This window comes from Chrysemys picta, chromosome 11 (assembly GCF_011386835.1).
Source record: "Chrysemys picta bellii isolate R12L10 chromosome 11, ASM1138683v2, whole genome shotgun sequence".
Classification (NCBI taxonomy): Eukaryota; Metazoa; Chordata; order Testudines; family Emydidae; genus Chrysemys; species Chrysemys picta.
The window spans coordinates 54,202,902-54,274,990 of NC_088801.1; positions in this window are offsets into that span (position 1 = coordinate 54,202,902).

Sequence of the window (72,089 nt, forward strand, 5' to 3'; positions counted from 1 at the left end):
TAAAAATGTTTAGAGAGAGAGAGTAGAAATTTCAATATATTGGAAAATTGTGATTGAAATATGAATCTCAACTATAAATACTAATGATTGTTTTAAAGCAATAATGGTCTATTTGGGAAATGTTTGGGGGCAAGTTCTGCTGGCCTAATCCACCTGAGTAGCCACATCGATTCCAATTCAAATATTTAGATATATGGAGCAATAGCAGCCTAACATAAATTATTATAGGTATTATGTAAATTCTCAGATACTGCCAGGAAGCGTTTTTATTTGGGTGTCATTTTTTCCACCCTACTCTGTCATACTGACTTTTAGTTCTTTTTATCCAATATAGAAAGATAATTCAGCTAAAAAGAAGTGTTGATTATCTGGTTCAAGAAGCCTATCACCAGAAGATTCACAGGTAAAGCTAAAAATCCATTTAAAATGTCACATCTTAGCATTGATCATATGGGAAGAAAATCTAAGGAAAAAAGGAGTGCAGGAGATCTGGCAGTTTCTCAAAGAGACAATATGAAAGGTGTAACAGGACACTATTGTGAAGAAAGTTACGGAGACAAGTAGGAGATCAATATGGCTCCTTCAGGAGCTCTTTAATGATCTGAAAAACAAAAACAAAAAAAGTGGAAACATGGACAAATTGCTAAGGATGAGTACAAAAGAATAGTACAAGCATGCAGGGACAAAATCAGAAACACCTAGCAGGGGACATTAAAAGCAATAAGAAGAGGTTCTATAAATACATTAGGAGCAAGACAAGAAAGACAAAGGAAAGTGTAGGACCTCTACTTAGCGGGGAAGAAGAGCTAATAACTGATGAGATCAAGAAGACTGAGGTGTTTAATGCCTTCTTTGCTTCAGCATTCACTAAACAGCTTAATGGTGAATAGATTCTCAACAGAATTAATATTAACAAGAAGGAGGAAGGAACACAAGCCAAACTAGGGAAAGAACAGGTTAAAGATTATATAGATGTATTCAAATCTGCAGGGCCCGATGAAATTCATCCTAAGGTAGTTAAAAAACTAGCTGAAACAATATTGGAACCATGAATGATTCTGTTATTGATAACTCATGGAGGACAGGTGAGTTCCCAAAGGACGGAAGAAGGACAAACATAGTACCCATCTTTAAAATGGGGAGCAAAGAGGACCCAGGGAACTATAGACCAGTCAGCCTAACTTGGATACCTGAAAAGGTATAGGAACAAATTATTAAACAATCAGTTGGTAAATTTAGAGGATAATAGTTTATAAGCAATTGCCAACATGCATTTGTCAAGAATGACTCATGGCAAAGCAACCTAATTTCCTTCTTTGACATGGTTATTGGCCTACTAGATGTGGGCGGGGGGGCAGCTGCAGATATGGTATAACTTGATTTTAGTAAGACATTTGACACAGTCCCACAGTCTGATATGCAGAGGAGGAAAATGTGTCCTAGATTAAAATATTATACAGCAGGTGCACAATTGGTGAGAGAGCGTACTTAAAGTAGCTACCAATGGTTCACTGAAAATCCTGGGTCTGGTATTATTTAATATTTTTGTTAATGACTTGGATAATGGAGTGGAGAGTACGCTTATAAAATCTGTGGATGACACCAGGCTGAGCGGGGTTGCTAGCATTCGGAGAACAGCATTAGGATTCAAAATTACCTTGAGAAATTGGAGAATTCATCTGAATTCAACAAGATAATATTCAATAAAAAAAGTGCAACGTATTTAATTTAGGTAGGAAAAATCAAATGTACAATTACAAAATGGGGAATAACTGGCTAGATGATAGCACTGCTGAAAAGGATCTGGGGGTTATAGCAGATCACGAATCTAACAGTCAATAATGTGATACAATTGTGAAAAAGGCTAATATAATTCTGGGGTGTATTAACAGGAGTATCATTTGAAAGTCATGCGAAGTAATTGTCCCCCTTTACTCAGCTTAGGTCAGGCCTCAGCTGAAGTACTGCATCCTGTTCTGGATGTCACACTTGGAAAGATGGGGATAAATTGGAGAAAGTCCAGAGGAGAGCAGCAAAAATGATAAAAGGTTTAGAAAACTGACCTGCAAGGAAAGATTTTTTTTTTTAAATGGATATGCTTAGTTTTGAGAGAGACGGCTAAGAGGGGTGTGATAGGTTGGATCACAGAACCCCCCTTGGGAGCTGCCACCTGATGTGTCAAGACTACTTCTGCCCCTGCTTTCCCTGCCAGCTCAGGACCCCAGCACCCTGTCTTGCTGAGCCAGACATGCCCGTCTGCTCCAACCCAGACCCAGGGTCTGAATTACTCACCCCAAAACTGCAGACTTAGCTGAAAGCAGCTTACAGAAGTGTTCTTGTCTTTAACACTCAGATGCCCCACTCCCAATGGGGTCTAAACCCAAATAAATCCATTTTACTCATAAATTGTTCGCCCTCTATAACACTGATAGAGAGATATGCACAGCTGTTTGCCCCCCCTCCCCCCAGTTATTAATACACAGTCTGAGTTAATTAATAAGTTAAAAAGTGATTTTATTAAATACAGAAAGTAGGATTTAAGTGATTCCAAGTAGTAACAGACAGAACAAAGTGAATTACCAAGTAAAATAAAATAAAATATAAAACACGCCAGTCTATGTCTAATCCAACTGAATACAGATAAAATCCTCACCAGTTCCAGAATGCTTCCTTTTTTTGCTAATCTCCTTTTAGTCTGGATCCAGCAATCACTCACACCCTTTGCAGTCACTGTCCTTTATTCCAGTTTCTTTCAGGTATCTTTGGGGGTGGAGAGGCTCTCTCTTTAGCCAGCTGAAGACAAAATGGAAAGGTCTCCCCTGGGCTTAAATAGACTCTCCTGTGGGTGGAAACCCCCACCTCTCTGCTATGCAAAGTCCAGCTACAAAATGGAGTTTTGGAGTCACCTGGGCAAGTCACATGTCCATGCATGACTCAGTTCCTTATCAGCCAAGCCACATTCCTGGGAAAGCCCAGATGTGGATTCATGTCTCCAAGTTCATTGTTGGCTTACGTGTTTCTTGATTGGGCACCTACTGAGAATAGTCTTTTCTCAGGAAGCTGACCAACTGCTTCACTACAGCCTACTTAGAATCAAACAAGTATGCAGCCAATATTCATAACTTCGAATACAAAAATGATACATGCATACAAATAGGATTAATTGATTCAGTAGATCATGATTTACAGAGATATGTTACATGGCATATGTAGCATAAAACACATTCTAGTTATGTTTTTATATATATCTAAGCATATTTCCATAAAGCCTTATGGTGACACCATCACAAGGGGACCTGTTAACAGTCTTCAATTATGTTAAGGGATGTTGTAAAGCAGGGGTTCCCAAACTTGGTTCACAGCTCGTTCAGGGTAAGCCCCCGGCTGGCTGTGAGACACTTTGTTTACCTAAGCATCCGCAGGTATGGCCGCTCACAGTTCCCAATGGCTGTGGTTCGCTGTTCCGGGCCAATGGGAGCTGCGGGAAGTGATGGCCTGGCCCACGCCACTTCCCGCAGTTCCCATTGGCCGGGAATGGTGAATCGCAGCCACTGGGAGCTGCGAGCGGCCATACCTGTGGACGCTCAGGCAAACAAAGCGTCTCTCAGCTCACCAGAGGCTTACCCTGAACAAGCTGCGAACCAAGTTTGGGAACCCCTGTTGTAGAGAGGACGGTGATCAATAATTCTCCATGTCCACTGAAGTTAGGAAAAGAAGTAATTGGCTTAATCTGCAGCAAGGGACATTTAGGTTAGATTTTAGGAAAAACTTTCTAATTAAAAGGATAGTTAACCTCCCTTGGAAACCTGTTCCAGTGCTTATGAAATCCCCATCACTGGAGGTTTTTTTAAAGGTGGGTTTGACAAACACCCTTCAGGGATAGTGTACGTATGCTTGGTCATGCGTCAGTGCCTTGGGCTGGTCTAGATGACCTCTTGAGGTCTCTTCCATCCTACATTTCTATAATTCTATGATATGGAGGTCTACCATTGACTTCAATGCACATTGGATCAGGCCCTGGTAAATAAAATAGGTTATTTTTTATAGATTTATGTTCCACTTAGACAGTAGAGGGAAAAGGATTACAGATGGGATTCATCTTTCTCCTATTTTCCCAGTTAACGTTAACTTAATACAAATACTCAATATTAATTTAATGTTTTTGTCTTTTTTTTTTTTTTTTTTAAGATGCTCTCATTTCAAAAAAAGATGTTCTTCTAGGCCAGGATTGAAAATGTAAATGATCCCCAAGAAATCAAATTGGTCTAATTTTGGTTGATGGGTTTAGAGTGCAGGCTCTGGCGACAGGGGTGGGTTCGTAACCTGTGATAGACAGGAAGTCAGACCAGATGATCTGATGGTCCCTTCTGGCTTTAATCTCTATGGCTTTAATCAAAAGTATTTGCAGCTAAAAACAGGGGATAAAACCTATACTGCCCCTGTGGTCCAGCATGTATTTTTCACAAATAATAGAGAGGCACAGTTTATAAATGTTTATCATGAAACTTTAACATCTAAAGAGTGAGACTTGCCAACCTTGCTTGGGAAAATAATGGTTTCTTTGTAAGGCTAGATAGTAATTAATGTACTGTAGACAAAAAGAATCATACTGGCCACTATTTATGCTAGGAAAAGTAGGCAGCAGTTAATACAGAGCTTAAAAACAACAAAGGAATGAAAAATAATATTTTTATCATTGGCATACTCAGCATATTGCTTTAAAATAGCTCTGTAGTACAGATATGAGATACATTAAGAGAGCTATTTAATTCAGGCATGTTGCCAAGAAGAAGCAATGATGTTGTTTACCGTTTATTAATACTGAATAAAGTGAAATTATCTTCAATTTTTGCATCTGGAGAACATGGTTTACAGAAAGGCTAGACAATTAAAAGCTGACCAAGTTCCATAAAATGCAAAGTTGAGAGTCTCTAACCACAGTAACAGTATTAAGAGAGGATATAATTGAAAGGAATCTGATAGGAAATGTTTATCCTCTCAGAAATTGCTGCATTGTATCACATTAATTTATATGGATGGATGTGCTGAGTCTTTTCAAACAGCATGCAAGGCTATGTAATAGTTAAATGCACCTGGTACTTTTAAACCAAAATTTGACATACCCAACCCCAAATTACTTCCAGATGATTTGCCATGCCTCATGGCCTGAAAAGTGAGGATCCATTTAACTAACAGATTCTCAGCAGCAACAAACATAGTTAGATTTCCAAAGCAGAACAAAGCTGCTACAGTTGCTGGGGAAAATCAAATTTGGGCCACTTGTAGAAGACAGATTATCTATTTCTTATTTCTTTCCTCTATACTCGGTACAATGAAAACCCTACATGCACAAGCTGGCTTTATCACTTTATCTTTATCACTACTCTGTAGAATTTCTTAGTTTAAATGGAAGTGATTCTGCATACAGAAGACTGATCCACATAATTCAGCTCCTTCTTTCCCCGGTGGAACAACCCAGCACTGCCTCTCCTGATAGGTACTTTGGCTATGAAGTTGCATGGTGTTCCAGGTAGTTGTAACTGAGCCCCAAGTAATTGGTTTCCCTCCTCTGACAGAGAGAACAGAGGGATATGGATATAGTAGCTCTCTTCTGAGAGTGCAGAAGCTGCCCAGGAGAAAGTAGAAAAGCCATGTCATCATGGATTTTCCCTGGAATTATTGCCATAGTCAAAACAACCTTCCGCTTTCTGGGAGGACTGAGAGATGTATTCAGGACAGTCCCTAGCTTTCCCTGTAAATTGAAAAGCATCGTCAGACCAATTTCTACTTCGTTTTCAGTTGTGGGTCCCAATGCCACCCTTGTCATAGGCATGTGTGATCTTGGACAAGTAAGTAACTGCTCTTGGTCTCAGTTTAGCTAAATCTTTAAAATGGGATAATTATATCTGTCTCCTTTATTTGAAGTGTTATGGTGAAACCTAACAAAATAAGTGTGAAGTAGGAAGGCCAGTCATTAAAAAGGGTGGGGACAAAACTCAAGCCATCTTGTAGGTCTGTTTTGGGTGCTTTTTTGGAGGAGAAGGGTATTCTTGGTTCATCAGATCATGGGCTTCCTACTACTTTGTGTGGTTTGTAAAATCCTTACAATTTCAGCCGAATCGCTCTCTTCAGGTGAAAGTCAGTTATCAGTCAAAAGGTATAATGCAAACGTTCTAAGGTTTACACTTAGAAAAATAATCAATTAACCCTAGAACTCATGTGTGAGAGAATTGTGAGTGCTTATAACTGAAATGCGGAACTGAAGTTGTTCTTCTGCTTCAGATTTTATTGAAACCAAAATCCATTCTGGGTTGCTGGGTTATTCATGCATTCCATTTCTAGATGGAACATAGAGGAAAATGTATATCTTTTTGAGGCATGCAGAATTCATTCAAAACGTAAATGATTTTACTGAAATTTTGCCAGACAGTTCATTTCCATGCAAAGTTCAAGCATGGAAAATTGCAACTGAAACAGAATTTGCCTGAGGAAGTTATGACTGAGAGAGGGAGTTTATAATGGAAGCTGGAATTCTATCTCACAGCAGGTCTATAGCACTTGCTAATGCTCCAGATAAAATAAATAAATAACATTAAATGGACTGTGTCTGAGAGGATACAGGCTCAATCTATGGGTGCAGAGAGAGTTAAAGGACTATCAGCCAAGTGCCTGCAGCACGTATGAATATTTCAGTAAGGCAGTATATTGACCATGCACTCTGAAATGTTATTCCAATTATGCAATGTTCTTTTGTTTTATTAGTGATTACATCACAGTAGGAAAACCAGTTAGAATAAAAAACATCAATAGGGACATCCATCGTACTAACACTAGCTAGCATTACTGTTTGCAAGGGGTGTGAATGCTTTCCTCCCCTCTTCCCCCGCCCCCCCCCCAGATCTACCAATGCACTTCGTTCCCAACCCACAACACCGCTACCCCCATTCCAGTTCTTGACACCCATATTGCTTTGTTGGTGCACCTCAGTTTTTGACTTGCAGCATCTCTGGCTATTCCAGTCCCAGGTTATTTTTTGGAATTTTTTCTGGAATTCAAAAATCCATACCTCTGTAATTGCCAAAGATGATAGTGATATTTGTTTGCTCTTTAGTTCCCTAAAACATTATTCCTCCTCCAGCTGCTCTACCTCCATATCTGACAAAGTACCCCAGGCCTCAGCTGCAGCCCCCACTCTTATTCCAGTCCAGTGTCCTGCATACCTTGGTCAATAGTTCTGGTCGTCACCGCTCATACTATTCCAGTAATTATCTCTGCTCAGCAGAAGCTACCACCAATGCAGTAGATTTTTTTTCATCCAGTGACATCTATGAAAGGATACATAAGTAGAATGGGTGGGGCTGATGGGGTTGTTCTGCAGAAAAAAATCAGCTTTGGCAAAAACTAAAAACTAAAAATAACTGTTGGATTAAAATTCCCCACTCAGCAGATCAGATTAACAAAACTGTATTAGTAAACTAGAGCACCCAGAAGTAGTGAACAGTTCCTTTCAATAGAAAGCACATTGGGATGGCAACCATCACACTTGCCTCCAATCAGTTCAGCTTTCTCTATATTTGTTATACTGGCTATAAATAACTTTATTTTCTTTCCTCACACATATGAATTAGTTTCTCCTTTCCCTGTTAACTCTCTCTCCCCTGTCAGTACAGGTTTTGTGTTAGTTTGAACCAGATTCTTTTAGTTTTGTGGTTACTTTATCTTCTGTTTTCCCTCACACCATGATTACACTGTATTTACTTGCATATGATCAATTCTACTTATACTAAGCTGTTAGAGCATTAGATCAGAGCAGGCGTTGTCAGACCTGAATGCCTTCACTCCTAGCAAGCTACTCAAGCCTTCAGTGGCTTGTGTCCTGCTTTTGTACCTTCAGTGCCCTTTGCAGCATGAGGGCTTCAGTCACTGAGGTGATCTCGGCTGCTGCAAGTAGCATTGGCTTCTCCCGCCTTACTCTTCAACTTGTCGTATTCCTGTTGTGGCTGAGTGGCTGCTACTTTGTGTCAGGGAGGAATCGACTTGCACCTGATCCATTCTTTTTCCTCGACCTGTCACTTGACTTGCTCATTTGGGTTTGGACAATCCTTTTTATGGCCTCCTTGTTCTGCTGCAGCATCTAAAAAAGAGTAAAGGGCTGGGGATACAGCCACTAGCGTATTTTTTATTTCCTTTAGCTTGGCTTGATAAATAATGTCCTACAGCCTTTATACAATGAGCTAAATGTTCTCTTCCCTTCAACAAGCACTTTCATACTGTAAACCCCCTTCTCCTGCTCCAGTTACAAACTTTGGTCCCCTTTTAACAGGGGACTAGAATGTTCCACACTCATGTAACTTTATTTTTTTCCTCTTATCTCAAACCAGTCACTTAATATCTGTTTCTCAGCTTTCTCATCTGTAAAATGAGATATCAATAGTGACTTACAGCCCTTATAAGGGAATCCATGCCACGGATGGTCATTATGGATGGGAAACGTGGTATCATAGTTCTTTCTTCCCAAGCAGCAAAGAGATATGAGTATTTCAGTAATGATTAATCAGACAATGAATGCAGAGGAGTATACAAATTGTTTCTTCAACACCTATAGCTGATTCTAAAAGATAACATGTGAGGCAAATAGAAATTTTAAGACCTTAATTTTATATTACGTTTCACATTATGAAAGCTTGTTTTCTAATCCAATATCTACAAATATGTAGAAAACATCTAAAAATGCATAGAAGGAGTGTAATAAGAATGTGGTCTCTTTCAGAGAGACATAAAAAACATAGGAGCAGAGACATTGTTTAGGATAACAACAAGGAGTCTGGTGGCACCTTAAAGACTAACAGATTTATTTGGGCATAAGCTTTTGTGGGTAAAAACCTCACTTCTTCGGATGCATAGAGTGAAAGTTACAGATACAGGCATTATATACTGACACATGGAGAGCAGGGAGTTACTTCGCAAGTGGAGAACCAGTGTTGACAGGGCCAATTCAATCAGGGTGGATGTAGTCCACTCCCAATAATAGATGAGGAGAGGTGTCCATTCCAGGAGAGGAAAAGCTGCTTCTGTAATGAGCCAGCCACTCCCAGTCCCTATTCAAACCCAGATTAATGGTGTTGAATTTACAAATGAATTTTAGTTCTGCTGTTTCTCTTTGAAGTCTGTTTCTGAAGTTTTTTCGTTCAATGATAGTGACTTTTAAATCTGTAATAGAATGACCAGGGAGATTGAAGTGTTCACTTACTGGCTTATGTATGTTACCATTCCTGATGTCCGATTTGTGTCCATTTATTCTTTTGCGGAGGGACTGTCCGGTTTGGCCAATGTACATGGCAGAGGGCCATTGCTGGCACATGATGGCATATGTAACATTAGTAGATGTGCAGATGAATGAGCCCTTGATGGTGTGGCTGATGTGGTTGGGTCCTCTGATGGTGTCGCCAGAGTAGATATGGGGACAGAGTAGGCAACGAGGTTTGCTACAGGGATTGGTTCCTGGGTTGGTGTTTCTGTGGTGTGGTGTGTAGTTGCTTGTGAGTATTTGCTTCAGGTTGGGGGGTTGTCTGTAAGCGAGGACTGGCCTGCCTCCCAAGGTCTGTGAGAGTGAGGGATCATTTTCCAGGATAGGTTGTAGAACGTGGATAATGCGCTGGAGAGGTTTTAGCTGGGGGCTGTACGTGATGGCCAGTGGTGTCCTGTTATTGTCCTTGTTGGGCCTGTCCTGTAGTAGGTGATTTCTGGGTACCCGTCTTGCTCTGTCAATCTGTTTCCTCACTTCCCCAGGTGGGTATTGTAGTTTTACAAATGCTTGATAAAGATCTTGTAGGTGTTTGTCTCTGTCTGAGGGGTTGGAGCAAATTCGGTTGTATCTTAGGGCTTGACTGTAGACAATGGATTGTGTGATGTGTCTTGGATGAAAGCTGGAGGCATGTAGATGTGTATAGCGGTCAGTAGGTTTCCGGTATAGGGTGGTGTTTATGTGACCATCACTTATTTGCACTGTAGTATCCAGGAAGTGGATCTCTTGTGTGGACTGGTCCAGGCTGAGGTTGATGGTGGGGTGGAAATTGTTGAAGTCCAGGTGGAATTCTTCAAGGGCCTCCTTTCCATGGGTCCATATGATGAAGATATCATCAATGTAGTGCAAGTAGAGGAGGGGCACTAGGGTACGAGAGCTGAGGAAGCGTTGTTCTAAGTCAGCCATAAAAATGTTGTCATACTGTGGGACCATGCGGGTACCCATAGCAGTGCCACTGACTTTAAGGTATAAGTTGTCCCCAAATCTGAAGTGGTTGTGGGTGAGGACAAAGTCACAAAGCTCAGCCACCAGGCGTGCTGTGGCCTCATCAGGGATACTGTTCCTGACAGTTTGTAGTCCACCCTCATGTGGAAAATTGTTTAGGATGATACACACTGGTATCATTAAAAGTAATTGAATGAAATGAACTAATGGAAAAGGGAGAAAAGAGAAATAACATGAACCACAAATATATTTATCGCAAACTGAATAATAACAAAAGTTAATTGTACATTTAAACAAAGTAAGATTACACATTTATAAGATTCTGAAGAATAACAATTAGCAAGCAATAATGTAGAAAACTTGCTCTTATCAGACCTCAAATACATATCAAATACATTTGCAAAGAAACTTTTAATCGACAAACAGAATGAACATTTACCTGAATATAAACTCAGTGAAGCAATTACTTTCTTTATTATTATTTTTATAGTGCCTCAGGGCCAACTAAGAATGGAGGGGAACTGCATTGTGCCAGGTACTCTATAAACACAAAATGAGAGACAGTCCCTTCCCCCGAAAACTTGTAATTCAACTACACATGACAGACAAAGGAAGGAGGGGCAGCATATAACATACAATATTCTTTCATTTTCAATAAGCTTCTTCACTGGTTATCATTAGTCCTATAAGTCACATTGAGTGTGGTAAATGGGATTCTTGCAGAATAATACTTGGTGTCAAAAGACGTTGTTTGACCACTACCCACGGATGTACAACTAGCTATGATTAATATTAAGTAAGACATGAAAAGAAAGTATTGGTTTTAAAAATTGGATAGCATGTGTTTAGGATGAAACAAGGGTATGATTAAGTATAATGAGATTAAATTAATCAATGGGAAATGTATGTTTAGCATTAGGAAATGATTCCTTCCTAATAGTAATGGCTATTATATTGTACAATAGACCCCTGTCCCCTACCCCCAAGTTGAAGAGAAATAGTTGAAAGGTTGCCTGAGGAAGTCTCCAAAATGGGATACATTTTAGGATGAAAGAGATCATTGAATAATCAAGATCAGGTTATTTTGTCTATCTCCCTAACAGTGTTTCTGTCATAAAGTCATTAGAATGAAGCATACAGAGATTTAGACAAAGTGGGAGAAAGAGTGGTGCTTCCATTGGAGAAGCAGAGTGGGATGGCAAATTTTGAGGTCATCTGCAATCAATTAACTCTTAATCTGAGATCTGTAAAACATTCAGTATCTTTTGGATGTAGAATAATAATATAACTGGTAATGAGCACCAGAGACCATTGTTGGGGTATGAAAAACATGCACACATTTTTTGCATTGTATAAATATAAATGAGGGAGTGGAATTGTGTAAGTAGTAAATAGGTGTACAAGTAGGAGTAAGGGGGTGAAATTAAGAAAAAGTAATAGACTTAATATCATGAGATATTTCTGTTAAATGGTTTAAGCTTAGATGATTACTGATGGTGGAATTATGTGAATTCAGCAATGACTAGTGACGTTCTTCTGACTAACCTATAGGAAGTGCAATGAGGAGGCTGCCTGTATCTCTCTGCATGGTCTTCAGTAAGGTTCATAAACTCATTTTCAAACCTTGTTCCTGCTGGTTATTATTAGTCCCTGTCCATGGGCTCTGGCATCTCATTGGCAAAGAGAAAGTGGACATCAATTTAGCTGTGTACATCAGCAGTGATACTGAATAAAGCAAGGTGAATGTGGTAATATGAGTAGATTCAATACTGTTGAGAGTGGTGATTTAGTCCCTCACTTCTATTTGTATATGGAGCAAAACCCTTTGACTTGTTGTTTATTTCATTGCCCAGAACTTGGCCCACTTAAGCCATGTCTGTAAACACTTAGAGATAAGGTGGGGAATTCAGCATTCTACTCTGCACTGGGTTTTGGAGATGACATCAGTTCTGGCAAATGGAACCCCGAACCCTGTTCTCACATGTTGGCACCTTTCATATCTATACATAATCTCAAACAGATTATTTTAAAATGCATTTCAATGTACTGTTTGTCTGTAATAGGCCCAAACCTTTATTCCTTACTTGGGCAAAATTCCCAGTTCATTCAATAGGAGTTTAGGGTACACAAGAAATAAAGGATGGAGCCCCTTCATTCAGCCTACTCAACAAAAAGAAGCGAAAGGAGGAGACTAACATATAGATTTCTCTGACTATTATGCATATCAGAAAGAATTTTGGCATGTTATATTAGAGAGAATGGGTTTCTACAAAAACACAGGCACAATATGGTTACAATGCTTGACACTGCCATGGCAACACTCCATATTTCTCTCACAAGTTTGCCCTTGCAGGAATATTAACAATCCTGATATTTTTCTAACTTGGCTAGTGTCGCTACCATGACTCTCAATCTGATAGTTCCCTTTGTTTCTTGACATTTCTTTTCTTAGGGGAGCAAGCACCATTTGAAATGTTAATTGAGAAAGAGAAGCAGGTAGTGCAAGCTGTCATTCTGTGCAGTGAAATAGATGGATTACAGATCAAGGTATCAGTATGTACAGCAAATTTGCCGCTCTTTTTGGGGACTAATGTCATTACAAGTGATCTAAAGATATTTTATGAGTATTAATAGAATTGTTCTTTCCTTCCTCTACCACCCATGTGGGGGTTCATAAATGAAGCTATAATTTCACATTTTATATTTTAAGAAAATCACTGCTGTGTGCTACTTATGCATAATAATCTTCTCTAATAGACCTTTGTATTTTCAGTTTTTCTTTTTGTATTTGTTTTTTGCAAAAGGTAATTTTTGAAATGTTTTTGTGAAACAAACAGAAAATTCACATTTATCTTCATCCAGTGATATAAGTGATACAAAGTTATTGAGGCAACACAGTGCCTGAGATGCATTTCCTAACCTAACTTAGGGGGTGGAAAAGATCTCATTTGAAGTTCTACCACATAGAACCTGTCTACTAGGGTTCCATTCAGGAGAAGTAGATTTCACCCTTTGGTAAAAAGGAACACTGGACAGCCCTCAGCTGTTTTAAAGCAGTGTGTTCGATGAAACTATGCCAATTTATATCAGTTGAAGATTGACACCATTCTCTCTGAATCTTTGAGACCATGTCCTTGTGGGATAGGCTAGATAGGGAAAGATCTAATTTATTATCAGCTTAAATGTTAACTTTATTCCACTAGTAAGAAAAAGTGGAGTACATCCTTGTTTAAATGTTTTTGAATGTTATTCCAATTTTACTGTACTATCTAGTCACCTATTTCTGATATATTGATTTATTTTCTGTGAATTTACCAATTATAGCAAAGGACAGATACATAGAAAAAAATCAAAGGGCTTCATTCTAACATTGGAGTTGGTTTGCTTTTAAGAAACTATTTCTAAAAACCCATATTTTAATATTAAGCCACTTTCTTGGGTTCATTTTGTTTAGAGTGACTACATTTAATCAAGGTATAATTTTTAGATGCTATGGAATAATGTGGCCAATTAGGTGGAAAATGTAATAAACCTATAGGGAGTAAATTTCAAAAGTGCAGAGCGTGTTTTGGATTTTGATTTAGAATGTGACTGTAATATTGCATTAAATCAGGACTAAGATATTACTCAGCTGTATTTCGATCACAATTATTTCTCATCCAGAATTCAATCTCTCTCTCTCGCGCTCAGAATTTAAAATGCCTTTCCAGTAAGTAAAGGCCTCCTGATATGAACAGAAGCCAACAGAAGTAGTCTGAATGAGGCTGACATATATTGTCTTCCTTCACATGGTAGACCTATAGCTGTTTCACAGGGTGGAAGTAAATATAGATACGTACATACAGGGCCTGATTTGATTTCATCTATACTAAGCCAACTTTATACCTCTCTGGTGGTGGTAGAATGACTTAAAAGTGGGAACAAATTAAACATACACTCACTTTAAGGCTTCTTTACGTTACCAGAGCGATATAAAGTGGACTTGGTATAAATGAAAACCAAGTCCATAGTTTAAAATGAAAAAAATAAAGATGGTCAGAGATGAAGGGAGTGATGTCACAAGGTGCCAACTGCCATTCTTGCTTCTAAATATCATCTTGAATATCACAGTTACACTCACCCAGACAGTGCAGTATGTTTCTCAGAATACCTACAAACAATCCTCTGAAGACTGTGGCCCATGTGAAGAAGTAACTCTGAGAGGAAAATGCGGGGTCTGCTTCCTGTCCCAGGGAGTGTAGCAAAGTCACAGCCCCAATACACTCAGTTCTGGCTGACTGCAATGTTGTAGCAACTTTTGCCTACCTTTTCCCCTACTGTCCTTCAGCCTATTCCAGCCATAGAAGAGTCTTGGCCATCCAGCCAGACAACTTTAAATAGCCTTGTCCACATTCTGAGGCCACAGAGTCTCTTATCAAAGTCCAACAGAATTACTCAGAACAAGTGCATCTTTAGCCCAGCTGGGTTCAGTGGGCTGCCTCTTCCTCACAGGCATTCCTTGAACACTATACTTTGTTCCCATGCCTTGTCCCAGCTGTTGTGCCTCGAAAAATATCACTCTCCAAGGGCTGGCTCGCTCTTCCCCTTTTTCAAGGGTTCAGGCAGGCTGCTGCTTATCAGCTCCCCATGGGAGTAACCTGTATTCTCTTCTTCATTTTCTACTTCTCAAGCTCCTTTCAGGCTGCTTCCCAGAAAGCAGGCACTTCTCATTCTTCTCCATGCAGTCTTTGTAAGAATCCTCACTTTTTTCCAAGCTGTGTCAAATAACTAAAGTGAACCACCCGATTTCCAGTTGATCAAGATCAGCCAGAGTGTGAGGCAGAGGGAGATAGTTGATCTATCACAGGCTGAATGCTTAAGGGCCAGACATCTTGTGACAGGGAGAGAGGAAAACTGCACTCCTGCCATTTAGTACCAAATACATGTTGTTAAACTGAGTTCATGCCAATGTTATTCAAGGGCAGAGCTGGTCATAGGTAAGAATTTCTGTTCTGTGGGAAACTTTCAAATTTTGAAAGCAATTTCATCTCAGAACAAAAAGTAGAAATTTCAAAATTGTCCACAAGGAGTTTCCCCCAAAACATCTTAGAAATCTTTGAAATTAAACATTTCAATTATTTCTAAATGAAGTTTTGCCTGGGATCTCCCAGCTCAGCTGTGGTTCCCAGGCCTTCCAGGTTTCCTGCTGCTTCCCTGGTGAGGACTCTCAGAGCTGCTAGGCTCCTGCATCCGAGTCTTGGAAGTCCGGGAAGTCCCTGACCCTCAGGCTGTCTGTATTATGAGACACCCCTGGCCCTGGAAACCATGGAGTCTCTGACCCTGGGGCAGTCTTTCAGTGGGGCTGCCTAAGACCAGGTGTGCATGCTGGCAGGCATGCTTTGAAACCTGCCTGTGTTCCAATGGAAGATTTGTCAAAATCGACACATTTCTACAAAATGGTTTGATTTTGACAAATTGGCATTTTCCAACAGAAATAAGTGCCGGAAGAAAATTTCCTATTGGCTATGTTTTAGTGGCTGGGTATAGCTGTGCTAAGCCACCCATAAAGAGGCTGCAAGGTCAGCAATCCATTGCAAGACTGCTTAATCCAAGCTATGATTTTGGCAGACTCTATATGTGGTTACACTGGATAGTACAAGCTGTTAGTTTCTTTTCAAACTAGAGAGGCTAGTGAGAGCCCCAGTGTCTCTCGGTAAGCAGCATCCTGAATAAATTATGAATCCCCTTTGCCTCCACTACAAACTATTCTGGTCTCTTCTCTACAATGAAGGACTCTATAGCCAGTCTATCTGTAGCCAAGTGTCTAGTCATTCTAATGTTCAATTTCAACAATCAGAGCTTCCCCATTCTCACAAGGGAGTAAATGGAAACTGGAACAGTTAGAAGTTTCAATGGTTACAAAAGAACAGAATTTCGCATTTCACATACACTATCATTTGCTCTTCAGCCATCATCCTCTCGGCTCCCAGCATAATCCATTTTCCTCAATTACTGCACCATTAATATCCATTCTTCTCAGCTTCAGAACCCTATGTGTAATTTTTAAATGGTACTTTTTTTAGAACAATCTGTCACATATTTGAAAATTACCAAACGAGATTGCTCTCAGCAACAGTCATATCCAAGGAGCACTGGGACATTGCATTACCTGAACTATCATTTTTACATTACATTTTCACTATGCTCTGTGTAGTAGAAAGAGAGCTTGAGACATAAGCCCTTGTATGAAAGGCCAGGAATCAGGCAGGACCCGCTTACAGAATTTGGCAAGAACAGGGCTGATATTGCAAAAATGCACATTTTTAAGAAGTGCCAGTTACAGAGTTCTTACACAAACACATCTCAATATTAAGTGGTACCAGACCATTCCGATAACAAGGATGGTACAAAAACATTCCCCAAAGATAACAGGAATACATTGACTCCTCCTAAAAGATAAAGTCAAGATGACAGTACGTAATAGAAATGTTTTACTCGAACCAACCTGTACAAGTGATGGGTGATAACTAGCCATGTCGGGGGGCAGCAACTAACTATGTCAGAGAGGCAGTACAGTACTAACTTGTTTGTATCGGTGTATAAAAAGGTATCTCAGAAGGAGTATCTTTGTCTAGCCTAGTCAGGAACGGAAAGTCCCGCCGTTCACTAAGCTTGGTCCATTGTTACTGCCATACATGTATTAGTGATCCGGTAGAGTCTGTGGGATACTAGTACCGTGCTTTGTCAACAATAAACCTGTCTGGGTGCCTTTGTCCATTAATGGATCTTGTGGTCATTGGGAGGTTCGCTTGAGGTCTGCCATGCCAGCTGTCTGCGCAGGGCTAGGGCATCACACAGATGTTTGGCTGCGTGTGTACATTCCATCTATCAACATCTAACCACACAAGTGATCCACAGTGTGGGTCACACAAATGGAATTTGTAAAAGGTAGGGATGGCCTGTTACATTTACTAAGCCAGCACTCCTCATTCTGGGTGAAGGGGCTGAAACCTGTGGAAGGGCTCCTGGAAAGGAGGTGAAGTTGATTCATGGGATTTCCTATGATAATTTGAAAATGGACTTTTCCTACCCACTGCCACCACATAGAAGAAGCATGAGTTTCAGTCTCCCCTGAACCCCCAAATCACAAAAGGACCTGTCATCATCCTCTCCAGAACCCCTTGTTTTACCTCCAGTTTTTTGTCTGGACTGCAACATCTGTAAAACAGTGTCTACAGCACAGAGGAAGTCTGTAAGCAGTCTGCCTATATTTTAAGTGGGTATCTTGTAGAGTTGTTGGAGGATGATGTGAAACAGCATTTATGGAGAGATAGAAACACCATGATTCAACAGCCAATCAGCAAACAGAAATCATATCCAGAGTCTAAACTAGCAAAGTCTAATAACATCACCGAAGTCTGTAAGCTGTAACAGCAAAGGGAAGCAGACAGGCTTTTATTCAACTATCCTCTCCACCTGTTGTGCTGTTCTTGCTATAGCAGCTACTGCTGTATTGAGCTCCCAAGGTTGGTTGCATCTTCTGAGCTGCAACTTTTACCTCCCTCAAGTCCGTGTGGCTGGGGACACGGACACTGGACAAGGCATTCTGTCCCCTGATCTGGTCTGTGTTGAAGGTGGGTGGAGGGAGGCCTGCCTCAGGTACTATTGCTGTTTCAGATGCTGCTGGGGGGTTCTCTGTATTTCAGCACAGAGAGCACACAACCTTATTTCACTGAGTCTAGCATACACTAAAGCTTCCTACCTCCCCCCACCCCACATAACAATAACTCTAACGAGAGGAAATGGCCCTACATGAATTCATTTTTTTTGTTACACTGATTGTAATAGGAATAGAAAATGATGCTAATTTAACCCATTCTTTCTTCAGTTTAAATATTATTAGTGATTGTCTTCAGCCATTCTTCTCTGCTGCTACCGCTGCCAATCCTCTCCAGAGCTGGAGGAATTCCTAGAAGTGTACACACATACTTATAGGGTAGTTTGTATTTAGTACTCTGCCAACCTAGCGTAATTGACAGATTTGTTAGTGAAGAAGACATTTGTCTCCTGACAGGCTGAACAGCAGGCTACTTTAATTCACTGAATATGTCACGTATTATAATTCAATGAAAGCAACTTCTCCTGATGGAGATTAGAACTACACAGTTGCCATGAAGGGATTCATATTTAGTCCTTCCTGAATATTACAGGAAAAGTGGTGCAAGGAGAAATGTTCTTATGTTGTTTCTTTGGAGCTTTGATCGACTCCTTTTATCTTTTGTTCCGAAAATGTTTCCAAAGGGAGCTTATGTAGAAAAAGTGTCTAACAGCCGTTCTGTTTAAAAGAGACCAGCTAATGTATTGCACATCATATTCTAATTGCGCTCAAAGAAAAAATGTAAATCCAGCTATATTTCTGGGGGGAAATAATGTGAGAATGATGTTATTGTGAGAAGCATTTTTTAAATAGCTTTGCAAATCAAATCGCTTTTACAATTACTCATGGAAACTGTGGAATTTTAAAATTGACATTAGTGAGGAGAAGCATAAAATAATGCCTTATGATAACAGAGGAAATGTAGACCATTTTACATTATGCTTTGTACACCTGTCGTTATCATGGGTCACCTTACTTTCCTAAGCGGTTTTGCTGACTCCGATGTTTTTGCAAGCACTCCTCTGTGAGTGTGGTTTTGTATATCCTGTGGCTTTGGCACATTAATGTGTGACCTTTTTTCTCACTTTGTCTACCTAGTGCCCCCTTAAACTTCTCCACTTGGACCTCCTTGGGACTCCATATACTTGCTTCAATAAACAGACTTGATGTGATGGGAGTTTTACCATTGACTTTAGTGGGAACAAAGTCAGGCCAACACTAAGCATTTTTTTTTATCTCTCCCCCCCCCCCAAACACTTTTCTTACAACTCTTACACCCACTTCTAAGCATTTAGCACATACTTTATAATGTTTCTCCACAACAGAGTGGACCAACATTTCAATGTAATAAAACTATGTATTGACTCTTTTACACTGCTTGATTTTCCATATGTAGAAGTAGTATTAATGTCTGTTTCACTGCTAGAGAATCACATGATAGTTCAATGAAGAGAAAGAGGAAACCTTTTGATTGTTGAAAGCTTAGCAAAAATGTTCACAATGAGAGAGGTTAATGTAGGAAATGGACACTGTAGTTGCTTGACTTCTTTCTGAAACAGCTGCTGGCTGTAATTTCCACTATGACTGATAGTGAACCCATACAAGCAGGGCATGACTGTTAAATAGATGTCTCCAACCAGATGAGGAGGCTGGAGGTGCCCTACAATCTCATTAACTGTAGTGATAGCATTCACAGCCCTTTCACTGCCTCAAAATATTATCAAATATAATTGGTCATTTTTATTACATAAAAAAATGAAGTAACCTTCTAAATATACTGTATTCAAAAAACATGGAAATTCATGGAGTGAAAAATGACGGGGTTGGTTTTTATAAGATTTGAAAGGTCAAGAGGGTAAGCAGATGGCTAGCTGTAGAATTTATTGTGCTTTTAGCAATTGTTTTGATGTGCCAGACAAAGCTCTGCAAGCTTATGAGATTGTAAAATTCAATGACCCTGCAAAGGAGTGAGGGTTATGCTCATGATACGCATGCGATTTTAGAGATCACATCTATCATCAGTTTATTATCTGCCAAAAACTCACTGGTTTCAACATGATTAATATTTTTAGTTGTGATTTTTTTACTATTTCGCCTCTATGCCTATTTTTTTTTCATTTTTGTATTTATGCTTCCCTTATGAAAATAATATGATTAAACTCATGACAATGAAGTGATATCTTAGCAATGCTGAAAGGCTTTTTTTTTCTAGTAACCTTTCAGTACTCATAAATAATAAAATGTTACTAGAGATGTAAAGAAGTTAGATACTCAGCACCGTCTATTGCCCTCAAACCGCAGGTACAACTCCTGTTGTCATCAATGGGGACATACACTGCTGATGCTGATCTGTATTCTGTTCTTCAGTGACTACAGTAAGGGATGACCATGGATAAAAGTGTACAACATATGACCTTGTGCTACACTTCAACCTTCACAAAAGGAAACCAGAGCTTCCTGAATTGATATGTCTGTTCTTACAGAGATTTGCACCTCTATTTGCAGCTTTATTTTGATATCGAATTATAGAAATGTAGGACTGAAAGGGACTTCAAGAGGTCATCTAACCCAGCCCCCTGCATTGAGGCAGGACCAAATATACCCACCCCATCCCTGACAGGTATTTGTCTAATCTGCCCTTAAAAACATCATATGACAGGTGTTCCATAACCTTCCTTGGAAGCCTATTTCAGTGCTAAACTCTACACTTAGTAAGAATTTTTTTTTTCTATATATAACCTAAATCTACCTTGTTGCAAAAGTATTTGGTTTAATCTTCAGTGAACATGGGGAACAATTGATCACCATATTCTTTATAACAGCTCTTCACATATTTGAAGACTGTTATGTCCTACCTCCATCTTCTTGTCTCAAGACTAAACATACCCACTTTTTTAACTTTTCCTCACTGGTTAGGTTTTTTAAATCTTTATAATTGTTGTTGCTCTTTTCTGGACTTTCTCCAATTTATCCCCACCTTTCTTAAAAGGTGGGGCACCCAGAACAGGATGCAGTACTTCAGCTGAGACCTGGCCTGAGCCGAATAAAGCAGGACATTACTTTCTGCAGCCCCCATCTAATCCCATTTGCCACTACAAGTTTGAGCCTTTAAGATATGATCTAATCCTCCTATTTGGGGAGCTTTTTTCAAGGGGACACAGTATTTCACTGACCAGGCATAATTGGTCAAAGTTCCCCCGAGTCAATGGGTCATCAGGCAGATACAGTTAAAGAATATCAGTTTCTTAGCCAAGAGAGTGGTGTGACCAGCATCACATCTGTACCACCTTGATAATCCTAACCCAGGTACCCATTTTGAAGGTGGGTGAATTGGAGGTGGCCTTTCAGTCTGAGATCACGTGAGACTAAAACCCATGACCCTCAGAATTGTATGTAGTTGAGCACCTGAACCACTCAGCTAAATAAAACAAGAAATTCCTGCTGACTAATGTTTCTTTGGCACCCGATTTAAGAAAGTCAGGACTAGGACTGTACTTTGTCTTCATATAGACAAGTGTAGATACTTCACATGCAGTAGCTCATTTTACAAGACAGCATACTCAGCGATATGCATCTGCTTATCTGCAGGCAGGATTTAACCCTCTGTTTAGAAATTCAGCCAAGAGCCTGTTTAAAGCTCCTTCTTACCAAGGCAAACTTTTATATTCCAAAAACAGGTTCTAGCAGTGGTAACAAAATAGGCAATTCCCTTTGCTCTGAGTCAATAATGAGCTGATGCCTCAACAAGGTTTTGGGGGTGGAGTTGTGGGGACACAGTACTGCTGAAACGGCCTGGCCTGGTTTCCTGGAGTCCTGTCTACTCATTAGCTCCTATTGAAATCATGCCAGCCATCCTTAACATAGAACTGTGAGGCAAACCTGCAGCCAGACCAGGGCTGCTCGCTCAGCTGCCATGACTCGTCCTCCAGCAGAACCTGCAGTGACTCATCACTCAGTCACGCTGCAGCAGCCTATCCCTAACAGGGACTAGTTCAGAAGACCCCCTTGGCACAGGTATTTCACTGACCCCGCCAGAGCTGCAAGTTAGTTTGTGTAACAGAGCTACTTGGCCAGGAACCCCCCTCCTGCCTCAGTGTTACAGACTCCTTAGGCTTCCAGCCTGCCCTTGATCCAGTTCCTATTCCTGCCCCAGCATTACCTGAGGCCTGTTCCAGCCCTACTCCATCCATGCTTCAGCCCCACTCCTGACCCACTCTAGCCCTGCACCTGATTCCCACCCAATTTCAACCTTTGGCCTGCATCTGGACTCTGACTATGATCCAGATTTGGCTTGTTTATGGACTCTGACCTCTGTTCTGACACACAGCCTGTCCCTAACCTTGGTTTCAGCACTGCCCTCAACCCATTCCCAACTCTATGGCCAGATTCAACCCTTGTACCTGTGCTTGACTATGGCTCTAAAAACCAGACCTGACTTCCTTGAACCCAGAGCCTGACAGTACACCAGACCACTTGTAGTTATTAAATACCCCCGATATTTTTTTCAATGGGGGTATTTAATAACTGCAATGATCTGGCAAAATTCCAGCTTTATTCCAATTCACTTCTATCTATCTCCACCTGTACAGTATTTATCATTGAATGAGTTGTTGCTTTCTATATTTATTCCTAAACTAGTACTTTTAAGCACCTTTTGTATTCCACTCCATTGTGGTTGGGGGATCTTTGCATATGGCCCACAAAATGCTTTTAACATCCTGCTGGATGAAGATCATTATATAATTACATAAAAAGTGAGTTATGAATAATAATTAGCATTCTATTCAAATACATGTTGACTCTACGCATACAATTTAAAACCAGATTGTGCCTTAGAGTTTGGTACTGCTTCTGAACCCTACCTTCTTTGGCAGAAGTAACGAAAGCCCTAGAGCAAATACTATTGGAATTTAAATGGAGATTGTTTAAAACAATTTGCCCAAATCTCTTGCATCATTTATGTACCTCCATGTTCACAGAAGATTGTTCATAGAATTTCCACACCAAAATGAGCAGGTAATTAAATGCTAATTAAAGTCCATGTGTCAGTTTACTATGCACAGTAGCATCAGTCACAAAATAATACGATCCTGAATTATTTTTTTACAGCTTTCTCTTAGCAGGGCTAAAAAAAAAATCTTATTGAATGACTTGAATGACAGCTGCAATCTGAGGAACCCATGGAATTATCTCCTGGTGCCTGCACATTTGACCACACTAGGCATCCTTTGCCACCCAGATCAATATACCACACCTTCTGAAACCCAGGTATTGCCAAACAAAGAGAACAGAGATGGCAGGGGTGGTGTCCCATAGAGTCCTGCTACTATTAATTAGCCAAAGCACTTATCAGCATCCTCATGGGACCAATCCAACATCTATGAGAGCCTTACAATTTACTTCAAGGAATTTTGGATTAAGCCCTACGAGAAGATGAGGAGCTGGAAACCGGGTGCGGAGGATGAAGGAAGGCAGTTCAGAAGAGGGGGAAAGGGAACAGAACAGGGAGATAGGATGGCTTAAGAAAAATTTTTAAAAACACATATCTTATACACATACAACAGAGCATCCTTTTGTTCACCTCTACTACATACTTGTACCGTAAACAAGAATGTTGGTAGCATTCAGAAATTCTGCAAGTGTAACGATATTGGGAAAAATTCTCTGCTGCCAAAAATGGGTGCAGCTCCATTTTGACACTGTCTGAGATTCTGGCTCCTGTTTTGAAGTTGTCTCAGATAACATGGTGCAATAATCACAGGGGAACTGAGTTCTTTGAATATTTTGGGACTGCTGGGTTTTTGTTTTTACGTTTTCAATGAAACATATTAAAAGGCAAACACAATCCAAGGCATTTCCCAGCCCACGAAAAGCATGAGGTAAACCACACCCAATGCTTACATCCTGGCTGACTAATGCACCTTCCATCATGCTAATTGCTTGCATGAAGTCTCAACAATCTGGAAATTCTCCATCGTGACGAGGCTTCCCTATGACTGTCATATTCTCAGAAACTTGTTTAACTTTTCATTTAAATAAACTTATTTAGCCTTCAGGTGCCTGAGTGAGCACCCTCCTTCCAAGTGAAAGTTTCATTTCTAAACTGACCACTTGGGATACGTTATCCTGTTAGTTTAGCTTATTTGCTTGCAGACTTCCAATTATTTTCTTAGCTACCACAGTGATGTCTAGCGCATGTATTATCTGCGGAGATTACAGACTATCTCTTGTCTTAAAGGAATGGCTGATGAATATGGGAAGCAGTTACACATAGAATAGCTGTAACGCTTCAAGTGATTTACATTAGCAATATTTTTTTCTATCAGCTCCTTAAAGCTTTAAGCCACTGAAGGTGTTGAAGCTGCCCCTGGGTGAGTTGCCACTAGAGAGATATTTAGCAGTGAATACATTTCTTTTGTTTAAAAAGTGGAGGGTCCATGGCTCCCTGGTCCCTGGGTTCTGGCACCGGTAGCTCTAGGCATGCTGGGTTAGATTTATAAAATATCACACAAGAGTACATGTTAGTGTTTGGGGGGCAAGGGTTAAAGAGCCAGAAACAGTAGAGTAACGCCAAAGAATCTGTAAGGGGGTAACAGCAGGGTAACAAAAGCTACTGCATCCCTCCATATGATTCAAAATCACTTCACATTCGTCTGATATTTTTAATGGGTGTTTTAAATTTAGGGCCCTACTGAATTCGCGGCCATGAAAAATGCATCATGGACTGTGAAATCTGCCCCCCCCCCCCATGAAAACTGATCTTTTGTGTGTTTTAACTGTTTCTATACAGATTTCACAGGGGAGACCAGCGTTTCTCAAATTGGAGGTCCTGACCCAAAAGGGAGTTGCAGAAGGGGGTCACAAGCTTATCTTAAGGGGGATCATGGAATTGCCACCCTTACTTCTGTGCTACCTTCTGAGCTGGGCAGTCGGAAAGCAGCAGCTGTTGGCCGGGCGCCCAGCTCTGAAGGCAGCGATCCACCAGCAGCAGCACAGAAGTATGACAATACCATACCATGCCACCCTTACTTCTGCACTGCTGCCTTCTGAGCTGGGCGGTCGGAGAGTGGCAGCTGCTAACTGAGGGTCCAGATCTGCAAGCAGCAGTGCAGAAGTAAGGGTCGTAATACCATACCAGGCCATCCTTACTTCTGCGCTGCTGCTGGCGGTAGCTCTGCCTTCAGAGCTGGGATCCCAGCCAGCAGCTGCCGCTTTCCAGCTGCCCAGCTTTGAAGACAGCGCCACCGCCAGCAGCAACACAAAAGTAATGGTAGCAGTACCACAACCCCCCCCTACAATAATCTTGTGCCCCCACAACTCCTTTTTGTGTCAGGACCCTTACAATTACAACTGTTTAATTTCAGATTTAAATAGCTGAAATCACGACATTTATGATTTTTAAAATCCTCTGACTGTGAAATTGACCAAAATGGACTGTGAATTTGGTAGGGCCCTATTTAAATTTGCCTAGTGTACCAAAGTATGAAATGGTATGACACATGTTCTGTTCAGGAGTTGGTATTAGAAAATGGTTCAGATGAAATAAGAACAAGCCCCAGTCTTCCATCAAAATTGAAACCACACATGAACTGACTTTTTTCTTCTCTTTTTTTGTTGGGAGGGATCCATTTTTCTTTTCATTTTGGCATGTCACTCCACTTTTTAATTTCAGCTGGAACAGGAGGAAAAGATAATACATATTATGATGAAAAAGGGTATTATCAAGATACTTCTGGCTTTGCTGATGCCTGGAAGTATTAGAAATCTTATGACAATCCGGATTGATTTCCAGACGTAAGAGATTTGTGTAATATTAGATAAACTTTAAATATGCTTATCCAAACCAAAGTGAACTTGCTACTTTCTGAGGTTATACAATCCACAGTAGCACAGTGTGTCTTTGTCCCCTTCTAGTGGTTGTTTCACATAAGAGGCATGAAGGTCTACTACAACCAACCAACTAACAGTGTCACTCCTTTAGCTCAAATGGTAGAGATTCACTCTCCTGCCTTTGGCAGCAGTCAGTGCCTGTTACTTCAGAGAAGATTAGAAAAAATCCATGTGGCTAATACTTCAGTGCTGTACAGAAAAAAACATTCTTTTCCAGCCCATTGCAAGTGATCAGCTCATGCCCTGAAACATATTTGATTAACCTCATCATTAGCCTCGCTTGCAAAACTACAATTCTTATTAACGACCATAACATTATTCCGTCTTTTATCTAACTGCAATCTTAGGATTTGTCTCAGTGACATTTCTTCCAGTAGTGAATTCTTCAGGTTGAGTAAAAGGAGTATTTTCTTTTAAAGAGGTAATTTCTAAATGTATGGGCATGACTGTGTACCATTGAAGCCAATGAGAGTTTTGCCACTGACTGTAAGGGGAGCCAGATTGAGGCCCGTCTTCATAAAGTGGATATATTATTAGAACTAAATTTGCTGCTATTTTACAGTATCAAGTGTTTCCTTGTTCTCGTGCCATGAGAAGAGAAAAAAAAGGGGTGTCTGATTTGTTTCCACTGTACCCATTGTAATTTTGAATACCTCAATCAAGTACTCTTTGAATCATCTCCTCGACTTTCACTGTATGAAAGTCCTGCCATACCTGCAATCTCTGTCTTTGTCCCTCTTTGGACCTGCTCAATGTCTTTTACATCTTGACATGAAGCAACCAAATTTAGATACTAGTCCTGACAAGGGCACACCTTTGCTTTACATAATATAGTATTAGAACTGTCTTTGTAGGGTGAGAGTTGGGGGGGAAAAGTGTCAATGGGAGATGCCTCTTTGCAGAATGAGGGGAGAACTGCACAGAATACTGAAAATCATAATCATGATTAGTCCCCTAGTGATTTACTGTAGTGGGGTTTCACAGGTTGTTCCACAACTCTTCCTTCAAAGACTTCAATCAAATCCCAAACAGGGTTAGCAGTTCTTAACTAAACATTGCAATATACTGGCACTACTTATTTCATTTTGAACAGTACTGTAATACTTGAGGCACGGAGAGTTTACAGAGCCCTTGAAGAATGGCCAATACTTTCCAGTGGGATAGCAGGAGGGGAATGGGAGTTTGAAGAGGGATATAATATCACACAGGAAAAATGCCGAGACACATTCATTAATATTCTTCCTTAGAATGGAGGTCTTGCTACCTATAACCAGGTCTCTCTCAAAGGTTTGTATTTTCCAAAACACACAAATACTTGAGCAGAGCTAACTACTTGTTCCCACACTCCTGACACTGACGTTCTTGAAGCAAATCATCAGCTGTTTGGCATCTCCATTTTCTTTGACATCGAGCAAGACAATGAACAACCATGACAAATTACTAACATAAGAAATCTCATCAAGGAATATTGTGACAAATAGAAACTCTGCAATTATTTCTTTCACAGCCCCTCACCATCATGTCTGCAGTAGCATTAATCAGACCACTGTAGATGTGACTAGACAGTCTTTGAAACACCTTTGCACTCTCCAGATGTGCTGCTAGCTGCACACTGTACTTATTTGGAAATGTTACTAATTTAAATCTAATTCCTTTCATCTCGGGTGACTTTGTTTTTGTCATGGCCTTGAAAGGTATGATCTGAAAAACACAGATAGAAAGGCCAAGAATGGCTGCTGATGACCGTACTTCCCCCCCCAAAATGAGGGAACTGAAAAGCATGGTGACCAAAGAACAACAATCAGATAATTGTTAAATTCTTTTAGTTATCCTATATAAAGAGTCAGACCCTCAGCTGGCGTAAATTAGCGTAGCTTCATTGAAGTCAGTGGTGCTTAATTCGTTGATACTAATGATGATCTGTCCCAAATACTTTTATTTAAATAAAGAAATAAATAGATAAACAGGAAAATTCTAAGGAGATTTCAAGACCATGAGGAACTACATAAAAACTTCCTTCTCAATATTACAAACTTTAATCAAATATATTCAACCCATAAAACTGTATTACTTTATTCTTCAATTTCAACAGATGGAAAAAAGATAGAAACTTAAGGGAAGTTTAAAGGACTGAACAATGCAAAAATATCTTATAATCAACATAATTTATGTGTTCTTTATCCCATTTTAACATTTTAATATTAATATATTCATGCATCAAAAAAATCATTTGTTCTACAAAACAATTCACATGATTTTTAAAATAAACTTGTCTTTCACTAGCTAAATACATTTTAAAAAACCCAGTGTGCTTCAATAGCTTGTTTCAAATTTATTGTTAAGTGTTTCATTTCTCTAGGAATCCTTTGGGATGAAGAATATGAAAACTATTTTTCAATAATAATTTATTTAGTGTGTATTTGATTCTTTCACTTTGAATAACCTTGGTGCCCATTTAACATCTCTCCATTTACACACTACTTTTAAAGTCAGTCTTTATATTGCTCAGACATTCAGAATTAGAAAGTGTACACATTTCATTTCCCCCATTCAAATACACTTCAGAAGAGTTCTCTTTAAAACTTTATTAGCTCAGTGTTATCACAACGTGTATTGAAATTGTCATACAAGTTATAACATGCCTCCAGCCATGACCCAATGTGAGACACCCAGACCTACATGATTTCCTAAGAGACAATTACATGTTCCTTGTCTTAGTGCTAATGGACTTTATGTGCATACAAAGAAAAACCTATGCTCCTAAATATTTTATAGCACTGGGCATCACACCAACCAGTTCTTCAATATGCATCTTAATTAAATAAAACAGTCTAAGTGATAAATTCCTCAAACTGGGGCTTAGTTACTATAGTGATGGTGTCATATTAGTGCATAGATAGAGACATAAATAGTGAAGCTTCACAAAAATATAATATTAAAAAACAATATTTTTAAACAGGTTTTTCTTAATAATAAACTAACACTGTATTGAAAAATCATCTAATCAACCCTAAAAACAAGAAAGTAGAGATTATTTATCATCCCCTTTTTACCCATTACTTCAAAATTCCTAGCACATTTTTAGATGCTCAGAAATTAATAATACTAATAATTATGATTAATGGATGGGACGATGGTGGCAGAGAAGTTAAGTTACTTGTTGAAGCCACACAAGCTGCCAGTGCTGGAACTCGGATTATCAGCCTATCTAGGCAGACATATCACATCCACCAGAACAGGACCAAGATTAGAAATCAAGAATATTCCTGATTTTAGCCTGATTAAACCATATACATCTCTGAATGTGTAATGAAAATGAGTCAAGAGCCATGTGCTGTAGTCTTAAATGTCTGCTAAACTGACAACCTATCCCTAAATTAATAATAATTTAGATCCCCCCACTCATGTTCTTTTGGTAACTAAAATGAACCTCTAATTCTATACCAACTCAAGCACCACGGTTGGACAGGATGTGCTGTGGGGTTCCATGCGGAGCAGATAAAGCACACGACCAATGTGGTTGCAAGCTGAATCCGAATTCTGTTTATTGCAAGCTTTCTTTTATAGTTTTTTCTCAACATTACATAACACAATTAGGCTATAATAACACATCTACGGATTGGACAAGAAGGAGAATCATGTGTTTATCATATGTATAGCCCCACACCGATTGGTTCAACCGTTCCTTACATAAGGCCATGATTTGTTTACCTCATCTTATATAATCCTAGACCACCAGGGGGCCTTACATAAGGCCATGATTTGTTTACCTCATCTTATATAATCCTAGACCACCAGGGGGCCTTACATAAGGCCATGATCATCTTATATAATCCTAGACCACCAGGGGGCCTTACATAAGGCCATGATTTATTACCTGGCAAGTGTCCCATCGTGACCCTTACCTCCTCATGGAACTTTTCATTAGGTTGGTGTAGGGATGATACATCCCCACAATGTGCAACCATACATAGTGATTAGACATATTTAATGCAGAAAAAAAATGACATGGAAAATAACAGCGTGGGTCTGCATTATCTTTTTCACCCACTTTCCAGAAGGCCAGAAGGGGGATAATGGTCATTCAAATCCTTCAAGCCTCTGACCTGCTAGTGGTTATCACCACAGGGACACTGAACTGTGTATAGGCACTTCCACAGGGTATTATGTTGAGGGGGGAGATGGTGCAAGAGAGGTGACTGAGTCCTCATCCGCATGCCGAGAAGATCTTCTGTATATTGATCCAGGGAGCACAATCTGGCCTTTGTAATGTGGCATGTGGCAGCTATCGTGTGATCAGTGGGCATACATGGCTTTGTTTGCATTTCCCTTTAGTACACATGAATGCTCACTGAAGTTCATATAGCTGCTGCTGCTGACTACACTCAGATTTCTTGAAGATCAGGGTTTGTTGTTATATGCTATATATCTTAAAGTGACTTATAATAATGGGCTAAAAGCTTGCAGTCTGGAATGAGCTGTCTAATAAGTATGTTTACCACTGCCTTACACTGGATAGAATCAGACCTAATCAAATGTCTATGTATCTCAACTCCCCAGGACTCTCTTACAAAGAGGAAATAAGCCCCGACAACTAATAGAGATTCTCCTGTAGTTCAAAGAGGTCTCGATTTCAGAGCATAAGTTCATGAGATCTACTTTCAAATATCTGTGTCACAGGTCTGCATTTTAGATGGTGTCTGGTTGTATATGGCCATAAATCGATACAGATTGTTGGCATCCATTGAGAGATTTGTGCTATCTGACAGATAACAGCCCATTGATTTTTTTTTTCAAGCTGCTATAATAGCTGCTCCTGAAATTGGAGAGATTCCTTGATACTTAAAAAAAATGTCATGGATGACCAGTAATGGCTCAAAGAAATGATACCTTTATGAACTCAACAACAGCTCACCTACAGCCCTAGACATTAGGGGAATGATCCAGATACTATTGAAGTCAATGGGGTTACTGACATATTTAGGAGCATACATCTGTATAAGTGCTTTGCTAGATTGGGGCCCAAGTGAAAGAGAGAATTTGGTCTAGGATATAGGAATACCGCAGGATTTCACCTGAACAGCCATCAAAGATGGGGAGTTAATTAGCCTTGCCCTTGAAGAATTTAAATGTTCTAAACTGTTTCAGAAGCTTCTTAAAGTAGCCACTCAGGCATATGGTGTTAAATATAGTGTGACCTGAGTTTTAATCCTGACCATGCCCCCTCAGCTTTATTTTGACATGGATGAAAATGAGACTGAACAATCTAGTAGGACTTGGACTTGAATGCGTTTACAACATGGGGTAAAGATCAGAGGTCTCCATTTAGGCAATGGATTCATGCCCCTCTTTAACAAAGGAGCAGAAACAGTTGACAGGGTTAATGTTCAAAGAATACTAAGTGAGTCTGCATCATTTAACTCCCAGACCCAGATCCACTGACAGCATTGCCCTGTAATGACTGGTTTCTCTTTTTACCACCACTGTCTTCTTGCATCTGAACCTCTGACACAGATGATATTTTCATAGCTATGGTAAATGATGACCTTTGCTTAACCTCAAGTTTAAGTATATTTCAAAAAAATTGAAGTAATTAAAATGCTAAACATTATCATAGACTGTCTGTGTGGTATATTACTGAATGAAGACAGAGGCCTGGTGTGAAAATTAATCAGCAACTGTTGTTCTGACACACCACTTTGCTTATTAAGGGTTGGAGTCTAGTCTACCACCCTTCATTCATAATGGCTGAAATTCACTCGTCTGAAGAACTCAGTATGGGCTTAAGTGGCACATAGTCCTTGTGAATGTCATCTGTTGAGTAGCCCATTACCCTGCAAATCATCCCTACAGCATTGCATACACATGTTTTAAAAAACACACACAATTACTATGATACTCTTCTGTTTGGGTACAACTGCCTCAACAATAAAAGTTCTTTGTATCATAGAGAGGAAGGATTGTCTTGCAGTTAAGACACTGGACTAGGACTACAAAGACCTGGTTTCAGTTTCCAGCATTGTCACAGACTTGTTTGATCCATGTTGAAGCACTGAGGCATAAGAGATGGAGTGATTTATCTGTCAATGGGAAATAATAGTATTACCTTTCTTTCACCCTTTGTCTGTCTCTTTGACTTGAATTAAAACCCTTTGGGGCAGGGACTATTCCTTACTCTGTGTGAGTATAGTGCCTAGCTCAGTGGGACCCTGGCCTTGGCTGAGACTTCTAGGCATTACTGCAATACAAATAATAAATTAGAGTCATTTGCTTCAGTGATATGTTGTATGGAACTAATGGAAAAACCAATGAAGAGAAACTAAAGCTGGTATTGGAACCTGAAATCCTAGACTTTCTAGGAGAGTGCTGTACTAGGTCTATTTTATGATTATTTACCAACAGTTCATGCATAAAATAAATGATAGCAGGGGTCAGCAATCTTCTCCAGAGAGAGACAGTTATGCCTGCTGTCATATCAAAGCACAAAAAAGCAACCTAGTGATTAGATGTGTCAATGATGGCAGGTTAGGCATGAGTTGTTAAATCCATCTAGAAAAAAACAAATGAACACACACAGGAAACCAAATTTAAAAGCAAGGAGAAAATACTTTGTTTAAGTGCCCACACAAGTTTAGTAAGTAAAAGGAAAGGGGAAATAATGCAAGGAACAAACACAAATAAGAATCACATGAATTGTACAGCACCTAGCGTAATGGGGTCCTGGTCGATGCCTGGGGTTGCTAAGCACTACAATAATACAAACAAAAGTAGAAATAATAATAAAGCAAAAGTGACTTGAAAACCAAACAAATGTGATGTGAAATGCTTATTTTACTCATCCACCAACAGGCAGCAGATGGGCAATATTCAAAATACCCTTTATGCTTCTAAACGACCCATACTAAAAAAAATTCTGATGGTAAGAAATATGTGGGAGCTGAACTGGGAATGCAAGATGGCAAAGCCAGTTCCAACTGTGTGTGTTTTTTACTCTCAAGTCATATATTTGTCCTCAAAGAGCTCTATAACCCATGTTTGCTCTGGCTTTCTGACTGTTGACCGAGCAGCTCCACTTTTATTAGGTATGATTTACATCAGAGCAGTCTCTTGGAGCCCCACTCAAGGATCAGGGCACCAGTGAGTCATGCATTGTACAAACAAGTAAAAAATAAGATAATCCCTGCCCCAAAGTGTTCACAATCTAAGACATGCTGCAATGAAATGTTCAGGGGTCCACATGGAGTCCCCGCTTTGACATCAATGGGATGCACCTGCAGGTATCTTATTGCAAGACTGGACACAGTAAGTGGGTGAGACAAACAGGGTAGGGGTGGGAGGAAGAGTTAAGTAGAAAAGTCTCTGGTTCTAGAAAGCTTCATATATTATACCCACTATCCAGAGGCTGGTATGGAAGCTTGACTTCAAGCAATGTCCATGGACAGTATGCAGGGAGGAATCTACCACTCTTCTGAGCGGCGTTTTGGCTTCCCACTTGGATGTAGCCACTAGCCAATGGGTTCTCCCCCATCTTTCATATAAATCTGCAGTTATTGGGTTTAATCCTCTGGCTATCAAATATTTGGCAAAATTTCAAGACTTATGGGTCAAGAATTATGGGTGTAAGCAGGAAGATGTATGGAAGTGGGGACAAGCAGGAGAAAGAAAAGGAAAGACTGAGGAGTAAGTTAGAAAAAAAGTGGAGGATTGACAGATTTTTGGTGGAAGAAATTGGAGGACAAAGAAGAGAAAATATAAGGGATGAAGTAAAGAACACACTAGGAAAATGGGAAGCAAGCAAGAGAAAGCGGTGGAGCGAAAGAGAGAGAAAAGAGGAATCAGATAGAGAATAACTGAGGAAAAGATATGTCGCAATCTATTATAGGAAGAAAAAAAGAAATATTTGGATTCAGAAAAAGAAAGGAGGTATCACAAAAGCAAATGACATTCTAAGTAGAGCTGGTCAAATAGTATTCAGTGACTAAATTATTTGATGAACATCATAAATATCCACTGAATAATTTCTGTGACAAGCATTTTTTTGGCAGCACTTGACCAACATTATAATTTAGATAAATATTGTTTGATGAATATATCAGACAGATGCAGGTGAAATTTGTAAAATACATTATGTGATTACTTTCTGCTATTTGTCCAGTTACAGTAGTAAGTTCTGATAATACATTTTTCAGTTATTCAATGGAAAACTGATTGACAATACTTTACATAGCTTTTATTCCTTTATATTTCAGGAAGTGTGAGCTGGGATAGGGTGGCAGAACAGTTATTTTTTACTTTGGCTCGTAAGCTAAGTCCTCTGGCAAGTATATGTAGGACTTTTTTCTCAAATTCTGGATGTACAGATTTTTCAAGTGATGTCATTCTTACAAATAAGAACCAGATACTGTAAGTGGATGCCTATGGGGTCTGCTATTCCCCAGCAGAGCTCCATTTCAATCACTTGTCATTAGTTCCCTTGCAGTTACTTTTAAATGACATTATATTTCTTACAGAAAATTTACTATAGAGAAAGTCAATGCCAATTATTATTTTTGTTAATGAATTTATTTTGCCAACTTGGTTCCTTTAGGAGATAGTAACTACCTGTATATAATAGAAAATGAAAAATCCAAGAATCCATCCTCGCCCACACATAACTAGCTCCAGAAAAATGAATACGAACACAGAAATCTGAAATATATTTGTGTCTTCATATTTCAGCTCCTCGTTATTCTTGGCTCTACCCATGCCACTAATCATATCAAAACCTTTGTTCAAACACACACACACAAAGAAACTAAACATCCATTCATCTAGAAGCTGAGGGAAATTTTCTAAAGTATCCATCACATACCGTGCTGCCATCTAACTTCCAGCAATGACAAAACTGAATAGTCATATTTAAAATAATAATAATAAACCCTGACATAGTTCACCTGCTCCTTGAAAGGAGTAAAGACTGGTTGGACTTTTCTTATAAGAAGGGAAAAAGCAAATATGTTGGTAAAATCTAGTGTCTGGGAGAAGTGAGGTGCCATGTGCCTCATTAGTGGATTTTCTGCCTGAATCCTAGCAATAATACTTATCTACAAGGGCATCTCTTTATAATAACCAGAACAAGAGCAAAATAAGGGTTCATGTGGCGATACAAACTCCCAACAGCAGTGGAAAATGGCTTAAAACAGCCACACAATGGTAGATTATCATAGAGGAATTCAGAAGGAAAGACAATTCAATTGCAAAGTTGATTTCACTTCTATTCCCAAGAATAGACTAAGATAAGATAAGATTCCCAAGAAACATTGGCTCACCATACTGAAAATCATTTTGTGAAGGATGGCAGACAGGGAGGCAGAATATTGTAAGGGAATATTCATCAGCATAGACCTGTATTTCCAGCAAGGTCAAATGATAGGAAAAGTTGGAAAATGACCATTTGACCTCTTGATAGCAGTATGATCAGAAAACACTCACTTTCTCATCAGAGAACGCTATTTACAACATGAAGCTATTTACAATGGTGTTCATTTTCAATATAGACCATTGAACCTACCTCACCAGAACCATGCCTCTCTCCTTACCTTCTGGTCCTCCTTAATCCTCCCTCATATAATACAGGGCCTCTTGCAATTGTAGCTCCAGAACCCTTTCCATGATTTAACACCAGAAACACCTCATCTCTTTCACCATTGTAGCTGGTCAATTGTCTACTGCTGCCCTCCTGTCTGACCTTAGCCATTGGCCCCACAATCTGATAGTTTTCTGGGCTTCACCAACTGTAGCACAGGACACTGGTGTGTGACACACCACTTGAGTGCCATCTGTGAATGATGTTAGCTAAATGGATTTTCTGCCTCCACAGAGAGAACTCTTTCCATAACAGATTCATAAGCAAACTACCCCTTTCATTAACTTCATCAAATAATATCATAACACACCTATAATGCTCTCCTTTCTGGGAGTGGAAGGTGTTTTTCCAAATGCTAAGTATAATATTTTATCGGTTTGCCTTAGCTTGTATATTATAAGGGACGCCAATCTGGTTGCTGTTGTCAATTGTTTTCCAGGGCAATGGAAAGTAAAGCAATTTAATGCAGCAAGGTTCTAGGAGTTATGTTCATGTTTGTGCTGTGCATTTTCAGGCATTAGAGCTTGTCAGTGTAAATCAGAAGGAAGCTCTATTTGTCTATCCACTAACATATAAACCTTAGAGTCTTTACTTAGAAAGACTTCCATTCCACGCAGTGAAGTCAATTCTGGAGTTTTCCAGTTCTAGAAACTTTCAATTTCCCAGGTTTTGGGGAAAGTTGTATGAGTTAGGATGGTGTAAAGATTCCCACGATCAATTGCTTCTTACTGAGAGAGAAACCAGAGTGATGATATCTGGAGTTTGTGCTACGGAGTTGGTGACTATTTAGCAGGAGACTGGGAAACATATATGTTAAGGTGATGCCTCCAGTGAGGAAATAACTGCTCAGTAAAGTAATAATAGTTTACCTTTTTTAAATACCAGGAATATCCTAGAATATATATTGATCTTTGTCAGTAAGTTCTATACATACGTATACTACAGTTCATTTTCTACATTGGATTATTGTTCAGTCTTGTTGGAGCAAAAGCATCTGTGAAGCATATGATACCAGACAGACACTAACAGAAATATAGCCCTTGATTAGCATTACTAGTAGTGGTAGTAGCCTGATAATATATTGAAAGTTAGAGTAGATACCCAAATATATTTGGCCCTGTCACAAAAGGAATGTGTGTAGGTGTGCGTCTTTGCAGACTTTGGGTTACAAATACTCTGGTCCATACTATAGATGCTCAAATAGAACAAATAGTTCATTGCCCTTCACCATCCTCAGTAAAGCAATCACAGTTTTTGGCACCCTCCTTTTCAATGGGTGTTAAAAGCCACACCCACTATTGACTATTAAACATTGCTTTTTTTCTGAATTGGGTGGTATGCTCTACATTAAACTGAGCAGATCATTTTTGCCGGTGATTTCTACAGGTCTTAAAACTTTTGATAGATTTTTATTATAAAGCAGAATTTATGGCCAATAGATGCACAGGTTGTCAGATTCACATACAAAGGACTGATACATGACAAAGATGATATGAAGCTGATTGAAAAATATGGATGAAGATGACCAGGAAATTGCAAAAGATTTGAGGGGAATTAAATTCCTTTGTCAGCAAGATCATAAAAGTTAAGAAAAGCAATTCCAATGAAGAAATGGTTTGGAAGATGATAGCCCTGTGCCAAATGAAAAAAAATGAAAAGAGAGAGAAAAGTGTTTAAAAAAGAAATGAGTGAAGGCAATTGAAAAGTGATAAATGGTGGAAATCGATATCATCACAGACAAAGGACATTGTGGCATTTTCACTTTGTGAAAATTCAGAACCAGTCATTTTTCTAATTCTGCTGTTACATCCCACTTTGCTTGTGTCATCTTGCAGATGCCTCTTCTCATAACCTAGCACTGGGCATACTTTGGGGACAAGGACTGTCTTCTCACATCTACATAGTACCTAACAAATGGAGCCCTGATCTTTGATTGGTATTCCTTGGCAAAACTTCAATATGAGCAAATAATCCTGATGAGGAGCTGAATCTGTGCCCTCACTTATTGACATACACACTTTAAATACCTTTATGTCATTAATCCCCAAATTGGCAGCTTTCTCTGGTCATTCTTTTAAATTGATTGTATGGGGGTAGAGAGTCCCATAATGTTTTTCAATGGCCAAAATTTATGAATAATTATTTTTATAAAATGTTACATATTGAAACTTTAAACAGTGGTTTAAAAGTAATTAAAGCCATTAGTATCTGTGTATAATTCTGTAGGTAATATGTTGTCAAGGAGTTATCTTTTTGGGGGATGTTTTGGGGACAGTAGAACTAAGGGGACTGAAATGGAAGCTAGAGGAGGTAGAATGTCTGGTTACAACAATAGGTTTCCTTATTATGATTTTGTGGTACAAACTACAACTGCTTTCAATTCAGTTTTAAAAGACATTTTCATTCTGAAAAGACATGGGACAGACTAGACTTGGGAAACCAGGGTTCTAATCCTGACTCTCAATATCTTTTTGTTTGACCTTGAGTAAGTACTTAAATTCTCTGAGCCTTTCTACAAAGTAAGAGTAATACTAGTTACATTATAGGAGTATGGTGAGATATAAGTAAGTAACGTTGAGGAAGTGTTTTTAAAGGTCAGTGACTGGTGGAAATATTCAGAAGTGCCTGGCTTCCAGCCTTGTGCTCAGGCCACTAGCCTATGAGAACTAAAGGTTCCCACCACTTACTCCTGTTCCTTCCACTTGTTTAAAAAAAAAAATCACACTTGCAAATTTCCAAGCAAAAAATATTTTTCATATGTTTTAACCTGAAAATTTTCCAGTCTCCTGAGATTTTGTAAAAAAAAAAAAAAAAATCTAAATGTAGAAGCCTGTGAAATGGAAAAAAGAATTCTACGTAGATCTGCCTAAGATGAAGTGTTTGACTGTTAAAAACCAAGGCTTAAGATCAGTTTGAAGGACTGAGAGTGTGTCTGGGCTTTGTGTGTGTGTGTGTGTGTGTGTGTGTCCGTGTGTGTCCTTCACAGAGCCCAACCCACAGCTGACAGCTCTATTCATGTCAATGTAACAATGCTGATTTACCCCTGAGTGAGTTAGCCATATTGCACAGTTTAATTTCCTAGTAGTTTTTTAGTTATTAGTGTGGTCTAAATTACTTTTGTTTAATAATAACTAACAAATGGCCAATTTCAATGATTAAATCAGTGGCAGTTCTGAGTTATACAACAGCACAAAAGATGCTGAAACCTTGAACATTTGTAATTATCTTTATTATTTTATATTTAGAGTCATATATCTTCAAATGAAATCAATGTAGCTGCTTTAAAAATAGCTAAAAACAAATTGCTCTCAGGCTGAGAGTATTTCTGCCAACCATCATCCTGAAGCAAATGTTTATGTCCTGATAATAAAATCCTTGGCAATATGGGTTTCTTAGTGGAAGTGCTGACACAAGCCCAACTATAGAGTTGCAAATGGTAACAACAACATAATTCTTGTTTAATTTTCAATCCAAAGGATGGAGCAGGGAGTTGAAATGCTGGTTTGAATGCTGCCTGACCAATAAATGAGTTCTGGTTCTGTGTTTTCAAACCAGTGATACAGCTATTAGGAGAATTGTATATGTGTGTACATGTACTTTTATAGCAAACCTGTGTTAAGTTAGGATGATACTTCAGTGCTGAAATCCCTGAAACATACTGTACTTAAATGGGGTAAAGCAGAGTTGTATCTTTATCACCCCATCAAATTGCCTTCATTTGACAGCCAAAACTATACCCTGTTCAGCATGTTTACTTGGTTGGGTCTCTCTCATTCTAAATCATTTCAATATGTGCGCCTTAAAATACCTGCTAGGACTGATCATGATTGCCTCTTCCCACCTCCACTTTCCTCCTCAAGCAAAAGTATAAGCCCATTAATATGTCTATTTTATTTTGAAATCTATCCCTTCAAACACTGAGCTATCTCAGGACAACCCTTTCTCTGGAATTAAAAGGCTATCTGTTGCATGAAACAATTATTTAAATGTCACATCTGCAATTCCGCTTCTCTCTGTAAGCTCTTTTCCCTGTTCGTTTTACAGATTATGGCAGATGGAGTCATTGTCAGTGTAATTGACTTGGAGGAGCAACAGAAAATTTGATTGCTGGATTGTCGACATTTTTGCATGCGGGCTTGGAAATGACAGTGAAATAGAGGCAGTGCAGAGGGCAACTGGAAATGTGGCTGGATGGAAGAAGGGATTAATTGGGATTATGACTCATGCTTCACACGAGACATTTCCCATATTAGAGAGACTCAGGACCTGATCCTGAGAGGTGCTGTCCACTGGCAAGCCCCACTGATGCTTATAGCACTCAGCATTTCTCTGGATTGGGCTTTCAAGAAATGAGGGTTAAATGGTGCGTTTTTCTGCCATGTCTCGATGAGTGGAGCAAAAGTTTTTGCATCTTCTTTTCATAAATCTGTTGTGTCTCTTGCTCTTTACATAACATAATATTAGGCAACCACACAGGTATTATAGAAACTAAATAGCTATATTCAACATACAAGGACTAGCTACATATATACCCTGCTGCTCTAGCAGGGTTTTAGAGGCTTCTGAAATACAGAAGACAGTGAGGGCCACTAGAGATCTCACAAAGTATTTAAAGAGATACTTCCCAGTTCTTATGTCATGCAAGAGCCAAGCTACTGCCTTATCTCTTTGATACATATGCAGCACTGAATGAAATGAGTCAACATGTTAGTGTGATAGTTTTTTTTAATGGATTTTGTTCTGTGGTTTTGTTCTAAGGGTTACCGTATTGCACATTCAAGTAAACTTGAAGATGCAAATGACCAAGACATACAAATCTCATCTCTATTTTTACTACTGACAGTGTGTGGGCACATGTGTACATATAATCATCACACATTTTCTGCAGCTTTCATAGATTGTACAGGAAGATTTTTTTTTGCCAGAGACTACATTCAAAGTTGCGTTGAAATTGTGCTTGTGGATTTATAAATCCTGTATACAAAAAACCTTACAAAAGATAATCCAAACTTTTCAAACCTGGGTGCTGAAAGTTAGGTAGCCCATAATTCTTTACTGAGATGTACCTTTAATTCTCTTGCACTTTCCAGTAGTCATCCAATTCTATGTTTGCACTGGAAACCTGTAAATGAGAAAGAATGTTTCTTCTACATTATCTCACAACTACATCACCTGTGGAAGTGAACTTGTCAGGTCTGGCAAGTTAAGCTGGCAGACCTGGCCTGTACTTGAAACCCCAGGTTCTGCAGTGAGTTATACTGGTGATTTCATAGGTGCCAGTCATCCTTCAAGTCCTTAATAAACTAATGCTCCAGTCCAGTTATGAGGAACAACACTGTTGGAGATATGGAATTTTGGAGGCAACTTAAAACCAAGGTCCTGCTCATTCCAGGTCTCATTGCATTTTCCATAACAGTAGTGGGTGCTCTCAGAGTTTCTTGGCCAAATTCCAACTTGGATAACAGAATCCTGTGTGCTATTCCTCATTTCCTCTCTTAAAATGAGATGTAATGTTGCTGTCCACTCTTAAAAAGCCATCACATTACACCCAAGAGATAAGAGCATTTCAAAAACAAAATGAGATTACTCCTGTATCTAAAAATTTTTTATAGTGCTTTGGATGTGAGATATTTGCTGTGCCTAACTGAAGGCAGAGAAGTGCTATCTGATTTTTTATCACTATGGAAAATGTGACAAATCTTATATCTGGTGGCTGGTGCCACTGGGTTCAGCTGTTTTGTTTGTCTCCTGAACATTCCTTTCCAGCTGTCCCATTCCAAGTCACAGTACAAATGGATTGCACATTTGAGAGCGATCCTTCTTCACTCCCACTGACATTGTTTCAAATAATTGTTATTGAATATGAAAAGGGAAAATGACTGCCTGCAGATACTCCTGAGAAGAGAGACTCAGGATACAGCACAGTGCACAGGACATTATGGTGGAAAGAGAGTAAAGGTGCATTCCTAGGGGTTACTCTAAGAAGTTTCATTTAGCAGCCACAGCACTACAGTAAATTCTGGGTATCATCCCACTGGAAGCTCCACCATGCATTCTGCCTGAGATATACAGAACAACTTCCAAAGCTCCCAGGGAGTGCAACAACATTGACATGCACACTCCTGGAGGGTGCAGCATGCATTTCCATCCAAACCTGGCCGGAGTGAAGGAAAGGTGAATCCACTTCCCTGTTCCTTCCTGCTCCCTTTGCAGTGTGCTAGAGGTGGCCAGAGTCAGTCTTTGTGCATATGGGAGTCTGCACTTTTAACTAGCCATTCAGCACAGGTTCATATGGGGAAAAGGAAGGTGATAGATATACTACATCCCTCTATTTGCAAATATTTGATTAGGTTCAGTACCTCTTCAGGTAGTAACTGTCACAACATCCTAACAGAAAACAACATTTCAACTGAAATAACAGCCTAAGCTAAGCAAAATAGTCAGGATACAATTTAATAGGTACAAACTACAAAGGAAGGTGGAGGTAACAGAATTAGGAAGGAAACAAGAAATGGGGATGAGTTTTGTTATTGCAGATCATTCTGGCTTTACTGAGTTAATTAAATGGGATCCATGTGGCCATACTACACAGGCTTATTTTATCATTCCGATACACTTTTCTACTGCTATCTCACCTCCAATCCATTATGAAGGAAGGAGAGGGCTGGGAGAAAGGGGGATGTAAGTGCTTGCTTCCATTTGGGTACCATTACATTTCTTATGGCCATTATTATTTGCATACGGGACCAATGTGTTCTGAGAACTGTGAAACTATCACTAGCAAATACAGTAAATGCAGATAGCCTGATGAGAAAATTGGAAATTCTCCTTGCTTTTTGTGGCTAATTTCCTAGAAGCTACTGGGTTAACACGCAAGACGGTCCATTTGCTAAAAATTCTTTTTTTCACCTTCTATGCTTCAGTGTCACTAGACTGTGAGCCCCATTTTAATTACTCCTTTTGACTCATGACTGCTGTAAGTAATACATGTCTGCCAAGGACCCAAGAGGGGCATTCCAGAAGGCAGGGATTCTTGGAGCACAGAGCTTCATTGGCCATACCCCGTTTTCCACACATCTGTCCCCTAGGGTGAAAGCAAAGAGGGTGGGCAACATAGCAGCTGCAAGGGCAGCCCTGTTCTGCCAGGTGATTCCCTATCACAGGGGGAAAATTCCACTCATGGATTAAGCCAGATTTTAAGGCTGCTTTGCACCACCGGAGCAGTATAAAACTGTCTTAATGGAGCTAAGGTTCTGACCCACTGAATCCATAGGGACTATTTGTATGAAGGGTTGCAGGATTGGCCTTTTATTCTAGAATTTTATAATAAACAGCTTTTGAAATGCTTGTGAAAATTCATGTATTTCCCCTACTGTTCCTTTTGATAAATAGTTTGATGACTTTTTAATTATACGTTAGGGTGTGTGTGAGAGGGAATTTGCACATATAAATAGATAGATAGATAGATACCTCTTGCTGATTATGGAATGTATTGGGCTCTGAGTCTTTTTTTTTTTAAATTAAATTCTAATTTTAGTTATATTTGGCATTAGCAACTGTGAGTCACGCAGCCATGGGTGCCTTATGAATACAAATGTATTGTTATTAATGTTGATAATAATATTTAATATCTCAGCTGCACTGTTTGACTGTTGGGAACCATAAAACAAGAAGCTTAAATGTTAAAATTTGCTGGTCTGAGTCAAATAATATGCCAAAAAGGATGCTGTGCTACTCAGGGAAGGAGTGCATTTGTTTATATTGTTTCAGGCAGGCGCAGCCTGAGCGACCAGAGATGGATGAATATCTGTGTAAATGTCATAGCTGGTATCCCACTGGACATGGTGTGCTGTGGCATCTGTCAGCCCATATCTGTGTGGGTTTGAAAGCTCTATATTAAGGAACAGTTTATCTCATTGTTTAATATTATCTATGGGTCTGTGTTTGTGGCACTTTAGTGCACAAAGGCATTTGTGAGTTTGAAGAAGCCCACGACAAGATACAGAAAGTGGGCCCAATTCTCTGCCGCTGTACCTCCATTGATATCACTGGGGAGATGCCAGAAGACAATCTGGCCCAATTATTTTTCATCTCTATTCAGGCACTTAGGCAATAATTCAGCAAGATATTTATACACTTGTATCATGTGAGCAGTTCCATTGCAGTCAATAGGACTACTTGTGCTTAAACATAGGTTTGTTGAATCAGGACCATAGTGGGTTGAGAAACGCATTACCAGCATTATGGTGAGAAGAGAGAGTGACTGGACATTATCCTATAGTGCCCATGTGCTCTGCTCCAAAGTGTTTTGCAGCATCTATAAAAGGCAAAGTGTTAGCATGTGTCTTACTGACATCACTCAAAGAGGGCAGAGTTAAGTTTCCATGGCAGAGGTGATGCATATCTTAACTCTATATTCCCTGGTTTTCAGAGCTTTAAAATTAGTCACCGTCCACACTTCGAAAGACAGGAGGCAGCATCAGACACCCTGTATTAATGAAGTTTGGGGGTAGTTATTCCTTGGTTTCATAACATATCTCAACACCCCTATGTATTTTGAGTCAAATACTTGTAAATTTTAATGCATATTTCCTGAAATCATTTTCAGAAATTTGAATAATAAATGTAATTCTATTTACATGTCTCTATAGGAATGGGCTAAACAGAAGGCCTGGTTTTCCATTTGGGGCCTGATTCTCCAATGTGTTACACCATTTTTGTGTGGTGTATAGCTCCATTGAGGTCAATGGTGTTAAACCAAATGAAGAACTGTGCCCAAAAATGCCAAATACAGCATCAAATATGTCTGATAACTACCAAAAAAAAAAAAAACCCTCATCTTGCTAAAAATCACATTGGAATCCCCCCACAAATTTCAGAAAACCTTTTCCCAAAGCATTTGGTTATTAAAACGAACAAAACAAACTGGAAAAAACTACCCTCCACCATCTGTGTACTGAAAAATTTGGGTCACATTTTTACATCTTAAAAAAGATGATGAAGAAGAAAAGCTAATATACACACAACACTACCGGGAAATTGTTTGAAGAATCCATATGTTCAAAACTCAGAGGCTCCTATTTTCAACTGAGCAAATAATGGGAAAATACACAGCAAAAATTAATTTGCCTTTGAGAAACTTTAATTTCTTTGTATGTGTGCTTGCTTTCCACATACATTAACTGCTCAATAGTGTAAATACTCACAAAATAAGAATTTTAAGCTTGAATATCCTAATATTCACTGTCCCGGCTTATACTCTTTAAGGAAACAGTTAGTTACTTCTTTGTTCTTAGGGTGCTACACATTCACATTGCTACTTTTGGATTTGATTGCCTCTGTCAGAAAATAAATTCATATTTCAGTACTGGTCCATTTCTATTAGTAGAGCTGACCCAATTTGCGCTCAGTTTCTAAAGATACAAATGACTGCCCTAGGTCCCAAGCATTGGAGAACTAGGGTGTAGGGTCTGATCCAATGCCAAGTGAAGATGGTGGGAGCCTTTCCATGGATTTCAGTAGATCTTTGATTAGGCCTTAGTCAGAAACAATACCACAATTCCTAAAGCAGAAAATTTTGGATTTTTCCTGTTGTAAGTTGCTTCTGAGATTTCAGGTACCTGAAGAGACTGATCTGCCTCTTCTGAATTTAAAGAGGAGAGAAAATTAACAAGGAAGAGAGAGAACCTGAAGAGGTAAATACTTTTCTTAGACCACCATACCTTAAGCCATCACATAGTGTTATGCACTGCTATGGGAATCTCCAGAGGAACAAGCAATCAGAACAGAATAGTTTATATCAGAGCAAAGTTATGATACCCCTTAGGTTACCTATGTTTAGAAAATTCATAATAGGTAGACTTTATTGCAAAGAAATCATGCAGTTTACGTTGTAGTGTAAGTGGTTATGTTTACACCGCAGCTGGCCCATGTCAGCTGACTCAGGCTTGCAGGGCTCAAACTGAGGGGCTATAAAAGTGCAGTGTAGATGTTCAGGCTTGGACTGGAGCGTGGGTACTGGGACCCAAGTCTGAACATCTACACTGCAATATTATAGCCCCACAGTTCCAGCCCCGTGAGCTCAAGTCAACTGACACAGGACAGCTGTGCATCCACTATGGGAGGGATAAATCAACACTCTTTCGGTCCATTCTGTTTCAAACAGTGAGCTGTGACTCACTTGGAATTACACTTCTTTGTGGCTAGACAGGAATGGAACACACATTTTTATAGTGATTCATTAAGTTAACGTGGGGCAATAAACACAATGAAAAGAAAAAAAACTAGGTAGATTTGAAAGGCATTTTATTTCATTGATTTGGGAGATTCTTTTTATTACCATGTGACAGAAACTACCACACATAAGGTGCTTTACTCCTGTTAGTCCTGCAGAGCCAACACAGTTCTCAGAGAGTGAACTGGATTTGTTTCTAGCTCATGCATCATCAGCCGAATTCTTAACTAGTTCTACAAGCAGAACTTTTTCTTTGGTGGTAATCTGAGAGCCAGAAAGAACGTCTTGACTTTCAGATTGCATGCTACGTTTGCAGAGACAGACAGTCAGAAAAAAATATTTTTTATTTGAGAATTGAACTCAGCAAGGCTGCAAAGGGCGTATTTCACTTCAGCATTTGACTCTAGCCTCAGAGTGGCAGCCGTATTAGTCTGTATCAACCAAAACAATGAGGAGTCCTTGTGGCACCTTAGAGACTAACACATTTATTTGGGCATAAGCTTTCATGGACTGACTCTAGTATAGTGCTCTAGTCACTAGGTCACACTGCATCCCAAGAGCACATGAGAGGCAGAAGAGACTTTTGTGCCATCTTGAGGAAGCAGCTTACTAGTAACTTAACCTTTCATACAATAAAGTAAGCACCTTTGAAGCAAATTAAACAACTTTTTATTCATTCGAGAGTTCTCAAGGAGATGGTGGCATGAAAGTCAGATCTGAGGTACCATTACAACTCTAACATTACCAGAAGCTGTTACAGAAAGGGAGGGAAAATTCAGTTGAGGTAGACAAAACAAGTAGTCTTCTATTGATTTGCCTACTTTTTATTTTTAATGTTTTTCATCACACACTTGACAGTTGGTACAGCTTTGGACCAGATGTATTAGTTTACAGTGATGCAGATAAATATAATAGAATGATATTTTCCAGAGGTGGGATATTAGTTCCCTAAATTGCATTTTAATACTAGCCTCCCAAATTATCTATTTTTCCAAAATAAACCTAACTACAAGCCACACTGAAGCCCGTTCTGTAGCCCTGAGTCTGCAGTAGCAACTGCAACTCTAATGCACCTACTACCAGTGGGGTAGGATAGGAAGAGCCATGGCACGGAAGAGGGATCCACCATAGTTAGGCTGGGAAGAGTTAGATTTTTCAGCAAATACTAGTAAAAAATTATTTCTCTTTTCACACACAAACCAATAAAAAAAAATTCCATGCATAGTGATCAAAATTTACCGGGAGGCAAAGTAAGAAAAATACTGCTTAAAAACTTAGGAGTGTTTGATTTAAAAATACTTACCAGTACTTTGTATATTTTGACATATGATATTGACAATTTGTATTTTAATGGTTATAAAGCTTTAACTATTGAATCTCAACATCTATTGTCATTAAATAATTATTGTCCGACTCCACCCACACAATTTCCCATAACAGTGAAAATTTAAATGAGACAAATAAACAAAATGCTTAAAAATAAACATCCGTATTATCCATAGAAATTATAAAGAAATAAAAATTGAATTCTGCCATGCTTAACCATAGTCCAGAGAACATGTCTAAAGCCACTCCCCTCCAAATTTTGCACAGCAAAATGGCATCAGCTCTGCTACAAGGAGACCTTCTGAACATGATTTGCCAATTCAGGCAGAAACAAAAATGCTCTTTGCACTTTGGGCCTGAACCAAAGCCCACTGAAGTCAACGGGAGTCTTTTCCTTGGCTTTAGTGGGCTTTGGATCTGTCCCTTTCGCCTTAAGAATCTCTTTATCGTTATAAGCAACAGAGGGTCCTGTGGCACCTTTAAGACTAACAGAAGTATTGGGAGCATAAGCTTTCGTGGGTAAGAACCTCACTTCTTCAGATGCAAGTGAGGTTCTTGCCCACGAACGCTTATGCTCCCAATACTTCTGTTAGTCTTAAAGGTGCCACAGGACCCTCTGTTGCTTTTTACAGATTCAGACTAACATGGCTACCCCCTCTGATACTTTATCATTATGACACTCTTGAACTGGTATTAAAAGCTGGTCCTTTAAAAGAGTAACCCTAAGAAGAATTACTAGATAAATAAAATAAAATGGAAGCACAGGTGAATAAAGAAGCACTAATTCTCAGAGAACATGATCAGTGTTCAAATTTAGTCAATCAGGTTAGTGAAAGCAGCTTGGAAGCAACTGGGCTGCATTAATTGACAAAAAAAACCCTGACATGATCATTTGAAAGCAACGACAGAATAACATCCTGGGGTTTTGCTGATGAACCTACACTTCTGCTACGTTGTCACAGCTGGATGAGCTTGACATTCTCTTTATTCGACATATCAGTCAGAAGCTTTTCCTCGTGGGGGTTCTGTTTGGTGTGGGCTTGTTTCGTTAGTAAGGAAATGAGGTTAAATGTGGCTTTTTTTAGCAGGGAAAGTTTAGCATACCCTGTGCTTTCATAGTTACCCAACTGAAGGGATAGCACTTGAGAGACAGATTCCCACAGGACTTTAAGATTCACTTTAAAAAATCCACTGAAGGAATAAACACCTTCAGAGCTCATTCATCTGTGTAGGAGACAGTGGAATGTGCATCATGAACCATCAAAAAATCCATTCTCTGTGTGCAGCTGTGCAATCAAAAGTAATCTCTTCCAAATTCCACAACTGCATCTCTAAGCCCAGATAAAACAATGTAAAAATGGTCAGTGATTATTTGATAAATAATACAAGACTCTCCTTTATTGTATCTGAAAAGACAGAAAGAAACCTCTTCCCATGAGATGCAGATGGCACAGTATTTAATTCTTTTGAGCTTTTTGGCAATCTATTTAATTATTTCTGATTCTTTTTCTCTCTGCCTGTGGAATGTTATTTTCACAGGAAATAAATATAAATAAGTCTTCCTAAAACTATTAACAGAGACAAAATGAACTGTGATCTGCTCTAGCTCACTGTTGGTTTCTGGTTTGAATGAATGGTTTGTTTTGACCTGTAAATGGCCTAGGATTGCCCACCTGAGAGAGATCAACTCTCACCCCGTGTCATAATGCTTTAAGATTAGTTGCGCTCATCAAGCTGGAGATCACTTAATACAAAGGAACTGGAACTGTCATCAGAGGATTCTCCATGAGGGATTCATTCCACATTTTGATCCGAACTTGACCAAACATGCTGGATTTCAGGATGCACTGTAGCTTTTATTTTTATTTAAAGTTAATTTTAGTGGTGTTATAGGACACCATCCAGGCTTTAGCTTTGGCAGCCACACTCTCAAGTTCAACAGGGTTACCTCCACTCGTTTGAGATCTAGAAATCATAGGAACACATGAAACCACAGTCAAGTAACACATACAATCACAAGAACTTTGTCCACTATCTTTATTTTTCCTCTGTTTAAGGGGGGATTTGGTTGAGAAGATAGTGCATGAGGCCAAGACCATTGCTGGTGTCTGTTTTTACTGGTGGTTTGAAATAATTGTTAAATACACCTCAAGTTTATGATAGGTGACTTTTTGGTTAATTTTATACATTTGAAAGTAATGAAAAACTGTCGTCTTTGGAGTCTTTTCTGCCCTAGATATAATATATATTGTATAATATATTACCATGTATCTTGTGGTTTCTTGGTAATTTAAGCAAGACAGGCTCTTAAATTAGCTATTAAATTACCATTCAGAGATCTGATTATCTTGTAATTTCCTTACAAAGTCCTCCATTGGGGATAAATCTAGTTTAAATTGTCTCCCTTTCTTATGATTTTATCATATTTTAACTGTACGAAGATACAAAATTCCTGTCTTTCTAACTTATATTCCAATTGTAACTATGTGAAAGATTTTAGTTCAGTTTTGTCAAATTAATGTCTTATATTTTTATTCTATTTTGTCTTATACTTCCTGTGACATTAAGAATAGCATCTATTATTCTATCCTTATACTGTTCCCATCACTGTGATACCTAAGTGTGATATTTGGGATATTATAAATAGTGGTCAGTTTTAAAATACCCCTTGAAAGTCCTAGTCGTCTTATCATATCTCCCCTTATTTTATAACAAAATAGAAATTCATGGATTCTTTCCTATGTCTTTCTTTTCTGATTTAGTTGACTATCAGATGGTTGCTCATGTAGATTCTGGTTTAGCAAAGCCCTTGAACACATGATTGAGTTTAAGCACATGGTTAAATCCATCGCAGTTCAGTGAAGTACTTAACCATGTGCTTAACTTTAAGTAAATGCTTAAGTCTCATTGACATCAGTGGCTACATAGTGGGCAGGCCAAAAGATGGGGCTGAAGGGGAGCTCACGTGATCTCTGTCCCGCTCCAGTTCTGTGTAGCATAGGTTGAAAAGATAATACACAGCCTGCAATTGTATTATCTTTCCTGCTGAGTCCTATGCTCAGGGCCTGGGAGCATATGTAGCCAGAGCCCTTCATAGTGCGGTTTCAGTGGAGCTAGGGTAATGGTCAATATGGTCTTGAGCCAGTGCAGTCACAGGACTTCTGCATTGCTGGTTCCAGCTTCTCGTGCAACCCTGGGAACCTGCCAAGTTTAGAGACTTTTGTTCAAGGCTGGGCCAAACATTTTACCCTACCCCACTAATGCAATGGTATGGGGGAAACAATGATTAAAAAATTCCCACAGAATTTTCCTACCTGAAAACCTCCAATATACATGACCTCCATGACCATAATATAAAGAAAGAAAATGGAAGTTGAAAAGAAGATAGTGGGAAAACAGGAGGAGTTTGCACCAAGACCATTTTCTCTCATTCTTCTACCTTCAAACTCCAAGTGATCAGGCCAAAAGAGCTATTAGAATTAAACTCTACTTCTGGATAAAGCTAGTGAACAATATCCCATCAACACTGTTTTTCATGGAAAACTGGGATTTTGATTAAATAAAATATGTAGCATAAACTGTCTATATTCCATGGAAAAGTTCAACTTTTCATCAAAAACCAGTAAACCAAACATTTTTTGTCTGAAAATATTTGGGTTGTTTAACAAAAAAATCAAATTATCCTTGGGGGAAAAAAATATTTTTCTTCCCAGCTCTACTTTTGCACATAATGAAGATGTGCATAATTGGTATCTGCTACAGACCACCTAATAACACTAAGGAACAGGATGACAGACTCCTTATGTACTTATCTATACTGTGAATGAGAATAAGTTGCGCGATCAGGGTTGACTTCAATTTGAGTGACATATGATGGAGATCTCATGCTGCCAGTACTAAAACCTCCTTGGAATTCTAAATGTTATAATCTAAATATTACAGATGACAATTTCATAACTTAGAGTGTTGGAACCGATACTACTCTATACTAGATCTCATCTTGATATATAAAGAATTTTTAAAAAATGGTAGTTGAGGTGCAAATGATCATGCCTTGATCACAATTATAATATGCAAACAGAATTAAATACAAACCAGTTTATATATATATATATATATATATATATACATATATATATATATGCTTTAAAAGGGCCAGTTTCACAAACCTGAAAAGAATTATGAGCTAAATCAGCTGGGAGAAAGAATTTAATTAGAAAAATATGAATGATAATTGGGAATTGTTTAAGAACACTTTATTAAATGCCCAAAAAGTCACAATAATAAAAAAAAAAAAGACTGTATTGGTTAAAAGTGACTAGGTTTAGAGGAGAAGTGAAGACTGCTATTATATATTATATATTTGTGTTATATATATAACAAATGAAAGAAAAGGGAAGTTGATAGTAATGAACATAAAGCAAAAGCTAGGAATTGTAGAAAGTTGATAATGGAACACAAGGAGAAATCTATGGCTAGCAGGTTTATAGACAATAACAAGACAGCAAAAAGAATTCCGACAATGGTATTGGTCCATTACTAGATGGAAATGGTGACATTATTAACAATAATGTAGAAAAGGCTGAAGTGTGCAATAAATATTTCTGTTATTTCTGTATTTGTGAAAAAAACATATGTCATTGATTCATGATATGATAACAGTCTTTCCATTCCACTTGTATCTCAGGAGGACATTAAACAGAAGCTACTGAAGATAGACATTTTAAAATCAGTAGGTCCAGATAATTTGCAAGAAGCAAACTGAGGAGCTCACTGGACTGTTAATGTTGATTTTTTCCATACGTCTTGGAACACTGGGGAGATCCCAGAAGACTGGAAGAAAGTGAAGGCTGTACTATATTTTAAAAATGTAAACAAATGACCAGGATAATAATAGGATAGTAATAATTGGTTACTGTCTATAAGTATCTATACGGGGAACAAAATTTTAATAATGGGCACTTCAGTTTAGCAGAATAAGTAAAACACAATCCAATGGCTGGAAGTTGAAACTAGGCAAATTCAGACTGAAAATAAGGTGTATCTTTATAACAATGAGAGAAATTAACTATTGGAACTATTAACCAAAGGTGGTTTCCGCAGCACTGACATTTTTAAAATCAAGATTAGATGTGTTGGTTTTTTTCTAAAAGATATGTTCTAGGAATTATTTGGGGGAAGTTCTATGGCCTATGCAGGAGGTGAGACTAGATAATCACAATGGTCCCTTCTGGCCTGGGAATCTATTAATTTATAAAATTACCCCTGACTAGTAAATCTTACCTCAAACTGCAAGCAACAGTTGACAAATTATATTAGGCTTACAATAGGGAGCATACTATAAAACAATATAGATGCCTTTACTTCTTATCCTAAAGTGTATGAAAGAAACCCTCTCACAGCTAAGGTGCAATTTATCAATTAGAAAACTGAAATCTTAAATTACCATTTTGATCAATGTACTAAGCAGATGCAAAGTCTGGTCAACCCATTAAATAAGAAAGTTAATAAGAAAAGAAAATCGTCTCACAGTTCATGAAATAGTACAGCAAAGAATAATTTTTCAAGTCCTAGTAATTATGTTGGCTATCACACCATTACTGATATAATGTGAAGCTAATAAGCCAAGTAATTAGAGTGCACTGGGTCAGAGTTTTCACCTGAATATCTGAAGGGTAAAAGAAAATGAGGCATTATAATATTTAGCATATGCCAAAACAGCACAAACACAATATAACTAAAAGGTTACTTTTTAGAGGGAATCTGCTGTGTCTTGTTCATTGAATTGTTTGTATTGACTTACATGCTGGGCCTAATGGAGGTCATTACAGGGATTTAATTGTGTTACAAATGTGTCAAAGATGTATGGCTATCTGACTATCTAGTAGGGAAGCATCTTGCTAAATCTGCTGAAGTAAGGTTCTTACATTTTGGATTACTGTTCTCACTTAGATTCACTGATAAGGACACGTTATTAATTGACTACAGTACTAGTAAAACATGGTCGGATCTAAAGTCCTCATCCATCCACACCCAACAAAGAACAGTGACATTCTCAAAAGACGGGGGGAAAGGACTTCCCTCCTCCTGTTTTAGTTCAAAAGGATACAAGCTGTACTTCTAATATTTCAGGTTTATAGCTCCCAGCTTCTCAAGCAATTTCAAAGGAAAGTTAAACACAGATTCAGAAGATGGCTGGAGGCAGGCCTGCAAGAGAAAATTGAGGCCCCAGTACCTCACTGTTGCTGGGACCTTACCCATGTCCATTTCACTTTATTCACACAGGTGTTTTGGGAATCCCCCCAACTCAGGGCCTTGGAACAATTGTCAGTCCTGGCTGGAGGCTCTTTCAAACATCAAGATTATTCATTACTGGCTGTCCCAGGAGCAGAAACTTGCAGTGTTTCCTTTCTTCTGGACAACAATACATCCTGTGGGTGAAATCTAGCTTCCAAAAATGCCCAGATGCAGCTCATCAGCAAGTGACTAGCCTGGAATGGCAACATAATAATATAAAAAATGTAAAGAATGTGCCACTAAACCAAGTTATCAAAAGAGGGAGTTTGGATCAAGGCTCATCTTCACAACAATAACTCCATGCAAGATGCCATCCGCACAACACCCTGGCCTACTATTTATTTTAGAAAACAACTGGGTTTATTTTTAAGATCTTTATTTGAAGTTTCTCAGGGGCATATTCATGACCTTTGATCATAGCTAGATTTTAACAGTGATGCACCTGGTTTGCAGATCATGTGATATACTAGAAGGGCTTTATTTGAAAGTGAGGTTTAGCCTTAGCTAGACTCTACTTTGCATTGAAGCCTTTCTTGTTGACCCTCATTTGTCAGTATCAAAGGAGAATGAGATCAGAGACTCAGTCTGCAGTGAAAGTATGGGAAAATAGACAGAACAAGTGAAACAACAAGTAAGCGAGACAAGTGATTTGCATTCTTATGGCAGAGCCTTGCGAAAAAACTTCCCTCCCCAAAGATTTTGAATTCAGGGCTCACCTTTGAGGTTTCAAAATCTTTCTCTGCTTCAGATCGAACTTTGCAAGTGACAAGAATAAAATACACTCATAAACATTGATCTATGGAATATGCATTCCTATGGTTCATTGAACAATTGTACTTTGTTACTTAGTTGAAAAGTTAATTGTTATATAAACCAGTTCTTAAAGCTTACCACACTAATTAAATGAAAGGAAAAAATAACTATGTGTTAGCATGCAGCCTACAATGCATTTAGTCAATAATTACAATGTGCTGGATGTCTGTGTGGAAGGGACCCTCTGTGCATGGATCTCCCTCTCCCCAGGCAGAAAAGTATGGGGGTGAACACCTCCCTGGTACCACCCCTTGTCTTCCTCCTAGATCTTACAGAGGACTATGTGGGAAAGTGGAAGTGGGGGATGGGAATATCATTTGCCCATCCTCTTTCTGCCAGCAGGTGATAATCCAACTGAACAGGGACATGATTCTTGTGTGGAAGCAGCAGGCAAGCATCCCGCTAAGAGTGTAACTCCTTCAGTCACCCTGCCAGAGAATCAGAGGGGACAAGAGACCTCCGAGACAGTAGATGGCACAGGGCCTCTACCCAGGATCTGTGTAGTTGGGGGTCTGAACACTCGGCTTCTTGCCTGGAGGGCAAACAACAGAATTTGAAGGAAACCCTCTGAGACGGACCCTTGCAAATCTTCCATCGCATAGGGAGTTGGAGATGGGCAGGTTTCCCTGTGGGATGGAGCAAGCTTGATTAGAATCCACTATATATCAGGGACACTAGAAATCTCCAAATAACAATTATTGTATAATTGCATTAATTATTTATTGTCTAGCATGCAGAGGCAAGGACTAGGTCTTCCTATTGTATGTACTTAGATCTTAGTCTAGGAAATGAAGAGGCATGCTAATTGTGTTAGGATTGTGTGTGTGTGTGTGTGTGTGTGTGTGTGTGTGTGTGTGTGTGTATATATATATATATATATACACACACACACATTTGTAAGTTGTTATTTTTTAAATAAACAAAAATAAAGTGTCTATTTCCATCTGTCTGCCCTTCAAGCCATTGCTGACTGGCTAGATTGGATTTTTATGGATTATTTATCTATGTACATTATTTACTACAGGATTGCCAACCACAGTTCCATTGTGCTAGGCATTGTACAAGCACATAGTGTGAAACAATTCCTCAGCGACTTTACAGTCCAAATAACAACACAGGCTAATGGTGAGAGGGGGTAATGTTGCCCTCATGTAATAAAGAGGAAACTGAGGCATTGAGAGATTAAATGACTTGGCCAACATAGGGAGTCTGTGGCAGAGCTGAGAATTGACTCAAGATTTCCTGCGTCCCAGTCCAGTGTTTACCCACAACATCATCTTTCCTTTCGGGAGGAATGAGTCTCCAGAAGCAATGCGATGGAAGACAAGGTGTTGGCTTTAGGGACCAGTTCATATGTTGTTGTATTCCCCAGTAGTAACGTTTGGTTTTTCCAAAGTCAAGCTCTTCAGCTCCTGGAGGTGTCATCCAAATATGAGCAGTTTTACACTCATCCATTTAACCAATGCTCTGAAATCCAGAAGAAGTAAAAAAAAAAAAACCTGACAAACTCCAAATGTGCTTCAGAAATCTCCCTCTCGTGGCTCCAGTTACAAATATCAAACTTTCTCAACTGTGTATTCTCACAGCTAACGGTTTTTGTTTGTTTGTTTAAATCTTTTGTAGCTGTACATTTAGAACATGCTTCCTTTTTCCATGCAGCCTCCTGTGCTTTAAGGCTGCTGATTTGCTTTTCTTCTGGCAGAACTAATTGCTTGTTTAACAAACTATATTAAAATCCCATCATTTGAGTTTACATGAAAGAAATTCAAGGTTGGCTGCAGATGAGGCCATGTCCAATTCGGTGCACTCGTGAGTAGTTACATTGGTATCAGTGGGAATATTCACGAGTATGAGTGCAATTTAGCCACCCTGACCTTGCTATTTGTTATTTCTAAGTATCCATGACACAAGGTAGTGGAAGCCTGAAAATGAAATTTATGAGGCATCTGCATAATTTAAGAAAGCAATGAATTATTCTAACTATAGTATTCTCTTTAGCAATGAATCTCCTAAGAAATTTCTGATTTGGGCTAAATCAGCCCCTTGGGTTCATAGAATCATAGAAATGTAGGGCTGGAAGGGTGCTTGAGAAGTCAAGTCCAACCCCCTGCACTGAGAACATAAGAATGGCCATACTGGGTCAGATCAAAGGTCCATCTAGCCCAGTATACAGTCTTCTGTCAGTGGCCAATGCCAGGTACTTCAGAGGGAATGAACAGAATAGGTAATCCTCAGGTGATCCATTCCCTAATGCCCATTCCCAACTTCTGGCACTGAAGAAGGACCAAGTAAACGTAGGCCATTCCCGACAAGTGTTTGTCCAACCTGTTGTTAAAAACCTCTAGTGATGGGGATTCCACAACCTCCCTTGGAAGCCTATTCCTGGTTGAACCCTGTGTACAGAGAGAGACCAGAAATTCTTTGAGGTTAACCTCACACATTTTCTATGTAATCAATGGGCAGGAATGGATGTTTGGGGACAAGGGCTTGATCCAACTTACAATAAAGTCCATGTTATTCTTTCCTTTGACTTTAGTGGGAGCTGGATCAGGCCTATCGAAAGTATGAGAACATAGCCTTCTAAATCCCCACTTTCTGGGTGTATGCAGGGAAAGGAAGCTGTTTTCATGGTTGACTCCTTTGATCTATCCTGCTGGATTCATGTTCCTGAGTTTCTCAAGGAGCTGTGCTGGCATTGGTTGAATCTCTCAGCAGAAGGTAACTCCCGTTCTAATCTCCACAAGGAGATCCATGGGTTTAGCTGCGGACAATGTCTCAAGAGCAGCTAATCTTCCCCTGCCCACAAAAGCCCGTGCAATACCTACCCTACAGAGGAGGAGATTTCATGAGGGCTCAGGGAAGGCGGTAATAGGCTCTTCAATTTTAGCATACAAAGGTATACCAAGATCCAATGGCTGGAAGTTGAAGCTAGACTGGAAATAAGATGCATATTTTTAATATTGAGAGTAATTAACCATTGGAACAGCTTACCAAGCGTTGTCATGGATTCTCCATCACTGGCAATTTCTAAATCAAGATTGCACGTTTTTCTAAAACATATGCTGTTGTTCAAACAGGAATTAATTTAGAGAAGTCCTGTGGCCTGTGATATACAAAAGGTGAGACTAGATGATTACCATAGTCCCTTCTGGCCATATAATCTATGAATCTATGGTCTGCAGGTGCTGCTGTGTTCCCCCACTTCAAAATCAACACAAGAGCCCCCTTCCACTTGCACAAGTATGGGGAATGAACTTGAACTCTGATGAAAAACTTTTTTGTTCCTCTCTACTTATTATTTGTATCCTATTAAATAAAACAATAATCAATAAAGTAAAAATAAATGAGCACAGAGCTAACTTGTCATCACTGTGGTACATTCTGTCAAATTATAGTACATCAATCATGACTTAATTGACGCAGCTAAGCATAATATCTACTCTATCCATATTAATTAATGGTATGTCAGTTCAAGAGATTCAAAAATATACTTTTATTCCCTTAGAAATGATGTGTAAAACATCAGAGAATTTCCATATAAAATTCCTTTTAATATTTATATTTCATTAAAAATGTGCTTTTCCTTTGGTAGAGTATCTACCATTTAACTTTCATTATTATCTCACAGCTCTTAAAATGTGCACAAAGGGAGTGAATAATTCATCACAAATCATTTATTCAGCTAATTTCTGCTCTTTTTCCCCCTTGTTTCATGGATTGTCCTGAAATTCTCAAATGCATTTGTTACTCAGATTGATTTGTGATTATCGACAGCGATTATGGATTATGGGCTGCAGTGAGGCTGTTGCACACATTGTCAATTATTTCAGAAGATAATACAGAATAAAGTGTTTCAATGAGCTTCAGAGACTAGTATAGGAGGCTCCTGAGCGGTGGAGATCAGCAGTCTTTTGTTTTCTCATTGCCTGTGCCAAAGGACTTTCCGATAAGATACTCAGATATCTGCTCTCTAATTTTTTTAAAACTTCGTGTGATGCTTCAAGCTGATAAGGGACTGAAAGTCACTCAGATTTCATCTCTCCATCCTTCCCAGTCTCCTCTGCCCTATCTGTCTCATGTAAATCAACATGAGGGAAAGTAAGGCAAATTAAGACTCCGAGATACTGGAGCAGCTCTAAACGTGGTTGTCTTCTAACCCACAACAAAGTGTGTTTTCAAAGAGTTCCAAAACTGTGTGACATGAGCGGGTCTGAATGTCATTATGAGATGGGCATCATCAATGTTGACTTCATCATGCATTCAAACCAGAAAGTAATTGTTCATGTTTGATACCAGGATTTTATATGGCTTTAAAGATATTGAAGTAGGTATCCACTTATATCTAAAAATGAACCTTTCTACGTACGATAAGCAGTCAAGAAAAGACAAAGAAGGCACTTAATATCCTTACTATGACTATTCAAGAAACTTTCATTTCCTTTTTGAATCTCTGGTTTTAAAAAGAGCTCACTCCTGTTTAATTCTTTTTAGAAACATAATCACTGTCTAGATCATGCAGAAGGGCAAATGCTGCAGAGATTTGAGGTACTGTCTGTGTTGGAGCAATATATGGTAATTAATGTCCCAAGATAGAAGAGGCAAAGAACAGAAAGGAGTTGTGTGTCTGTCATGCATTCTTAATGAACACAAAACAGATTAAAAACAAATATTGTATGTTGCAAACCTTAGCATTGAATTTTGCAGTCCTGGAATTCTTGATGCTATTTTTTAAGTTAGGTCAACAGGTTTCATTTCTGACTAAAAACAGCAATGGGTGAAGTTCTAATGTTCAGAGGCTCAGTGAAGTTCAGGTGAGCACCAATATGTTTCAATGCTTCACCCAGTTTATCCAAATCATCTTAGTCTGCAGAAATATGCTCAAAACCTTTCTTGAGGCAGTAAAGCACTCCTGTTTCCAGACCCAAAGAAAATCCAGAAGTACAGTATTGCACCCACCTGGAGAGCTATTTAAAGAGTCACCAGAACTGTTTCAAACTTTCTACAAGGTTTCATTTCATTTTTTTAGTCAGAATTTGTACATTGTATGAACCAGATTCCATCCCCAGTTAAAACTCCCTGCACAACATAGAAATCACCATGTACCTCTGCTTTAAAGCATGCATCAACTGACAGAAAGCATAACAATTCTGGCTCAACCTAGTTCTCATAGTATTTCAGAAAATGATGACATCAGATCTTTATGCCTTAATGTCCCAATCCAAAGCCTACTGGAGTCAAGGGAAAAACTCTTACTATTGCAGCTAATTATTTTTTACTATTTTATTAAGGTGCCCCACCTGATGCCCCAACTGAGACCACTGCCTCATTGTGCTAGGCTCTGTGCACATTCAGGCCATAAACCCCTGAAGGTTGATCAGTACCCACTTCCAAAACCTCAAGACTTACTTTCAAAATTGGTAGGTGAGGTGAGGTGAAGTTTACAAAACTTGACCCGTCTCAAGCACATCAGCAGCTGGGTTCCAGAGCCAAGCTAATAAATAGTCCTTACTGTGAACACAGGCAAAGGGACTGTTCAGGTATAAAAGGCTGACATATGGTGTAGTGAGTGCACCTGCAACCTTGCAGAAAATGATGGATCAAGTGCTCTAGTAGTTCCATGGTGTCATCTGTTATTTGGATGATATATCGATAACTGGGAGAGATACAGACCAATATATAAAAACATCGAGGAGTCCGGTGGCACCTTAAAGACTAACAGATTTATTTAGGCATAAGTTTTTGTGGGTAAAAAACCCACTTCTTCAGATGCATGAAGATGACTTGGGTGGATTTTTTACCCATGAAAGCTTATGCCCAATTGAATCTGTTTGTCTTTATGGTGCCACTGGTCTCCTCGTTGTTTTTGTGGATACAGACTAACACGGCTACCCCTCTGATATGTGAGACCAATATATGTAGTATTCCAGAAATAACTAACTTATTTGGGGTATACAGTGGTGTAGACTGGCATCCTTTAATATGAAGGTAGAGAAGACATGCACCATTTAGAACGGGGCTGAATCCCCAAATCATTTTTGACAAGGCTAAGCTATTATAAGAGATTCCAAATCTATCATCACTAACAAGCTGAAGGTTAAGAAAAAATGTGACATAAACTTGGAATGAGAGAGATCGTATGTTTTCTGAGGAGGAAAAAACAAACCAAAGTAGTTCCCGTAGCTCAGAGCATTTTAATGCCAGGCTTCCTCTACTGCTTGCATGCAGTCTCTCTCTGCAGGAGGGAAGGGAGTTGTCAGCTTGCATATATGTAAAGATGGGATTTGTTTCTAGAATATAATGAAAGGCTCCAAGAAAGTAGATCTCAAATAGAGAAAGCAGCATTAGGCATTATGTTTAGAATAACTTACATGTCATGGCTGCTTCTTGGTAACAATTTCACATGGATCACAAGTTGAGGAGTGCACAGCTCATCTCAGAAATGGGATGCAAAGGTGGTCTTTGTATTCTATTTCTTTTGGGCCATCTGTTCCTGGTTCCCCTGCTCTCTGGCATTTTGTCACCTGCCAATGGCCTTAAATGGCTGATAGGGCAGCTAAAGATCACCAGAGTGTCAGAAAACCTCATAACACCCCATTCCCTTGAACCATGTCCCTTGTGACCAGCTGCAGGGAAGGGTGGCTTAGTAAGTGCTATTCTGGCTGTAACCTGAAGCAACCTGCACTGGGTTGATCCTCACATTTGAGTGTCAGTCTACACAAGATCAACCTTCCTCTCCAGTGACAGGACATGGGAACAGTCTGTTGTTAAGACTGTAAAGGCATTACTGTATATGATTGTTGCTTATAGATTACTTGAAGATGGAGGTTTCAGATAGCACTCCTCAGTGACTTCCTCCGGAATGCCAATTACTCATCAGGGGACATTCAGTAGAGTATTTTAGTCCTGGTTCATATCATCCAGCAGCAAAATGAGTTAGCAGACTGCTTTGTGCTGACACCTAATAAGACCTCAGTTTAAAAAAAAAAGTGAAACCAGAAATACTGCATTTCAATTGTTTGCTGTTGTCATATTGGCCTACACCTCAGCCAGCGTGATACAGAATTCTCCAGTACAGTAAGTTCTAAAATATCATTTACTAATTAAGGGACAGATTCTGTCATCCTTACTCTCATTGGATAGGTGCTCATAGAGAGAGCCATTTTCCAACATAAGTAAGGATAGCTGAATCTGGCCCTGTATTTGATTTCCTTTGATCTGGTTTAATAACAGAAATGGATGGAAAACAGCACCAAGTAAAGGGCCTATAAAATTTGCCTCCCACGGTTTTACGCCTAGAGTGGAGGGGCACTAGCCTGAAATTACAGAGGGAAGGAGGAAGGGGACAAATGGAATTGTCAAGGATAGTGCCATACCTGGCTGAAATAAAAGGTGAAGTGACAATGAAAGAAGCCTATTGCCCAGTTATAAGATAAAGGTTCAGAAAGGAGAAAGGCAGCTGCTGAAAGTGAAAATCATGACAATGGGCCTGAGCCTGCCTCAATCGGAGCTTTGCTATGGACTTAAATGGACAATGGATCAGTCCCAAAGTGATCACTACGGAAGGAAATGGTTGTGTGTTCTATTGGCCTGAGAAATCAATTGAAAAATGACACAGAAGAGGGTTGATCTCTAAACACGGAGGAGGAATTGAAAGAAGAGCCAGTGCTGACCACCCATCATGCCAATGGCCTTTGCCCGCATCTTGAACACTAGCCTCCCAATAAATGTAAATGTATAGAGAAAAAAATGACAAGGGAAGAGTGTGGAGTGTGTAAATGTAAATGCAGGGGATATGTTAGGATTGTGTTTTCTAGGACTCCACCTTTAAATGTCAGGGATCTGACTCTGATCTCAGCTAGCCCAATCGAAATCCGGATTTATGCCACTGAACTAAATTACACAAGTGTGAAATCAGTGTAAGTGAGAGAAGCATCAGTTCCAGGAGTCTCCCTCCATGTCTACTGTAGGGTACTGCTGTAAATCAATTCAAGAGGCCAGTTCCAAATTGAATAACACACTATATTCTCTCCCCCGTCCCCACCCCACAAGACTCATATTTGTTCTTTCCTTGTTTGCAGTTTCCCTTTATCTGAAATGAAATCCATCCAGACTGAAAGTACAGGCTTTGCTCTTCAGTGAAGGAACACACCACGTATTTGAAGGTTACAGACTTCAAGGAGGGAAAGGAATTATTTAGGGCAGAATGAAGGGCTACTAACTAGGAGTAATGAGATGAAAATAAGAAAAGGAAAACCAGTGGCTGAAACCCTGGCAGTGAGATCAACTCAGCTGTGGTTTGACTCAATTGATAGCCACCACAGTACAACATGAAACAAAGTGGTTGCAAGAAAGATGCTCCAGGTGACTGGAGAGGTCACAAAGAGATAAATGCAGTGCAAGAGCATCAAACAGAAACAAGCCTAACAGCGGCAGCAAATGTTCATGGGACAACAAGGAACAGCAGAAGCCAACAGAAATAAACTGAACTGCAGCAGCAAATATTCACAGGAGAGTAAACAAATACAGCAGAACCAAACAGCATGGCAGTGATGATTTCCCTAAAGAGTTCTAAGCACAGCTCAAATACAAATATCCTGGAGAGACCATTAGATTTCCCAGCTCCTGTTAGATGTCTTGCCTGGGTGGGGGTAGCGTGGGGCAGACAAACAGATAGGGGGCATTTGGCAAATGTTTTCATCCCAACTGCTGCTCTCCATCCTATGTCCCTTTCCTGAGATATCCAACCTACCAGAAACTGGGGGAGTCAGAGGATGCTGCAGTCACTTCTTTGTAGCTAGCCAACTTCCGTCTCCTATCATGAATGGCTGGAATGTCAATGAATTAGCATATGTAGTCAGTCCCTGGTACTGTATCCGAAAAACTGGTACAATCTTGGAATATTGGTTTGCTTGAAAGTTCTGGAAGCAACTCCCAGGAATAAGAGCTGGGTTCTGTGTGTTATACTCTTAACAGGAGTAAATAGGGACCAAGAAAACTCTGGGCCTAGGAAAAGGTTCTAAATCATTCCTAGCTTCGCTGCTCTAACTTACAGTACCCTCCTTCCCCACATGTACCACACTCTGCTAATCTTCCTTCCTTAGTGATACCTAGGGGTTACAGGTGGACGAGAAGCTGGATATGAGTCAACAGTGTGCCCTTGTTGCCAAGAAGGCTAACGGCATTTTGGGCTGTATAAGTAGGGGCATTGCCAGCGGATCAAGGGACGTGATCATTCCCCTCTATTCGACATTAGTGAGGCCTCATCTGGAGTACTGTGTCCAGTTTTGGGCCCCACACTACAAGAAGGATGTGGAAAAATTGGAAAGAGTCCAGCAGAAGGCAACAAAAATGATTAGGAGGCTGGAGCACATGACTTATGAGGAGAGGCTGAGGGAACTGGGATTGTTTAGTCTGCTGAAGAGAAGAATGAGGGGGGATTTGATAGCTGCTTTCAAGTACCTGAAAGGGGGTTCCAAAGAGGATGGATCTAGACTGTTCTCAGTGGTACCTGATGACAGAACAAGGAGTAAAGGTCTCAAGTTGCAGTTGGGGAGGTTTAGGTTGGATATTAGGAAAAACTTTTTCACTAGTAGGGTGGTGAAGCACTGGAATGGGTTACCCAAGGAGGTGGTGGAATCTCCTTCCTTAGAGGTTTTTAAGGTCAGGCTTGACAAAGCCCTGGCTGGGATGATTTAGTTGGAGATTGGTCCTGCTTTGAGCAGGGGGTTGGACTAGATGACCTCCTGAGGTCCCTTCCAACCCTGATATTCTATGATTCTATAATACTAGGCATTGTGACCATTAGTTAGAGCCATTAAAGGTGAGACTTTTCTGTCATTAGTAAGAATGAACAATGCCATGGAGTTGAACTCCATTTAAATCTAGTCAGTTTCTCAAATCTTAGTAATTGGGGAAATAGAATCTTGTTTCAAGGCATGTACAAGGTACTAGGTTTCATTAGCAGATGGTCAGAATACAAAGCAATAAAGGGCCATTTTGTTGTATATGAAGGTGTTTGATGGACTCCATTCTGAATAGTGGTTCAATACTAGTAAACTCCAAGGTCAATATGGCATTGGGCTTTGGGGCAAGTGCAGCATTCAGCAATGAAGATGATATGCCAGATCAATAAATTACATTGTGAGGTATTACAGGGTGGCTTTGTCCCTTTATGGGCCAGAGGCCTGGGCCCAGCCAACCCTGGTTACTGAAGAGGCACACCTGAGAGAGATCAGCTGTCTTTCTATAAAAAGTTGCAGGAAGCAGATTGATGAGTGTGGAGAAAAACGGAGTGACTGGCACGGAGAAAGGACAAAATGATGATTGCTCAGGTCACACACTGGGTCTTTTGTTGGTTATTTTGTGGTACTGTACAGTGCTGGTAAGAAAACGTCAACCACAAAATGTAGCCAAAAAATTGATATATAACTTTCAGACATTTTCACCCCCAAAATTCCTATTCTCTGTAATAATGTAAATATCAGCATAAATGTGGAAACACAAAAGGGACTAGGGATGTATTGGCAACATAAAGGACAAATTGTGAGACCATTAATTACAAGTGTAGAATTTAACCTGAGGAAGTAGAATGGTGGGGTTTTGAATTTATTATAGAGCTCATAAGCCCAGTTTTTGGAGTAAGCTTCCCCCTTCTATTTCATCTTCACGATTGCCCTGGATGAAACTGACCATCATGGTCCTAGATTCATTCAATTAGGTCAATTCAAGTTAATGGGGTTTGGATTAAGCCATTATCCAAAAGATAAAGGAAACCATTTCTTCCAGTTATGAGTGATATGTTATAGCACAGCAGAAATAAAACAGTGAAAGCATTTTACCAAAAAAAAAAAAAAAAAAAAATCAATGTCCATTATAACAGCTTAATACTGATTCTTCTTTAGACAGAAACTCTATTCACTCTAAGCTTCTGTACAGTTCTTTGGCGCCTTAATTCTGTAAAATCCAGAATAAACTCATTTTTTATGAAACATACTATATTTTGCTATATAGAAGGCAAATACTTGGATCCTCAAAGTTATATTTTAGCAAGAGACCATTTGAACCATTCTGAACAGCTGTTGATGTTGGGAATATTGTCTTTTGCAAAATTTTCTAAATAATTCTAGCATTATATGCCCAACTTTATCTGTCCAAATACTGATTATTCCAACTACACTCTTTTGTCTATCTAAGAATTGGGTTTCTGCAAGGTGTCCGCACCTTGAGTTTCAAGATCTGGCTCAAAATGATTTGTAAGGAATCACATTAATTCCTATAATAAAACAATGTGACCCTATGACACTGGAACAATGAAGAAGACAAAACAAAAAAACAATATATTAAAATCATATTTCCAGAAAGCCTTTAAAATACACAGGAAATGAGAAATCTGTATGCAATAGATACAATGGGTTCCAGGATGGCCTTTTTTCCCCCCCTAGTCACCATTCATAGGATCACTAGAAAGACCAAAAGGTAAATTTATTTATGTTGATTTATCTTGGACATGTATGAGCTTTCATATTTAAACAGTGATTTCCCATATATGTGTTTGTGTTTACCAGATATTTTAGGAAATCTGACTGAAGGTTTTCTTTTTAGATTTTTAGTGGGGGAGGGGATGTTTTGTTTCGTTGGGTTTTTATGTTTTATGTTATCTTGAAGTTAAACTTATAAATTCTAAAATCATATGCAAAAATTATTAAAATAATACTATCAAAGTACGTGTCTTTTGGAGATTCAGTTCATAAATATGCACTTTGATGGAAGAAATGCAGGCCCTTTTATGTAGTTTGAATGTCATCAAGGAGATATTCTCATGCTAATTATTACAGACAATTCATGACTAAACAGCTCTCAGATAATGCAAGAAATGTTCACATTCCTATATTCCTCTTCTAAAGTTTCTGTTAACCACTTTTTCACTAGCTTGGTTATTAGAATGAAAACTGAGGCAAAACTTTGGGGAAATGAAATGCATGGTTTGTAAGTAGTTATAAATTACTATTATAGATTTAATATATTCATAGTAATTAATGACTTTAATATATATAATGCTTTTGAAACAAAAGAGTTACATAATTCAAACCTTTCAGGGCATGATGTTGTCCAGTTTAACATAATTGTTACTTTTAGTATCTTGATTAATGTTTTTTTCCATCTAATGTCATAAGAAAAATACAGGCCTGATGAAATTTCAGGGCTAGACTGTGCAACCCTAAGTCACAGTGATGAGAGCTTGCTTGCATGAGCAGTCCCATTGGTGTCAATGGAATTATTCATTGATTATGTGTCCAGCCATGTAAGTAATTGTTGCACAATCATCTAGCCCTCAGTGAACACGAGTTGGATGCCTTGGGTAATGAGTACAGTATCTTGTGCAGGAGGAGATGAAGAAAATAGAAAAGGAGATGGGAATCGACCAAAGCAGAAACAAATTCAATATTTTATTTATTCTAACATTTCTGAGAGAAAAATTGGGTGCCTGAGTTAAAGTTGTCCCCAGATGGCTTTCAATGGCATAACTAGAGCTTCAGTTAAGCACACAGGTCTTGTTAACCTTGGCAGCATTACCAGGTTGTTATTTTCATACAGATGAAATGTTTTTGAGAGGTTTCTTCAATGAATTGGGCACAAACAGGTTTCTCTTCTCAGTGTCAGAAGCACATTCCTTCTATTTTTTCCCATTTGTCTTTCGGGAAGCACATAAAGTGTAACTGGCTAGATCTGCAGTCTCTTATGTTATCTCAGAATAGTGAGTGATCACAGAACCTTCAATACCCGCTGTATTTAGGGAACCTGTTGGAGGTGTAGGAAAGAACAATACTACGAAGAAACCAGTACTGTAGTTCTTACATCGTACAACAGAAATGTGAGGGAACAGGCTTGGTGGGGAGTGGTGCAAAGGAGACTGACTATTTTGATATTAGTTTGGAAGATCCCCAATGGGCACTTATCTAGTATACTCTGATATTCCTCAAGAGAGGAAGGATGGTCCAATGGCTGGTCAAGTCATTGAGTTGCTCTGTGCCTCTTATCCCCATTTTACATATGGGGAAACTTAGTACTTCCCTACCTGACAAGTTTGTTGTACATTAAATATATTACTCCAGTAATATGGTAACGGGTGTCTAAGTATCTTAGATGGACAGACATGTTAAGCAACACCAAAAGTTGAAAAGGTGGAAGCAGTGGAGTACAGGGGAAATAAATAATAAAGACAGCATCAGGCATATGAATATGAATAGGTTGCATCTAAAGGCAGATCTGCCACCCATTACCCATCTCCCCAAGTGTTATCTGGAGCACCCTTTTTAAGGTGAAATAGCTTTTAATGGATGGACTGAAAAATAGGTTATATAAAGGACAAGGAGAAAAGGGTGGAGAAGAGGAATATCATTCTTATATACATCCAGTACTTAAAATCTACATTCAAATAGCCACATCTTGTCCTCAGGGTGCCAAAGTACCACAGTTTTTATATCCTTTGGGTTCAGTACCATGGAGCCAATGCAACAACCCTGCTATTCCAAAATTATGGAATACGAGGAGAAATCTATAGTTAAGATATAGCCAAAAAAGGGGGGTAGATCTGAGGATGAGCTCCCACATAGAATCAAATATTCATATCTGCTTGCCCAAACCTTAACTGGACTACCCAAATCTCTTGGAATTTGCAAAACTAGGCTGGAAATCTCATTAGATTAGATTCTATTATGGGCTTTTTGATACTTACTCCCTCAGATTGGCACAAAAATATTGAGAGAACAAGCCCTCTTGTTATGTTTTGATATAACTTCTGGCCATTCCCACAATCAATGGAGGGAGAGTATAAGCAAGTTGAGTTCCTGTCCTGCTGTGGACACAGTATACACACCGAATGTGAAAAGTCTAGCCCTTCTTAGGGTGAAATTCTGCCCCATTCAAGTGAATAGCAAAACTCCCGTTGGCTTCAGTGGGGGTAGAATGTCATCCTTAGCGCTTGCATTTATTTCTAATTTAAATAACATAGAATAGTCAGCCTAAACTTTGTCCCCAAGAGTGCCTGTCTCTAACTCTGTCCCTGCGAGACCTCTGCATCCCAGTTCCTTCTATTCTTGAGCGAGGCACCAACCATTCTTGTATCTCAGCTGGAGTTAACAGAATCTACCTGCTAGTATGATTCAGTAGTAATTTGTATTGCATCTTCCTAACGAGTTCAAACCTCTGACGACAAGATGATTTGACACAGAGGCCCTGCATATCCATGTATGTTACTAGGCCTGATCCAAAGCTGGTAGAAAGATTCTCATTGATTTCAGTGGGCTTTAGATTAGGACCTAGAGTTTGCCAATTCAAAGATTTGTTTCTGGTTGTTTCTTATTTTACACTGGAACAATTAGCACATTCCTTACAAATAATATATAATTATAATGCTATAATTATATTTTAAAAGCAATAGTATCAACAATCTTAATGGTATTAACTTCCTGTGCTGTATTGTCTGTTCTTTCTCACTGTCAGTGCAAATGCTAAGCATGATTAGAAGGAGAAGAGCTGAAAAAAAATGTCCATCAGTGTGAACCAGCAAATGTCAGGTTTACAGGTCAATGCACCTGCAGAAAAATTAAATGGGGGAAAAAATTCCTATTTGTCTGTAAAAGGGCATCTGAAATAATTGGCATGGAGCTGGAATTCACAGATATCCTTAACAGCAGCAGCAGATTGTTGAATGACTTGAAGATCTATCAGCATTTTCTCTCTATAGGCCTGGCCCAAAGTTCACCTCAAAGTCAAAAAGAATCTGTCCATTAGCTTCAGGCCTGTGTCAATAACCTAGGAGGGCATCTCCTCCACCCCTACCCCAAGCCTGCGCCCAGGTGATTGCTACAGAGAGAAGATTCACATTGGAGTAATGAAACCTCCTACAAGTTGCTTAGCTGAGTTTCAGATTTGGGCTCATCAAAATGCAAAACTAATATTAAAACTTAGAAAGACAACTTATAACCTTCAGGTAGATGGTTGCCAAACTCTGGAACTTCATGCAAACCATTCCACATATGCACATGGTAAAACCCATGTAGTATCAGCCTATAAAGTAGTAGGAGGAGTCAGGCTGCACAATACTAGGTGATGGTCCCTGGACTGCAATTTTCAGTTCAGCTGATCTGCATTGAATGCAGGACCAGAGGAAGTATGAGCTTGGTAGTCCATGGCTCAAAGGTGTCATGCCCAATCAGGGATCACTGGAGCATAGTGACATTCCAACCATATTCCTTGGCCATTCCCTGGCACCAGCTCTGCATCACTTAGGAATTTGACCTAAGTTATTAGCTAATGTTTCAAGCATTTCTGGGTTGTTTCCATTAGGAGGAGAAAGCGATGACAGATATTTCTTTGGTGCAATCCTGATTATCTACAAAGAATGTACACACAGTCCAACTTCCCTAAACACAGTAGAAACAAACAAGACACAGTTTCCTTGATCAAGAAATACAAGTCTGCCTTTTCAGTGAGTGCTGTGCCCAAAAGAAACTCTGTATGTTGGCTTTGTCCCAGGACAACTCTCCCCACTGCTTCTCTGGTTTTCTGTTGGTTTTCTGCCTTGGGCATATCTAGGCAGACAAAGCAGCAACCAACCAATTCCCCAGCCCATGCAATCAGTCCCCAGGGAAACCCTTCACCCATATGGCTTAGCTTCTGCCTTGCCGTGCTTAGCCTTGTCAAGTTGGCCAATGCCTTAGGCAATAGTTATATTGTTTCACATATAGCTACCTAAAGGTAGCTAACTGCTTCTTCCATTTTGGTGGAATGAAAAGTCTTAGTACACCCATCATTCATCTTTAACTAGGTCTGTGATTAATGACCATTAACACCTCCCAGCATAACATTACTATACTGGAGTATTCCTCTGGAGTCTAGTTAAATCTGATGTATGACCTCTTTGTACCTCTGTAGCAATGCAGAAGGGGGAAAGCTGAGCGTAGGGTCTGATCCCATCTCTCTCCTTTTAGCTATTACTAGTGTACAGCCTGGGATACCAATGTCATCTGAAATGCAATAAGCTGATATTTACTTATTTATATTTAAAATAATGTGTCAATCAGTCAATTTTAATTTTGTTTTCAGATTCCTATGATTTCAGGTATATTTCAGTTCCCAAAAGCTAATTATTTTCAAAAGAAGAGCCGTTCCTCTTACATATGGATCAAAGCCTTTTACTGAATATTTTTGAAAGAAGACAGTTACAAAGGTAGGTATTTTAATTGTCCCTCTTATCCTTGCTATCAGGGGCATTCAGCATGTTATCCTGCAGGAAATGAATTCTGAAGTTTGAGTTGGATCTTGCTGTCTTTGCACATCCACCAATGTCAGGAGAAATGTTGGGTGTACAAGAAGGGCAGGATCAGGCCTTTCATTTGCAGACCATTCTTAAAATGATCTGTCATGTTATTGTAGGAATCCTTTTTTTCCCCAACATCCCTGTCCTTTAAGAATGGAGGCTGGTATTTCTTTCACACACCAAATTGTAGTGTAGATACTAGAACAACCAGACTAAAGAGGGTGAGGAAAGGATATTTTTATTTTCAAACATCCATGTTCTTTTAGGCCCTGATGCTGCAATCAGATCCGTATGGAGAGATATTTACATTTGGGTGGAAATCAGCAGGGCTCTGCACAAGCACAAGGATCTGCCATGTGGGTCTGATTGAAAAAATGGAGCCTTGATCTTGACATTGCTCTTTTAAATGAGAGAGGTTATGGGGAGCAGATAGAGGTACAAATTTTAAATAAAAAATCATTTGCTGCCTTTTCACCACAATCATGGTGCTACCTCAGATGTTTCCATAATCTTTCTTTCCTTTTAAACGAAACTGGGTTAATTTTATAAAATATAAAGTATATTTTTGTGCTTTTCTTTTAATTCTTTATACTCTTATATTTCCTTAGCATCTTCATAAGAAAAGAAAAGCTGAACTAAAGTTCTGAATGTATTAAATAAGAAGCCTAGACTGGAATGAAAGATAAGAATCCAATAACACTGAAAAGGCACAGAATAGAATCTGTTATAAATGATTTATTCTTCAGGATCAAGAGGTTAAAAAGGCAAAAGGCTTTAATGTTCATTCATGCAAGAATGTCAAATCACTGGTCTAAATAAAGAATTTGACAGTAATAAGATTTTAAAAGTGAATATTTTCAGGTAGCAATGTCTGACATAATAAATAGAGGTCATAAAACTTTGATATAAGTAAGTATATTCAAGGGATGTTAATAACCAGCTGGTCATTCATCTGAACTTTGAAAACATATTTTATAGACCAATTTAATCAACAGCTATTAATTTAAGGTTTATTTGTACATCTCAGTAAAACTATGCATTTCTGTCGGAACCAGTTTTTTTTTCCACCCAACTCTCTGCAATGCTTGCTTAATGAAGGACGATGGCATGATTTTACCACAGGCTTTCCCATAGAGATACACCTCATTTTCCTTTGTACCTATTCCAAGGTCAGAGAAATGTATAAATGACTTGTACTTTTGACAAGAAAGAAAATTGCTAAATAAGTACTAAAGAAAGGCGCTATCTCCTGAATTACTTGGGATGGAACTTTCAGTACAGTGTAGCACATGAAATATAATAGAAAAGCTAAGTTACTATCCCATCAGAAAATTAAGCATCCTTCCTATTAATGTGTATTGTGTTGGATTTAAATATGTTGCAGTCAGTGAAAAAAATGGAAGGAATATAAGCCTAGCCATAATATGATTCGAAATTACATAAAAGATGCTCACATTGCTACACAAGACTGCTTTCTGTATCTGTAGATTTTAGTCTTCACCAAGAAAAACTTAAATATTACTGTAGGGACATGTGGTGTACTGTATTTTAATGCCTTTGCTTCAAATTCTGAGAGGCCTGGGTTCAAATCTCAGTTCAGGCCTCAACTGTAAAAGGGGTTGATTATGCCATTCTTTGTTGTGTATATCAGAAAATTGGCACGACTGGTAGTTCACCAGAGGTACTGAGGCTGTGATA